The sequence below is a fragment of the Salvia hispanica genome, chromosome 1, assembly GCF_029641045.1.
Source record: "Salvia hispanica isolate PSC_SH4W2 chromosome 1, Shi_PSC_v1, whole genome shotgun sequence".
Lineage (NCBI taxonomy): Eukaryota > Viridiplantae > Streptophyta > Magnoliopsida > Lamiales > Lamiaceae > Salvia > Salvia hispanica.
The window spans coordinates 44,605,791-44,677,879 of NC_142692.1; the positions used below are offsets into that span (position 1 = coordinate 44,605,791).

The 72,089-nt window shown below is 35.9% G+C and overlaps 4 protein-coding genes and 2 pseudogenes across 4 annotated transcripts; 1 reads left to right on the forward strand and 5 right to left on the reverse strand.

The window, feature by feature from the left end:
- Window positions 1–16,879: 16,879 nt before the first annotated feature.
- On the reverse strand, window positions 16,880–18,505 carry LOC125219191 (UDP-glucose flavonoid 3-O-glucosyltransferase 7-like). Its single transcript, XM_048121099.2, has one exon. The coding sequence runs from the start codon at window positions 18,408–18,410 to the stop codon at window positions 16,998–17,000; it is 1,413 nt and encodes a 470-aa protein (XP_047977056.1). The 5' UTR covers window positions 18,411–18,505; the 3' UTR covers window positions 16,880–16,997.
- Window positions 18,506–20,136: 1,631 nt separating this feature from the next.
- Window positions 20,137–20,897, reverse strand: LOC125218666 (uncharacterized). The gene is made up of 2 exons (XM_048120383.2): window positions 20,742–20,897; window positions 20,137–20,621 (listed from the first exon to the last, which is right to left on the reverse strand). Exons 1-2 carry the CDS (start codon window positions 20,892–20,894, stop codon window positions 20,208–20,210), a joined length of 567 nt encoding a protein of 188 aa, XP_047976340.1. The 5' UTR covers window positions 20,895–20,897; the 3' UTR covers window positions 20,137–20,207.
- Window positions 20,898–33,122: 12,225 nt separating this feature from the next.
- On the reverse strand, window positions 33,123–34,721 carry LOC125217898 (protein IRREGULAR XYLEM 15 pseudogene; annotated as a pseudogene).
- A 659-nt stretch (window positions 34,722–35,380) lies between these two features.
- LOC148933901 (uncharacterized) lies at window positions 35,381–37,755 on the forward strand (annotated as a pseudogene).
- Window positions 37,756–52,744: 14,989 nt separating this feature from the next.
- On the reverse strand, window positions 52,745–54,747 carry LOC125217916 (scopoletin glucosyltransferase-like). The gene has a single exon (XM_048119492.2). The coding sequence runs from the start codon at window positions 54,588–54,590 to the stop codon at window positions 53,160–53,162; it is 1,431 nt and encodes a 476-aa protein (XP_047975449.1). The 5' UTR covers window positions 54,591–54,747; the 3' UTR covers window positions 52,745–53,159.
- Window positions 54,748–68,533: 13,786 nt separating this feature from the next.
- LOC148933902 (scopoletin glucosyltransferase-like) lies at window positions 68,534–68,896 on the reverse strand. Its single transcript, XM_089062003.1, has one exon. It carries the CDS (start codon window positions 68,894–68,896, stop codon window positions 68,534–68,536), a length of 363 nt encoding a protein of 120 aa, XP_088918129.1.
- Between the last annotated feature and the right edge of the window lie 3,193 nt (window positions 68,897–72,089).

Below are 72,089 nucleotides of genomic sequence, written 5' to 3' on the forward strand. Positions count from 1 at the left end.
GATATTATATTTTCGATATATATCGATATATATCGAAATTTTCGATATATATCGAAATTTTCGATATATATCGATATTTAACGATATATCGAATTTCGATACGATATATCGAAATATCGATACGATAACGATATGAAATTTTTTTATATCGAAAGTTCGATATATCGAAATTCGATATATCGAAACTTTCGATACGATAACGATATGAAATTCTTTCATATCGATATTTTCGATACGATACACGATACAACATTTTCGATACGATATATCGTATCGACCCACCCCTAGATACACCACGTGACGAGCTACAATTGGTAATTAAGCAGGCGACGACATGCTCAATTATTGGCAGGGAAATTACATGTATAAGAAGATACAAGAAGTACTAGAAAAATAAGTGAAAAAGTTAAAAATAAATCCTTTAAATAAAAAGTATTTATAGTATTTTCCAAATCAAACCTAACCATGTGTATTATGGAAATAAAAAATATACCAGTGTACAATTTTTAATTTCAATCAAAAGTGCCAACACTATTACCGCTACATATTAAACCTATGAAGATACGCCATTAATTTAAAAGTAACCATTTTTATGTAACAAGGAAATGACTCAACTACTTTGGGACAACCCAAAGACGAATACGACTCAACTATCTTGAAAGAGAGGGAGTATTTTATTGTAATATTAGGTATTAATCGTGAAATATCAATATCTGGTCCTTATTATGTCGTGTCAAACTATATTGTATAGTACTTCCTCCGTCCAAAGGTAGATATCATGCTTTCCATTTTAGTTAGTTCCACAAAAAATGACACGTTTCCTTTTTTGGAAAACGTTTCGTCTCATATTCACATATAAAAATATATTTTTCCTCTCCATTTAACACACAAAACAACATCTCTTAAATCTCATGCCAATATCCAAGTGTGATATCTCTATTGGGACGGGGGAGTAATTACTATATAAATGGTAGGGCCGGCAGTGTTTGATACTCCTGACACGAATACGCACAAAGTTCATGAGTTGGAACCTGACAAGAATCCGACAATTTTGAGTTGAGTTAGAGTTTAATTTTATTGAATTGGGTTGATAACAACCCAATCCTTATAATTTGAAATCCTAAATGGACACATGCGATTGTATTTTATTCATGAATATGCCCTAGTTCTACAAATTGTGATTAGATAGTTTATCTTATCGCAAATTCACAAGCCTTCGTTATTTTATCATCCTATCAACGTTGAGTCATTATTCATTCTCCTTCGGCAACTAATTAAAGAGTAAAATTTGGAAATTTTGTGGAAAAAGATGATAGCTAGTATGGGGATGCCTAACTAATTAAGACCTAGTATATGAAGCTTCAAGTCTTCATCCTCATGTTTCATTAAATGAAAAAAGTACTCATATTTATACAACCTTCATACTTCATTAGATGAAAAAAGTATACATATTTTCACAACTCAGGGCATTTGATTGACAGAATTTGAAATATATATATTCAAACTAAAACATAATTAATTATTATTAATATAAAGTTTTTAAAAATATAACATCAAATAAAAATATTAATGATAAATCTTGAGTTGTTGAATGATTTAATGTATAAGAATAACATCTTATATTATATAGTTATAAAAATAAATTTAATGTAAACTACCATTGTCTGCAACCAATAATTTATTTGTTTTTTTTCATTTTAGACCCTCCATAGAAATTAGTCACCTTCTATTTTGGATAAATTTCTACCTCTAATGAGTAAGTCTTGTTCTCTACTACAAAAATATATGATTCAAACTTTTTTTTTTATCACTTTCTTATTTTATGAAATTTGCATTAAAGTATATGTCATACTGTAGAGAGTAATTGAAGAACTTATTTTATCTTATTTTTTCAGCTATAATCAAGTTTTAAATAAAGCTGAAGCATATGCCATTGGGTCCCAGGCAACCTCCTCGGATTCGGCTAATAGAGTTGGAATTTTATCGAGTAGAAAATTATGTCTTCAACCCTCTAAATTTAGTATTTTATTCAGGTTAATCCATAGTGTATTATGTAAGAATCACCATAGCTTCATAACACTGGCGGACGCAGTAAGGGAGGGGGAGGGGCTTAGCCCCTACCCAAATTTATTTTTTCCTTTTTTTCTTATCTACAATTTTTTCAAAATTTTGAAAAATCATCAGCCCTCACCAAATTAATGATGTGGAAGATTAAATCGATGGAAACTACATGATAAAAAGGGCTGAAACTTAAATTTCTTAAGTTACAGAGAAATGGTTTCCTGTGTCTTGAAGAAGAAGAAGATATGTTTGAGTTCTTTTCTTGGAAAATGTACAAGACTCTGACATAAAATACGCATACTTATATTGAGTAGTTTTAAAATTATTTAAAATTAAAACTGACTAATTTTATTTTCTAGTACTCCAATAGCACCTTTTTGTTATTGATTTTTATTGTTAGTTTCAATTTTCTAGTTCTTCCTATCTGTTTATTTTTAATTTAATTATACAAAAAATAAATAGTTTTTCTGTTATATTTTATGAAATATTGAGAATAAGAAAATGAATTTATAATTTTATTTTTAGTTCAATCATGCAAAAAGTTACTCCCTCCATCCCAATCTAGGAGTCTCAATTTACCATTTTTAGGTGTCCTACTTAAGGAGTCCTGATTAAAATATTACATAAATGATAATAGGCCTAACATTTCACTAACATTTTTCTATTCGCATTTTATTATAAAACTAATATATAAAAATAAGATCCACATTCCACTATCTTTTTTCACCAACTTTTTTTTATATTTCTTAAAACATGTGCCGAACTCAAATGTGTTGATTTTTACTAAAAAAAATGACTTCACTACTATAGAATGTACAAAAATTTTATAGTGGAACGAAGGGAGTATAGTGGAGCTCCTACTAGCAAAATTTTCTGCGCCCGCCACTACTTCAGAAATTATTTGGAATTTTTTGGAACTTGGATTTTCTTGAAGAGTCCTTTCAAAAAATATAGAATTTGGAATTTTTTGAAGAGTCATTTCAAATGCTAAATATAGAATTATTTTAGTAGAAAAAAGATGTTAGCTAGTACGAGTATGCCAAACTATAGTATGCCAAACTATTTAAGACAAACATTAATATATGGAACTTCATATTACATTAATTAATCCCCCATAGAAGTTGTAGTTTTAATACTGAAATCTCCCTATAAATACTCATAACAAGTGCATGCATATATCCTACATCATCAATACATGTACAAAACGAAGAGGATTGGATTGTGCATCAACGTTGCGATTTTGTGTATGTTTGTGGTGATGAGTGATGCTACTAGCCGTCATTTAACTGACCTTGGTTTGCTTCCAAATGTTCTCTCCCCTGTCGTTGGTGGTGGTCTCGGAGGTCTCCCCAGTGTCGTTGGTGGTGTTGGAAATCTCGCAGAACTCCCCCCTGTCCTTGGTGGTAGCCTTATTGGAGGTCAAAATAAATAAACTAATCCGATCATCCTTCCATCATCCGTATATTTATCTACATATAAGTATCGTGTGAAATAATCAAGCATTTTGCTTTGTGTAATATGGTGATATCATGAATAATATTGGTACCGTACAATATGGAGTATATATATTATGATTTGAATAACTTTGTGCCGTACAATATGGAGTACATATAAGTATCGTGTGACATAATATTATGATTTGAATAACTTTGTGCCGTACAATATGGAGTACATATAAGTATCGTGTGACATAATATTGGTACCGTACAATCAGTGGCGGAGCCAGAACTTTAATAGTGAGGGCCCAAATTACCATTAAATTTTTTGTGTGACTCAATGCTAAAGATGCGGAAACAGCTCAGACGTGAACAATATAAAAAGCCACGGGTAAAAAAATAAATGATGAGAAAATTAATTAGAGAATAGATTTTTTAAAAGCATAACATCGATTTTACTAATACTCTACGATATATTTACATAGTATTTATTAGATCAAAGAGTTATTTTCAATTTTAGATTTTTTATAATAAAGAACATCATATTAAAATTGATTTTATTTCTATACTTATATTATTAAATCATTATTTATCATTATAAATTAAGATTATTTTTAGAAAATTACTAGTGAAAACAATCCATAAAAGTTAATAATATGAGAATCCATAAAATATAAATGAATTATGAATATGAGAAAACCAATAAAAATTACTAATTTGAGAAAATAAAGAAAACCCAGAAATGAACTGCAAGCATAGCTTTAAAATCAATTTTATTATGGAGTAGTATGATACTAAGAGCATATTTTTACATTTGAAGAGCTAAATAATTCTTTAAACGTAAGTTGAATTATTTACGCAAAACAAATTATATTTTTATAAATCTAATCAAACAAAAAAAAATAATATGCTCACTCAAGGTTTCAAACTCAGCACCTTGTAGAAAGAAGACTAGAATTCAGTGCAACTGAGCTAAGTCTACACATACTTAATTCTTCATACATATATTATATATACTAAATACATAATTGGGTGAGGGGCCCAAGGGTCCCCCTGGCCCCACCGTGGCTCCGCCCCTGCGTACAATATTGGAACCGCGGCCAATTTAAGATATCCACTTTCTTATTTTCCCCAGATTTTAAATGTAGCACTTGTTTAAAAATATACTCCCTCCGTCCCAAGGAAGATGACCCCTTTCTTGGGCGGCACGCGATTTTATGCAAATTTATTTTGTGAGTTGAGAGGAGAGAGTAAAGTAAGAGAGAGTGGATAAAGTAGAGATAAATGTGTTTCCATTTTAAGTAATGGGTCATCTTAGCTGGGACAAACTAAAAAGGAAAGTGGGTCATCTTCAATGGGACGGAGGAAGTAGTAAAGTAGAGAGGAAAATATTGTTAAATATTTTAGTAATACGAGAAAAGATAGGAAGTTTATTCATAGAAAGTGATAGAAATCCATGGGTTCCATCCTAAAACCAATTGGTTATAGGAGGAGGGCCCATGAGATTTATATACTAGTTTCAGTTTTCTCTTGACACTGATATGGGACAGTTATATGTTATATTTTTAGTTTCAACTGTCAACACCCTTCCTCAAACCCTTCAAGGTGAACCTTGGAGGGGTTGGACTTTTTTTCTAATCGATTGGACAATCGGTCCAATTTTTTTTTGATCGGTTGGACCACTAGGCCCAAATTTTTAAGTCCAGATATACTGTTGGGTCATTCATTTTTTCGGTTTTGGCCCAGATATACTGCTGGATCAGTTAAATTTGACCCACAATCGGCGACCCGCTCTGATACCATGATAAAGGAATAGTTTTATTCATTCTTGCTTGTATATTGATCACAATATACACGCCTCATTATATAGGCTTAGTATTACACATATATGGCAAGATTTTGCCCTAATCACAATGATACTAATTTCCTAATTTCTGTGATTCTATACAATCTCCTCGCCTTAATTGATCTTTTCCTTTCTAACAGATTTTCCTTTCTAACACTCCCCCTCAAGTTAAGTAATGGGATCACACATTCTTAACTTGCCCAATACATCATTAAAGTTTCTTCCGTCTACAGCCTTTGTAAGGATGTCCACCAGTTGATCTTCAGATCTCACAAAGGGTAGCTCTACCTTCTTGGCATCTATATTGTCCTTGATGAAATGTCGATCCACCTCAACGTGCTTCGTACGATCATGCTGGACTAGGTTCTCAGATATACTGATTGCTGCCTTATTGTCGCAAAACAATTTACACGACTCCTGTGAATTGAGGTCTAGTTCGTTCATCAATTTCCTCAATCAAAGGACCTCAGTCAACCCACTTTTGATCCCTCGGAATTCCGCTTCGGCACTAGACAAGACAACTACTTTCTGTTTCTTACTTCACCGTGTGACAAGGTTCCCCCTACAAATGTGAAATACCCAACAGTTGATTTTCTATCATTGGGATTACCTGCCCAGTCAGCATCTGTAAAGCCATGAATCTCCAAGTGGCCGTGGTTTTCGAACAAAATTTCATGACCTGGCGTCCCCTTTAGATATCACACGATCCTCAAAGCTGCCTCCCAGTGTGCAACTTGGGGTGCATGCATGAACTGGCTTACCACACCGACTGCATAAGCAATGTCAGGCCTGGTGTGGGAGAGGTAAATCAGTTTCCCAACCAAACGCTGGTATCTCGTGCGGTGAGTCGGTTCTGCTCCTTCAATTATCCGCCAGCCATGGTTCTGAACCATAGGGGTGTCGGCTGGCTTACACTCCACCAATCCCGTTTCTGCCAATAAGTCGAGCACATACTTTCTTTGACTTATGAATATTCCCTTTCTTGATCTAAGCACCTCGATACATAGAAAAAATTTGAGTAATCCCAAGTCTTTCATTTGGAACTCCGTGAATAAATTCTTCCTTATTTGTTTTATTTCTTCTTCATCATCACCAGTGAGGATCATATCATCTACATAGATAATCAGACACGTGATTTTCCCTTCTCTCTTCTTCAGAAACAAAGTGTGATCGGAATTACTCTGCCTGTACCCGTACTTCTTTATTGCTTTTGTGAATCTCCCAAACCATGCTCTACGCGACTGTTTTAGCCCATACAGCGTCCGCTGCAGTTTACAGACCTTTCCGCCTGTAAAATCTTCAGTAAACCCCGGGGGTGCATCCATATAAACTGGCTTCTTGAGTTCCCCATGCAAAAAGGCATTCGTCACGTCGAACTGATGTAGCGGCCATTCCCTGGTTCCTGCTATTGCGAATAAAACTCGAATAGTGCTCATCTTCGCCACAGATGAGAATGTTTTGGCGTAGTCGACTCCATAGGTCTAAGTGTATCCCTTGGCTATTAGTCTTGCTTTATACCGCTCAATTGACCCATCGGGCTTTCTTTTGATGGTGAAGACCCATCTACACCATACTGTTCGAACTCCATCCGGTTTCAGACATATCTCCCAGGTGTTGTTTTTCATCAAAGCCCGCATCTCTAATAGCATTGTCTCCCTTCAGTGTGGAATTTTCATAGCCTCTTCGGCTATTCGGGGCAGTTCTTCCTCTTCATAGAAAGCTGCTTCAAAATCCATTGCCATCTCAGTTAAGTTTGCTCTTGCCAGATTCGCCATAGGATATCTGCCTTTGTTAGTCCTTTCGGGACTATATCGCTTTGCCGGAATTCCTCGAGTACTTCTCCAAGGGAGTATATAGCGGCCAGTATCCCCATCAATGGCTGCATTCTCATTCTCGTCTACACCAGAATTGTCAGAGAAAATAACTGTATTTTCTAAGCTCGGTTCAGGAATTACCTCGGATATCACTGGACGAGGACTAGAATCAGGCATAGGCGATTGAGGAGGCTCTACAGCAGATGTGACCGGCTCGGCGATGACACTAGCTTGCTCTGTTAGTTCCACGACTGAGTTGCTTGATTGTGGCACACGCAAATTAAGGGGTCTAATTTTTTCACACTCCCCCTGAATATTATTACTTCTCTCCCCCTGACTCCGAGTTTGAGTGTGATAATAATACTCACTTTCCAAAAAATTACAATTCATAGTTGTTATAACTTTTCGAGACCCCGAATCGTAGCACCGATACCCCTTCTGATTTATCACATACCCCCAAAAAAACATATTTTAATGCACACACATAAAATTTGTTCCTTTCATGCTTCGGCACATGTACATAAACGGAGCAACCAAAGATTTTTAGCGGAAGAGTGAGTGGGGAGTAACAAGAAATTGTTAGAGATAAATGGAATATTATTAGAGATACAATCAAAACGACAAAATGATAGGGGGGGAGTAACAAGAAATTGTTGAAGGATGTGTGCGTTTTTCAAGGGGTTGTGGATTATTGTTATGGTTGTTTTAAACTTTTAATTATAAAAGTCAATGCTAAAATTTATAGAGAGAACTATAAAATTAGTCCATAGACTAAGTAATTTTATTAAAAGCTGCATCTCATTTTTCAAAAATATCTTCAGATGGATAAAATTTTTGATGTAATATTATTGGAAGTCACAGATCTTTAAATAAAGAAGTACTTATATTTTTTAAATCAAACCTTACCAAATGTTATAGAAATAAAAATTAGTGTACGAGTACATTTTTTCAATTCCAAATCAAAAGTGTAACTTTGCACTATTACCACTTTTATATTATAAACTATAAAGATACCCCCTTTTAATTTGAATGTTACCATTTCTAGGCTTAATCATAAACACATTATTTATCATGAATTAAGGAGCAACATCGTAAAAATGAGTAAATGACCATGACTTTTTTGTCTTTTTTCATGTAAATAGGCATTTTAAAAATATTACTACTGTTGTACTCATTAAAATTTGCTGAAATATACTTAGCTCTGGTATGTTTCTCAATCAACAAAGCCCGAGAACGAATCCCCCCCAAAAAAAATCAAATTGTAACAGATTATCTTCAAAAACTGATAATCATCAAGGAAGCTCGAAACATCCTAATTTCTTCCATCAGACAATTAAAATCAGCATATATCATTCTCTCTTCTTAATTCTTACAATACCAACTTATCAGTCTGCAGCTTTATTATCTGATTGCAAGTCTTGAATATCCAAATACTCATTGCAACATAGATCACAATTAATTCTTTTTCGTCATTTCAAAGAGCAAATTTGGATTTTTTTTTTTTTTAAGATTCATTTCAAAACTTAATATGGAATTTTTAGTAGAAAAAATATGTTAGTTAGTATAGATATCCCTAACTAATTATAACCTTTTAAATTTTTATACTATATTTATCTAGACATTTTTTAAAATATTTTTAGAATGTGTGAGACAAGTGTGTTGTGTGTGCAGTATGTGTGTATGTTTTTTTTTTAAAATAAATTCCTACATGAATGAGGAAATTACGTTTGATCCTCTTATCTTGATTTCTCGAACCGACGAGAGATTCATGAATCGGGATCCTGATGCATATATCTACAAATGGTCCAATGGGAAATAAACTCCTATAGAAAGGAGGAAAATTACAACTGATGTCGTGAGGGCTCGAACTCGGTACCTCATACAATAATATCTAGCGACAAGGAGCTTAGATATCACCTCATAAAATAAAAACCTAATCCGATCATCATTCCATCACCCATATAGTTATCTATATCGTGTATAATAATTAAGCATTTTGCTTTATGTAACATGGTCGTATCATGAAATATTATAGGTGCAAGGAGCTTAAATAATATCTAACCTTTAAAAATAATGTCTACATAAATATAGTATAAAAATTTAAAATAATCACCTAATCAGATCACCTAATCCGATCATCATTCCATCACCCATATAGTTATCTATATATAAATATCGTTTATAATAATTAAGCATTTTGCTTTATGTAACATGGTCGTATCATGAAATATTATAGGTACAATCCTATCCTTCCTCCGTTCTAAAATAGTTGAAGCATTTCTTTTATGCACATACATAAGAAAATGATGTATTAAAGGTTAAAGTGGAGAAAATAATGTAAAAGATGGAATAAAGTATGAAAGTAAAGTATGAGAGAGGATAAAGTTTTTGACATAAACGAATATGACTCAACTACCTTGGAATAACACAAAAAGGAACGCGATCCAACTACCTTGAAAAAAAAATTGCATAATTAAATATTTCTTATTTATAATTATTAATTAATTGTTTAAAAACTGAATTTGGATGGGCCATGCACGTGACAAGCCACGATTTTTGAGCGCGCGCTAACGTACTCAATTACTACTCCATTAAGATAAAATAGATCCTTTGGCAATAAATTGAACTAGGGGATAATCGAGATTATTAGTGCTAATAAGTTTGTAAGAGGACTACGAAAGTGATAATTCAATAAATTCTTTAATCATGAATTAAGAAGAAACATAGCAAAATGACCATGATTTTGTTTATCTTTTTTATGTAAATAACCATTCTTAAAATTTTACTGCTGCATATAAAATTAGCTGAAATATAGCTCATTGCTTGTTTCCTAGTCAACAGAGCATGATAACTAAACCCAAAATTCCTTCCAACATTTGTGAAGTTTTCAAACTTAAGATATATATTTACCTAAGACAAGTTGTAATTTAATACATGCAATCGAATATTCCCTATAAATCGTGATTAGTGTTTTAGTAAGACCACCTCTAGTTTATCCTATTGCAGATACACAGGCCTTCGATATCTTAACATCCTTGCACCGTTGAGCACAATTAATTCTCCTTTGACAACTGAAAGAGTAAATTTTGATTTTTTTTTGTGGAAAAAAGATGATAGCTATAGCTAGTATGGGGATGCCTAACTATTTAAAACCTAGTGCATGGAGCTTCAAATCTTCAACCTTCATAAATCATTAAAAAAGTACTCTTATTTATACAACGTTGGACATTTGATTGAGTGAGTTTTAAAATATATATATTTAAACTCAAACATGATTAAATATTATTACTATAATTTTATTAATAATATATATGACATTGAGTAAAAATTATTATTGATAAATTTTGAGTTGTTGAATGATTTAATGTACAATAATAGCTTATGATGTATACTGGCATATTAAAATAGAATATAAATATATTTAAATAATTTTAAAGCATATTTTAGAATTTAGAATATTTCTTTCCGTAAAATTGATTTTCTGATTTATTTATCCATTATTATATTGCATAATTAATAAAAACTAAATGTAAACCACCATCTTCCCCAGCCAATATTTATTTCAATTTCGGATAAAATTTTATCTCTAATGAGTGAGCCTAGTTCTTCACTATAATAATGAGTCCACTATTTTTTCTCTTACTCCCTTTGTCCCAAGATAAGCGAAACGCTTCTTTTCACACTTATTTTGAAAAAATTATTATAAAATAGTTGAAGTGAGAAAAAGTAATGTAAGAAAAAGAAATATGTAGTGAAGACTCTCCTCTACATAATTTTCTCTCTTACTTCACTCTCTCTCTACTCATAGTATCATTTTTCAGAAACGAGGGTGAAAAAGAAGCGTCTCGTTTATCTTGGGACAGAGGGAATATTTATTTTACCAAATTTGCATAAAAATAAAAATATGTGCCATATTGAAAAGAATATTAAATATAATTTGGAGAACTTATTTTATCTTATCTTATTTTTGTAGTTATCTATCTATCAAATCATTATTGAGTATTGGATCAAGTTCTTAATAAAGCAGAAGGATATGCAACTATCGCACGCACCGCTCAGAAATTATTAATTTTAATAGTACCACCAATTTACCTGCAACTTTGATCACAATGAATTCTCCTTCGTCATTTGAAAAAGTAAATTTGGATTATTCTTTTGTAGAAAAAAGATGTTAGCCATTACTCCTATAAATATATCTAATTAAGACTTTGGCTAGTGTATAGAGCTTCATATTACATTAACGCCCCCATAGAGTTGAAATTTTAACACTGAATCTCCTATAAATACCCACAAGTCCATGTATCTAGTACATCAATACAATACATGTACAATACGAAGACGATAGGTTGAGCATCAACGTTGCGATTTTGTGTATGTTAGTGGTGATGACGAGCATTGCCACGAGTGATGCTACTAGACGTAATTTAATCGGCCTTGAGCTCGATTTAGAGGGTGTCGGATAGAGGTGCCCACGGTTCAGGAACCGGCGGTTACGGTTCGGAACCGCTGGTTCCGGTTTTGGAAATTTTTGAACCGGAACCGAACCGCGAGGGTATTTCGCGGTTACGGTTTCGGTTCCAAAACCGCCGATTTCGGTTTCGGTTCCGAACCGACGGTTTTCTGACGATTTTTTTTATGGTTTTTCACAGTTCCAAACCGCCGGTTTTTTGCGGCTCCGGCTTGATTTCATGGTTTTCCGGTGGTTTTTCGTGGTTCCGGTTTGAAACCGCGCGGAACCGGCGGTTCCGGCACGGTTTCGGTTCGAAAATTTTCGAACCTGAACCGAACCATGGTTCAAAAATCGACGGTTTCGGTTCTGATAAATTCTCACGATTTCGGTTCGGAACCGTAACCGACAGTTACGGTTTCAGTTTTAACCGCCGGTTCGATAAACCTTGGGCAGGTCTAGCTAGTGTCGGAGGTGTTATCCCCGATATCATAGGTGGTATCCCCGATGTCGTAGGTGGTGTCGGAGGTTCCATCAACCCAATCCCAAATCCTGGCGGAGGAGCTCTACCTGTACCGCTTCCCCCACTTTGGAAAAATTTACCTAATTCGATCATCTTCCATCACCAATATAATTATCTATATAATATTAATCAAGCATTTTGCTTTATGTAATATGGTCATGTCATGAATACTATTGAATAACTTTGTGTCACGTTGTCATTCATGCTTATCGCATGATCACCATTTTTAATCTTTCTATTTGTCTTAAATTTTCATTTTTTAACAAAAGTATTATAATAATATTAATAATAATACTTATTTCCAAATTAATATCAAATCATATTCAATGGAATATTTATAGGTTTGTGAATTAAAGGATGCAGATGGAAAGCGTGTATGAGTGTATGCTATGCAAAGTTAAATCTGCCACAATTGGCGCGCAATGAGTATGTTAATTGTGTGCGCAGTGAGTATGTGTTGTATGTGTGTGTGCAATGTGGATTTCAAAGTATAGGCTTCAATTTGTAGGAATCAACATTGATTTATCTGATCGCAAGCCTTGAATTATCTTTTGCAATAGATCACAATTGATTCTCCTTCGTCATTAAAGGGTAAATTTGGATTATTTTTTAAAAATTCATTTCAAAGAATAAATATACTATAGGAAATATAAATATACTATAGGAACTTTTAAGTTGAAAAAAGATGCATGTAGGTAGTATAGATATGCCTAACTAATTAAGACCTAGACTAATATATGGAATTTGGGGAGTGTTATATTGCTAACTCATAATTTAATTGTTAACTACAACTAAATAATAGCCATTAGATATTCAAATTAAGGGCTTAGATCATTAATCTCTAAATGTCAATACAATCAACGAAAAACGTCAATAATGTCATAGGATTAATTCCAAAAAATATCAATATGGGTATTAATGTCAATTAACTACATGTTTAGTTATAACTAACTTTTGACAGAAATCCCAAAACTTTAAATTCATATAACATATATCAAATTAAAGATAATTTCATAGGTATTCCAACGATTTCCTACATGCATATGTTCCGACGTCAAAATTTGAAATTTTTTTTGAAATTTTTTAATTTTTTCGTGCAAGCAGAAATGTCAACATACTATATAAAATATGTCAATATAATACATGTAGAATGTCAATATAAGCAATGAGTTACCATTCTTAAAGTATAGTGTTGACATTCTCAAAACATTGTGTTGATATTTTTGAAACACTATATTGACATTTTCATCCAAAATCCTAATTTGGAGTTTTTTTTAATCTTTTTTTATTTTCTTAATAAAAACGAAAATTACACGTGGCAAATTGTAGACCACACGTTTTTTAAAATCCTATGACCTTAAATTAGTTGTAGTTGCAATTAAATGATAAGTCAGCAATTGATTACTCCCATGTAAAACTTTATATTAATTAATACCCCATATATAGAACTAAATGATAGTATTAACATTGAAATCTCCCTCTAGATCCCTTACAAATCCTCTCGAAGTTGTCCCAAATCCTCCTTTACCGCTTCCACCACTTTCAAAATAAATCACCTAATCCGATCATATAACATTGCATCACCCATATATTTATCTATATATAAATATTGTGTATAATAATGAACCATTTTGCTTTGTGTAATATTGTTGTATCATGAAATAATATTGTTGTATCATGAAATAATATTGATACAATATTATATAATTTTAATCTTTTTTTTCTTCAATTTTCATTTATTTAGAATAAAAGTTTAAAGGGTCATGTTAAAATGCATTTAGTATCCAATCCACAAATAATACCAATCCTACACCATTAAATCTTTAAATGAGTGGATGAAAATTAAAGCTCGCGTATTTCAATAAATAGTATTAATAAAAAGGTAAAACGGTCAATAGGTTATAACATAATAATTTTCACAGTTATTTTATATCAACATAGTGTATTACAAATATACATGAGAATCTTAACACAAGTACCAGAAAATATCAACACAGTTTTATTGATATTGTACATGCATTATATTGAGATTGTTTGGTGCATTTATTGATATAAAATCTGATTATCAACATATACGAAAATTGAAATAATTTTTTTTTCATTCCAATATCTAATCATCGTCGGAACATATGCAATTGAGATTTCGTTAGAATCCTTATGAAATTACCTTTAATTTGATATAATTTTTTACGAAAAAATAATTTAAATCGAGAGAGTTACGTAAACTTAAAATTTTAAGATGATTTTAAGGAGAGAGTAAGTGGTTAATTTTAACTACCATAGATAATAATTGACATTAATATAATTTATTTAAGTAATTTTTTAATTTAAAATATAATTCATTTGGCATTATTTCAACCAACAGATTTCCTAATCTAATGGCTAAGATTTGTTCTTAATTTGTGATGCCTAATTAGTTAACAATTGATCATCACCCAAGTCCCAAAGTTTAAAATATTAATAAATATTACTCCCTCCGTCCCACAATAATTGTCACTCTTATTGTGGGTACGAGTTTTAAGAATTATAAAAAAAGGTTGGTTGAAAAAGTTAGTGGAATGTGAGACTCACTTTTTATATTGGTTTTATAATAAAATGTGAGTGAAGTGAGTTAATGGAATGTGAGACCTACTTACCATTTATGGTAAAAATGAAGTGTGACATTTATTATGGAATGGACCGAAATAGAAATTGACAATTATTATGGACGGACCGAAATAGAAAATAGCGACAGTTATTGTATGACGGAGAAAGTATTATTTTTATATTAATATCCAATTATAATTAAAATATATCACTAGTTTGAGCTGACCAATTTAAGATGTTTAATTTTTTAGGAAAAATTATCCTTTAACTTTTGGTTGACTTTTCGTTTAATTCTAATTTTCAAATTCATTTTTGTACACTTCTCAATTATCTCATACTACAATTAAAATTTTGACAAAAAATTTTGTGATCTTTGTACTTTACGTCGTTATATTTCCACCACATACATAATAGCCATCTAGAAATGGACTATCATAATGTAAAACGACAGTAGTACTTAATTTATTCAGAATTCCAAAATTATGATTTAAATGATAAATTAAAATTATACATTAATTAAGTATTAGCCAGAGGGATTTCGAAGTATCACTACAAAAAACTTATCTTTTAATAACAAAAAAATTGATACGAAATCACGGCTAGCGTTTAAAAATATTTAAAAATAATCATAATTTAGGCCAAAAAAAAAAAGCGTCCCTAGAGGACAAATTATCTTAATCTTTTGCTTCTTAAGACGCTTCTATTTATGTTTCCTAATTTTAATTGAGACATTATTCATAAGAATACTTTATGAAGCGTTGATGGTATAATTAATTAGACATACAAATTGGCGTTCTTAATAAAATTAAAAACTGTCCTCATCCATTCTTTTTGTCGTAAACATCTACGGACAAAATATAGCTAAAGTATTTTTTTTATTAAAAATTTTATAGTTGAATAATGATCAAATTTATCTTTGCTATTTTATTTATTAATAATAGTATCTCTTTCGAAGTCTCTCGTATTTTGAAGAGGATACTGGTTATATGTTACATTCTGAATCGAATATTCTTTCTGTACAATATAGATTCGATACTACCAAAAAATAGATAATTTATTCAACTAAAACACTTTGTTTCCAGAAGTGCAGACCCATGCATTGACACAACTACGCAATCACGGGCCACCGCAGACTCTTTCAGAGCTTGCCCGACTATTTTTTTTAAATTGCATAATTAATTATTTTTATTAATTGTTACTACTAGATAAATTAAATTCGGATACACCACATAACAAGCTACGACTGTTAAGCAGGAGTCGACATGCTCAATTATTGGCATGGAAAATACATGTATAAGAAGATATAAAGAAGTACTAGAAAAATAAGTGAAAAAGTAAAAAATAAATCCTTTAAATAAAGAATATTTATACTATTTTTCAAATCTAACCTAACCATGTGTATTATGAAAATAAAAAAATACTAGCGTACAATTTTTAATTTCAATCAAAAGTGCCAACACTATTACCACTATATATTACTCCTATGAAGATACGCCATTAATTTAAAAGTAACCATTTTTATGTAATAAGCACATTATCAATTATGAATTATGGAATACCGTTCGCCACTAGAAGTTCCGTTGACTTTTCCGTACTCGTTTTGTAAAAATGATAATAAATAGTTAAAGTGGAGTAATAATAACGTAAGAGAGAGAATGATGTAGATAAAGGTCTTCTCTATACATTATTCTAACTCTCTCTTACTATTACCATTTCTCCACTTTAACTATTTATTACTCCCTCCGTCCCAAAAAAGATGTCACACTTTCCTTTTTAGTTTGTCCCACAAAAGATGTCACATTTCCTTTTTTGGAAAAAGTTCTCTCTCACATGAATATAAAAATTATATTTTTTCTCTCCATTTAACACACAAAATCAAACCTCCTAAAATCCCGTGGCGTCCCACAATTGTGACATCTTTTGTGGGATGGAGTGAGTATAATTTTATAAAACGAGTACAGAAAAGTCAGCAGGACTTCTAATGGCGGACAGAGGGGTGTATCATCGAATAAACGACCATGACTTTTTGCCTTATTTAGGTAAATAACCATTTTTCGAATTTTATTGTTGCACTCATTAAAATTTGCTGAAATACAAAGCATGATAACGAAACCCGAAATTCCTTCAGCATTTGTGAAGTTTTCAAAGTTAAAGATTTTAGCCTCATACCTAAATCAATTACTATCATCAATAATTGCCCTCCAAATCACATACTAGTACACTTCAAACATACATTCAAAATTGCAACAATTTATCTCAAAAAATGATACGTCCTAAACAAACATCATGATGATGAAGCTCTAAACATCCTAATTTCCTCCATCAAACCATCAAAATCAGCATATGAAGAGCCACCTTCTTCAACCGCCCCTCTCGCCACCTCCCCCAACTCCCTCGCTCTCCTCCTCATCCTCTCCCCTTCCTCCCCAATCATCAGCCGCGCCACCGCTGTCCCAATCTTCTCCCGCCCGATCGCGGCCCTCTCGTCCGTCCGCTTGCTCCACTCCTCCGCCCCCACCGGCACCCCCGTCCCCAGCACCTCCACCACCAGCTTCTCATTGAAAAACTGCTCCGCCGAAAGCGGCCACGTCACCATCGGCACCCCCGCCGCCACCCCTTCCATCAGCGAATTCCACCCACAGTGCGTGACAAACCCTCCCACTGCGGCGTGGCTCAGTATCTCCACCTGCGGGGCCCACCCCCGTACGACCACCCCCCGCCCCTCCGTCCTCGCCTCGAACTCCTCATCCACCTCCGCCCCTTTCCCCACCACCCATATGAAATCATGCTTAGTATCCTCGAGCGCGGCCGCGATCTCGTCCGTCTGCGCCTTCTGGACGATCGCCATGCTGCCGAAGCAGACGTAGACAACCGAGTTTCGTTTTCTGGATCCGAGCCACTTCAGGCAGTCGTGGCTCTCTGGCCCGGTCCCCCCGCTGATTAGGGAGACCGGGCCGATGTGCCACGCTTTACCGGCCAGTTCCCGGTAATACGCGGCATAGGCCGGCTCCAGCTCGTGGAATGTGTTCACCACGATCCCGAAGCCGGCCTCGTCCGCTTCTAGAACCTTTCTAGTAAGTTCTAGAAGTGGATCGTCGTCCGTTGGTTTCAACTTTAAATGGTGCGGCAGCTGCCTCCTAGAAACCATCACCCGGTCGGGTAGGCCGGGAACCTCGAACTCTTCAGAGTCCGAGGCAACCGCGTCTTGAGGGCGTTTTTCCCTCAAGACGTGGAAAACGCACATGGGGAAAAATCCTGTGCCGTAGAATACGACGCGGGGGATGCCGAGGCTGCGCGCAACGGCGGTGGTCCACGAGAAGAAGGCCCCGGAGATGAGGCAGTCGGGGTCGCCTTGCTGTAGGATGTCCTCGACCGGGCGGCGGAAGAGGTCGAGGGCATGGAGGAAGTTGAGGGACATTTCGAGAGTGGTGGTGGAGGAGAGATCCTCGCAGCCGTCGGGGAGGCCGGCTTCGCGGCAGGGGAATTCGACGAGGGAGACAGAGATGTCGGAGCCGTTTCTGCGGTCGGCTTCGATGGTCTCGGAGAATTTGGATGCGTTTGAGGGCGTGGTGATGATGGTGGATTTGGAGCCGCGGCGGGCGAATCCCCGGGCGATGTGTACGGCCGGGATCATGTGGCCGGGGGCCATCATCGGAAGAAAGTAGATGTGGAGAGGTTTGTGTGGTTTTGGATCCATGGTGATGTTGTTTTGCAGTGTGAAGAAGGAGAGGAGTGTTTGGTAATGGAGTGTGGTTATATTGGACTATTGGGGAGAGACGTGTGGAATTTTGGTTTGTGCGTGTTTGACAAGTTTATTAATCACTCTAATATGACTAAAGTTTGATAATTTAATGACAAGCACTTGGTCCAAAGGGAAAAGTATTCTAATAGGGTTGGTTTGTAGTGATAGTGTATGTACTAATAGTGATTGATATTTGAATATTTCTAACTGTGCTTTATAGTGTGTCTTATAGTGAATGGAGTATTAGGTTAAGATCACCGTTTATGTGCCAGTGGATCTGAATTCTGAAGTTATGGGTTTCGAGGATGTTTGTTGTGTTAAGAGCTTATAAATTTAAAAATATGTTTGGTAAAATAAATTTATAAAGAATTTATAATCAAGCTATGTGAATAACTTAATTATAAGACCATCGTGTCTTTACTTTAGTTAGTTTACCAGCTTGGGCGGTTAAAATAGATTCTTGATCATTTCTTTACTTGATCGTTGGAGTATTAGAAAGTAAATTCAACACATAAGTCAAATATATATGTGAGTCTTTGAGTCGATAAATTACAAAGAATAAAAGCCAAAATTGGTACTATATGACCATTTAATATTTTTGATTCTAAACATTATCTTTTTGATTTTTTTTTCTGCACATATGGATATTTGACCATTTTGGTCCCCCGTCAATATTTCCGTTAGAAATTAACGGTCAACGAGTTTAAACTCAATTTTGACCAAAATTAACATTTTAATTCTGATTTTCTCCTTAATTAATTCACTAACTATTATTATAAATATTATTTTAAAATTAGAAAACACCATCCCCACAAATGGAAGAACAGAGAAAACACCAAGAACCACAGCAACCCATCCCACAATCGTCAAGCCTCTGTAGTTGATGTAAGTGAGGAAAATTGTCAAGGCAACGACGGCCATAACCCTAAGCAAACCGCCGCCCAATGCAGGGATTCCTGATTTGAGATAATCAAGAAATAAAAGAGGGTAAAGGGCATTTTCGATTACGCCACTGAGCCACTTCATCCAACCTTGCTGGAAGCCCCAAAAGGGGCCTAAAGCGGAGGAGACCCAGACGACGTAGCCGCCGTTTTCGGGGAACATTGTGGCCATCTCGGCGGTGATTAGGGCTTCTGGGATGCTCCAGATTATTGGGAAGAGTAGGAAGCCTGCTAGGGCCAGAAGGGGGCCGGAGGCGCCGACGCTGTCTTCGATGCCGATTCCGCCACTCGGGGCTGGTGGAATTTAATTTTCATTTAATTCTAATTTTTTAATTTTAAAAGAATATTTATAATAATAGTTAGTGAATTAATTAAGGAGAAATTCAGAATTAAAATGTTAATTTTGGTCAAAATCGAGTTTAAACCAAAATGTTAATTTTGACGGAGGACCAAAATGATCAAATTTTCATATATATATATATATAGAACCAAAAAATCCACCAAAAATATAAAATAGTCACATGTTCAGCACCAATTTTGGTCTTTACTCAATTACAAATTCTATATATATTGACACTACAGGTATTTTTAGAATAAGTAGTACATTAAATTCATATATTTAAGTATAGTTGAAGTCTGTGCCTTTTGGAATCTCAATGCAATTTTCAATCGCGATAATGCAAAAGTCATTTTAGGCACTAGATGACTATGAATGAACTATGTATTATCAAAAATACCACTTCAAGTCTTCCACTGTAAAGTTGTACAGTAAACAAGAACAGATTTGCGTAGAATGTGATCGATCACATACCTACTTTTGCCTCCTCCTCTTGGTCTTGATGGTCTGGAAGTTCAGTGGGACGGGGAGGGTCGCGACCAGATACAGGTTTTCACGGACAAACTTGCATCCTAAGAACTCGTAGTGAGTTCTCAGTGTCACAGGGTTCAACCGGAGATCGCTTGCGATGTCTGAAGGGTCAGAGCAAAAATCATCAGCAAAGAGAGAGAGCATCAGAACGTAGCTTATCAGCAGATCCAGTTTGTCATGAGGAATCAGTTTATCATTAGCGGAAGCGAACATGGTGGAGAATTTCTGGGATAAGATGTTAGGCAATTTGTGATGCTTCGCAGACGACACTCCATCCATAGAGTGTCGGCCCTTGAAACGTATGAGATGGGTGATGTATGACAAGATTCCTGCCATCCTTCTTCTACTTGACTCGTCCTACAAATTTCAGAGGCGGAAACGATATCAAAATAGATGAGACAGAGTATACATCGTGGGCCAATTCTAATTCCCCTCCCCTTTTAGAATGATACTGTCGAGCGGATAGGCCATCTCTACCTCATTGGCTTCCGAATTATGTGGAGGGATATTGCGAGTATTAGCAGTTGAAGAGACTGCTTCCAGTGCCTCCATTCTTACCTTGTTCCCCTCCAATTTTTGTCCCGTATCTTCTTGGCTCCTAGATCTTCTGTCCGACGTAAGGTTTCGCATTTCTCATCCTGAGAGTGAAGGAGTGCTACATATTAGAAGTGCAATACAGGTGGGAAAAGTTACGAAAATGATAACTGCATACCCTTCTTATATTTTTCTTCGCTGAATACATGAGAGTGACATTCATGAATTTCACGTTCCTCTCTTCATAGGTATCGGTTTCCTTATCCACATCTCATGATTCATTTTCAGGCTGCTCCAGCTCAACAACTTTTGGTTCCAACCTGAATATATATTCAGTCACACAATAAAACACTAGTGGTATTTAAAACGTCTTCCCAGTTATATTGCGAATCTTTTAGATAAACCTCTTAAAGAATTAGAAGGCCTAGTATATTGCGATGTGTGATTTGATCAAAATTATGATTTTACAGATTCGGCCCTATTGTTCCGATGGAGAGAAGAACCTATGATTAGCTTTTCGGGAAATTTCCAAACGAACAATTTCAACGAAATCTTTCAATTTCTTATTTTAATGCTTGTTGGGTATTTTGGTTTGCCACTGCTTCACACCCAAAACAAAAAGAAGGGAGCTACGTCTGAGTTAAACTTGGAGATCAAATGGAAGAAAAAAATCGGTTGCTAAATGAATTCCAATTTGTTGGCTATTACTTATCAAATCTTGTTCTAAAATATGATTTGATTTTGTAGTCGGGGGTGTTTGATTTGCAAGATTGTATCAGGGTTTAAATTTGAAATGTGTTTGGTTCATGAGATTCAACCACACAACTCAATCCTAGATGGATAATCATGGGATAATTAGTCATAGCTGCCGAACAACCACAGGGGCTTCCAGCAGTGATAGCTGAACTAACCAGATGGCCGCCCAAAAAAACCTGGAGCTGACATAAGAATTGAAATCGGAAATCAACGCCAGGTTCGGATTGATTTTTTCACATAATTCACCTTATAGCAGATGCACACCACATTCATCATCAACAATTTATAATCACTCTATTGAGGAACGAATTCGATTATGCAAGGCAACCGAATCCAAGGGGAAAATCTCATAGCTTCAGATGCACAATAATACCAACTCCAATCAGAACAGAATTAATTAAGCAAGAACCCCAATTCGAAGTTCAAAAAGTAAAACACCCCTAAAACGCGCACAAATCGACACCATTCAACAACAATAGAACAACCGGATCAAAACTCACCCGGAAAACGGTAATCTGATGAACGCTGAACTGAAGTGAGTCGAAGAGGGGGATACGCCTGTGAAGTGCCGAACTCGCCTCGACGGAAATTGAGCCACCAACAGTAAATGAAGGGCAAAAGATGAAACGGTTGATGAATTTGGAGGGCAAAATTGTATAAATGCAGCGTTTTCAGCCAAATCGTGAAAAGCCCTTCTCTTATACCTGCTCAAGACTCTGATTGTGTTAGCACAAAGCCGCTGATTGTAGTAGATGAAGGTTGGAAACCCGGCTGTTGTGTACCGGGTCGCTGGAAACGTTTAGCGGCTACCAAACGACGGTTAATGGGGTGAGGAATGCTGTTTCACGGCGTTTCAGGGGTACTAGACGAGCCCTTAATATGTAACAACCCGAGTTTTCGTGCACTAGTTTTGGAGTGTAAAAAAAAAATTGACGAAGAGATAATTGGAATTAAAGTTCAAGGAAATTTATATTTCAAGGATAAAAGTAAAGGCTATACTTCTATTAGATAACTACTTTGAGGAATAAAAATACAAGAATATTGGAGATACAAATAGCACATGCTTACATATGTGAAAGTGAAAATACACACCTATCATCCACCATTCATCCTACTAACTCTAGTAAGAAAGTTTGGAAGTAAGCTAATTTGGTATAGAAACCAAAGAGCTACAAGGATAGATTCTCTTCCTCTTACTCCACCCTCTTCCACCTCGGTACTTGCTCTACTAAGCTCCAACTTGACAGCCAAGGAAACCTGCAGTGTTAACAACAAAAGAGGATTAGAAGTTGTCAACAAAAGAGCCAAGACCTAAGCTTTCACAAAAGTAGTAAGATGGGGAGTGCAACATATCAACCAATCTGCCAAGTCCAAGAAAAGTACAAGAACCAAGATATCCTCACATCTCTCCACTAGAATTTGAGATAATAGAATCTTCCATGAGAAGCCATCGCCTAAGTCCACAATAGAGTAGCAGATTCTCTTCTTCCATCATCCAAGGCGGGAGAAACAACCAAGATACTAGCCTCCAAGATATACACAAGAATAGGCATGGAAACCTACTTACAAGCTCAAAAGAGGTAGAGCTGGCAGCCCCAAAATAGGAGCCTTTGCCTCCAAGTTTCAAACACAAATAGCCAAAGATAGAGCACTATATAAGCAGCCTCATCTCCCTTCTCCTTCCCTCATTTTTCGATACCACAAATTCACTCAAAATAATTCAAGAAGCATAACAAGGAGTAGAGGAGGAGCAAGGAAGAGTTGAGGCAGGACATCGGTCCCCATCCGAGGAATCATCAAGCTAGGTAATCCCAACACCACCCTTTGCATCATATAGAACAGCCACATGATCAATTCCAGAACTTAGAATCACAGAAGCATGATCACTTAGGAGGTCCTTGAGATAACCACATTTGCCAAAGATATGAACTTTAGGAACCAAGGCATAACAGTCAATAGAGAATAGAGTAACATATAGGTGCAAAGACTCATTCCAGTGAGATATAATTCTCCACAAGATTCCAATAAGAAATTCTCAACATGTTTACTGCCACAACACAAATAAAGTAAGTAAAGGGGTGGGGAAGGGTGACTTAGCTTGCGTGTGGGGCTGTCCGCGGCGGACAGAAACAGTGGAGGCAGACGGTGGCGCCGTGAAGCCGCCGGTGTCGCTGCCTCCCGGAGAGCTCAACGGAGGACGCAAGATGGAGGGAGCTGACGCGAGTTGCCAGCGCGAGACGGGAGAATCATGCGTGAGCCTCTGGTGAGCGCCGTGGCTGCCTGGCGAAGGAAGCGTGGTGGAGCTCCGGCGGGTCTGCTCGTCGATCGGCTGGAGACAAGGACGGAGGAGGCGTGCTTCCCGGTTCTCCGATCTAGGGGTTACAAATCTGGAAATTTTGAGAATAAGAAACGGTGGAGGTAGGCCAAGGAAGAAAGCTCGAAAATGAGAAACCAATTTTGGAGGACTCGCCGGAGAGAGTGAGGAACGGCGGCGGCGAATTGGGGGAGAAGCCGCTGCATGCATTTCCTTAATTTCTAATTTAGGAATTTTAAATTGGAATTTAAGAGCTAAATTGGAGGAAAAGAGAAATGGAGAAGGAGGAGAGGGCATGCTCCGGCGACATGGAGTGGCGCCGTTTTCGCCGGAGGAGGCGTGAGATTGAGGGAGAAATGCGTCGCTGCCTCTTTTTGTTCAAGTTAGGGATTTCTCAAATTTGGGAGAAATTATTAGAACACGATGGAGAAGGTGGATGAAGGGGTATAAATTGGGTCGTTGTTTTTGGGACTACTTAATTGTTTGTTTGGGCCCAGAAATGACTTAAAGGAGAGATTGAGCCTTAGTAAAATAAAGTAAAAATTAAATGAACCCAAATGGATTAATAAAGAAGTGGGCCAATTTTGTAGAGTTGGGTTATTACTATTTAATATAGATTGGGCCGAGAGATTTCTAAGGACCTTGAATGGGGTCAGTAAGCTAATTAAGGATTTGAGCCAAGAATTAATTTAGTTGTTGGGCCTTAGTGAATTAATGGATTGGACTTAAAGAGATCTGGTGAAAGATGGACCAATTAACTCTAGTCAAGAAATGGGCTATGGATTGAAGATGGAAAAGCGAGGGCTGACCTGCGTCGCCCACGACGCCTCAGGCGGCCGCTAAGGAAATAGAAGGAAAGAGAGACGACGTTCTCGAGCTACGGAAATAATTAAGTTTAATAAAGAAGTGCTATTAATTAAATTTCCCGATTTAATTAATATGTAAGTTTCCAAAAATTTCCTAGAAGTGAACGAAGGATAAGAGAATTAATTAGGGTCTTGCATTCCTATAAATATGAGAACTTCTTGAGTCTTATTAGTATGTTGTTTGCTTTCAAAAGTCTATCTCAGCGAGTAAAGGCGGAGTGAGGAAAAATCAATTTAAGGAGTTTTAAGCGAACGAGGTGGGCTTTCTATTTAAGATACGATTGTTGCCTTTATGTTTAAAGTATAGTTTTTATGTATAGTGCCAAGGTGATATGAAAAGTACAATTTGTGATTACAGTTTTATGAGCAATATTTTATAATGAGTGCTATTTATATCAAGAGAAAGTGATGTTATTTAGTTATGTGACATTATGTGCGGCTTTACGGGTGCTTGTGAACTGTCAGCCTTGGTTGATATTGTGTCCGGTCGATAGAAAAATGAGTTTTAGTCGAAATAGTTATGAGGAAATGAAGTTTTGAAAGTTATGAGTTCGGCTTGACCGATAGAAATGAGTTTTGTTCCAAATATGCTTACGAGGAAAAAGAAGTTTTGAAAGTATGTGATCGGCATTTGATAAAAGAAGTATGAGGTTATGTATCAAAAAGGTTTTATGAGAAAAGTTAAAGTTGCAAAGGTTATGTCAAGCCATGTTGTGTTTTGAACTTTGCCTATCTGATTGTCTAGCGAGGGCGATGTCCCTACTAGACCAGGAGTTTCAGTTTGTGAATTCATTTCACCAGGAGTTTGTGAATTAATTGTTTCACTAGGAGTTTCGTGAATTCATTTCACCAGGAGTTTCGTGAATTCGTTCACCAGGAGTTTCGTGAATTCGTTCACCAGGAGTTTCGTGAATTCGTTTCACCAGGAGTTTCGTGAATTCGTTTCACCAGGAGTTTCATAAATTCATTCACTAGGAGTTTCGTGAATTTCGTTTCACCAGGAGTTTCATGAATTCGTTCACCAGGAGCTTAGTGAATTCATTTCACCAGGAGTTTCGTGAATTCGTTCACCAGGAGTTTCGTGAATTCGTTCACCAGGAGTTTGTGAATTCATTTCACCAGGAGTTTGTGAATTCATTTCACCAGGAGTTTCGTGAATTTCGTTTCACCAGGAGTTAGTTCAGATACAGCATTGTTCCAGGAAAATAGAACAACAGATCTCTTTTGATAATGACAAGGAAAATGATTTAGTGTTCTCGGATCTTTTACTTAAAACCCCGAGTTTACTTAGGAGTGGCTTGAAAAAACCAGTTTTCAGTAAAATATATTTCGGCACGTGTCCACTGGGTACACCAAGTACTCAACCATGCATATGTTTTAAAAATGTGCAGGTTGCGCAGTGATGACGGCGGGCGGTGTTGAGCATGGACGATGAAGATCCTTCGATAGAATAGTACTTGGATGCGTCGTGTCTCCATACACGATGTCATCTACTCTTGACTCTTCCGCTGCAATGTAAAAGTCGAGATTTCATTCTCTTGTACCATGCACTCTGATTTTTATATATTTCAAGTTATTTCAGTTCAAGTTCAGTTGTGCCACAGTTTTCCCTTTTCTCCCCCGCTTCTTTCATCTTCCCCTAGTCGCGATTAACCGGGCTTTCTATCCTTAGAAAAGTGCGGTCGTGACATAATAAGATTTATCAAAGGGATGATTTGTTTAATTTTATAAATTACCTTATTATTCTATCGATCAATAATTTAATTGGCTTCGCTTAAATAAAAAATGCATAATATTCTATGAAATTTAACAAACCATTAGTTTGAATATAAAATTGGTAATGGAAAAAATACATAATACTATAGATTCTAAAAAATAAAAAAACCCAAGAAATAGACATAAATAAAATAAATTAAAAAACAGTTAATTAAATTAGAACAACTAATTAAAAATATCGACAATGGTCATTTAAATAATGAAGTTTTTGTGAAATTCAGGTCTGTTACGTGAACTTTGAAAATGGAAGGTTAAATCTTAAAATTTTAATTATTCTTTTCTCATTCATGCTTAAATTTACGTCTTTTGATGATGTTAGAAATAATAATATTTCAATAAAACAAGAACATAAAGAAATATTAACGATAAAAATATTTTTCAAATGAAAGGCGTCTTTTAAATATCGTTAAAAGACGACACTTTGTGCATGTGTGAGACAATCGAGAAAAATTGAAACTTTGTATCATTAAAAGAATAGGTTTTTTTTAGTGGTATAAAAGCCTACTCCACTATTATAGTATAATCACTAAAAAAATCTACTATTCTTTTAATGATAAAAAAAAATTAAGATACAATTATTAGCGTTTGAAACTTTTTTTATAAATAACCACAATTTAGGATACAAAAGAAAATGTTCTTAAATTAAGAATAAATTATCTTAATCCTTTTTATTTTTTAAGACGCTTTTATTTGTGTTCTCTAATTATGATTGGGATATCAACAATAAGGATACTTTATGAAATGCTGGTAATATAGTTAGAAATACAAATTAGTATCCTTACTAGCATTAAAAAAGTCTTTATCATTCTTTGTAATATAATATACTTTCTTCATTTTTGAAGAGATATATTTACATCATTCTCTAGCAAGATATTTGAAAAAGTATTTACTTTCTTTTCATGGAATAACTTTTTCAAAAGATATACTTTCTGAATTTATCTACTTTCTCTGTTAAAAAAAAATAATCTTATTTGTGAATAATACCAATTTTAAGGAGAAATTGTAAAAAATAAGAAAAAAAAAGGAAAAAATGGGAGAAATAGATGAAGTAAGAAAGAGAAATTTTCAATTTTATAAATATGATTGTTTTTTTTTAGGCATCTCAGTGTCAAGATGAAACTACTTTTTAGATAAATGGACTTTTTTTTCAGTCTGCTCATAAGCCCATTAGCGCATAAATAGGATGAATCATACAGCTATATAATTAATGCATTCCATTTAATTCTTACAATAATTTTTGAATCTTTATTTATAATGAAATCAAAAAATAAATTTTAAAATACCGAATCTCAAAGGGGACACCAATTTGTGATTCTCCTGCCTCTTGGCCACGTCCGTGCAAACACCATTAATATTGCATTCACCAACTTCACTCGCTCGCTATATGCTTATATATTTCTTTTGAAGAAATATTATTAGTTCCATATTTTATTATTTAGTCTCCATTCACCGTCACCGACAACTTTTTCCAGTTTAAAAATGTACTAGCACTATTTTCGTGTATAATTGCATAAAAGGTTCATTTGAATTTGTTATTCCAAAATATATGTTCTTACACCTAGGTGAGGTTTTGGATTTTGCACAAGCTTGGATCAATTTTAAACTAGTATAATTGAATTACTTTATAAAACTCAACTCTTATCTTTCATCCATACGCTAGTTTATGTTTTAATTAAACATATATTTAAAAACTCAACTCTTATCTTTCATCCATACGCTAGCTTATGTTTTAATTAAACATATACTTAAAAATTTTAAAGGATGTACTTTAAAAAATTTAAAGGATGTACTTTAAAAATAACTCAAAGTAAAATCACAACATCCTTCCAATCATATGTTGCAACGTGGGCCACGTGGCACTTATAAGCAACAAAACAACGTTATTAAGCAACAAAATTAGTGGATGACGTTGATGAATTTTCGTGGATTGCATAAAAGACTATTTATGTTACATTAAATGCAGTTTATTTTGCACTATAGACTAAAATGCAAAATAAACTATATTTAATGCAACATAAATAGTTTTTTAAGCAATGTGCATAAACATGTCAATGTCATTCATTAATTTTGTTGTTTAATTGTTTTGTTGCTTATAAGTGTCACGTGGCAGAATATACATGATTGAAAGAATGTTGTGATTCTAATGGAGAAAGAACACTAGTACTCTCCTATATTTAAAAGGGGTAACTGCTTTTAAAGTCACCAACTTTTCATGAATTCCGGTTTTTCCCACGAACTTTAAAATGTTCGTGTAATGTCACGAACTTTATTGTCGGTTGCCATTTTCCCATGTCAGGTTTTCCGGTCTGATTCAAACAGTTCGTTTCCTATTAAGACAATGTCCAAATTCAAACAGTTCGTTTCCTATTGTCGGTTGCCATTTTCCCACGATAGTAAGATAAAAGAATTTGGACATTGTATTAATAGAAAATGAACAGTTTGAATCAGACTGAAAAACTTGACATGGGAAAATGGCAATCGACAATAAAGTTCGTGACATTATACGAACGTTTTAAAGTTTGTGGGAAAAACTGAAATTCATGGAAAGCTGATGACTTTAAAAGCAGTTACCCATATTTAAAATTTGTGCCGCCAAGAAATGATGGACTGAAGTAGCGGTTGGGTCTCCTAAATTCCTAATGGCAGGAGGGAGCAACGATTTAGTGTTAAAAGACATAGAACACCTCTAGCGAGTTTAGCAAAATTTTAAATTCTTATAACGATGTCAACAATGGGAATAGGACACGTACTAGCTAGCTTATCTTTTGTCACGTGTGTAACGTGATTGTGTAATACAGAGACCGTATCCCTCACGTGACATTCGCTGACAAATTCCACGTGTAGCCCCATGTAATTATGATCAATCTCTCGTGAGGATTCAATTAAGCAACAACTAATAATACTAATTGCTAACTAATTCTTCATCAAAATATAATTAAGTCATTTTTTTTGTCATGATGTAAAAAATATCATAATATTTAATTATATAATATTTAAATAATTAAAGTGAAAAAAAATAAAGCAAGAGAAAAAATAAAATAAAGAAAAATCTCCTCTAATTTATTTTCGTTCGTACTTACTTTCTTCCATTTTTAACTATTTAATAGTAGTATTATTTTTCTAAAATCGTGAAAAAATAAATGACTCAATAATCTTAAAATGGAGGAAATACAAATCTATACAGTTCATAGAAATGTTTTAATCTTTCCTTAGAGCATCCGCAATGGTGTGGATGTCCCGGCGGACTTCCCAAAAACACATCCTGCCATGTCATAATAACATTCACCGTACTGCCATGTCATAAGGACATTCTATGCACAATGACGGACATCCCCAAGGACATCCCAGCGGGCATCCACAATAATAAAAATTCACTAATATGCAATTTACGGAATTAAAATTTCGACACGAATACGGGGAAATGCAACGATTTTATTTTTTAAAAAAAACATACATATTTAAATTAAAAAAAATCATCCCAAACCAAAAAAGATTCAAACAAAGTACATGTTATGCCTTGAATCTCTATAGTTTGCCCTTGGCCGATTGTTTTAAGCCTTCATTTTTAATGATAATACATGCGTTAGAGTTTTTTTTTAAAAAATCATATATATAGAGTTTGCAACGAGCCATGTATATAGAGTTTGTAACGAGCCGTATATATAGAGTTTAAAACTAAATCAAAAATCGGGACGTCCGCCGTGGCACCGCAATGGCGGATGTCCCGACGGACATTGCCGGAAAGCCGCGGATGTGCGGTGTCCGCAGCGGACGGCCGCATCCGCCCCTCCTCACCTAATGGCGGACGTCCCGCGCGGACGTCGGATCGGCGCGGGACATCCTCCATTGCGGATGCTCTTAGGAAATAATACCGTATACTAAAATTTTAGTGGGTAGAGATTAATGTATTAAGTTGCAACATATATAATTGAATGTTTTAGATATTTTATATTGAAAATCAATTTATTAATATTATTTATTAAAATAAATTATACTATTATACCAATAATTTTAAAATAATTGAGGAAAATTTTAAAATTAAACATCAATAAATTTAAGAAATAATAATTTTTAATGAATATTGCATAATTATTAAGAAATAAGTACAAGATCATGTGAAAATTAAAAATTGTCATCAATTTTTCATATACTTTGTTTTTAATTTTGAAATAGAATAATAGAATAATTATCGACAAACTACTTTGTAATTGAATTTAACTGAATTTAAAACTCAGAGCGTAGTATAATTCATGTACATTTATCTTTATTCATATATTCTTAATTAATATACATGGCTCTTCGACGTAATCTCCAAAAAGGGAGTATAAGAATAGTAGTAAGATAAATCAAGGAATCCCTGCTTTTTAAATAGGAGTATAACCTTTTTTTGTGAGGAAACACATAATAATAGTATAAAAATGAAAGTAGGAAAAAAAAAAAAAAAAAACAGATCATCAACGAGCAATAACTCCATTTTACAATTGTGTAGAAACCACAAAATTATAATTATATTTGAAATGTCACGATTACAGTTGACAAAACTCAAACAATGTATCTTCTCCGAATAAAAGGAAAATGTCTGCACTCATTGATCATATTATTGCCTATATATTGTTTCATATATACCAAACTCAAAAAAGTAGTGCTTGGAAATAAAATAATTAGTATAATTAGAATATCAGGATATCTGTAAAGCAATGTGGTGACATGTGTTATGAAATGTTCTATGAAACCAAGAACTATCACACGAAGAAGAGTGTAATATTGTGTTAATGTTTGAGAGCAAATGTTTAAGATTCGATATTATTGTGATGCAATCTTTATATTTGTATTTATTTGCCAAAAAAAAGTGCACAATGTAAATGAATTATGTGTAGGACAAGAGAAGGAAAATTAACAGTTGAGAAACAAGTAGAGATACAATCTAGATTCATAATTATTCCCATCTTAACCTGAATTTGCATAGAATTTAAACTAAAAAAAATTGAGAGATAAGCTTGTTGGTGGATTGTTAGGTGTGGAGGGTCCTCCCCTTCACTCATGTTAATTAAATAAACAACAAAAATTGCCAAACTATCCCTCAAATCATGCAATTTTACATTTAACCACTAAAATTGCCAAACTATGCCATGCATTTAAAGAACCTTTAATAAAAAATTATGATTTGCAGACTATGATACAATAAAATGGTCATACCCTGAGGCGGATGGAAAAAATGAGTAGGTGATTGCGGCTTCTAAAATTAATTCGAGTATATATTTTTTAATAATTTGAATCATATAGTAATGCATAACAATTTATACAAAATTTAAATAAATTTGAAAATTGTACAGTTGAAGTGATTTAAATTATCCAAGAAGTTTGGTTATTAGTTTCTTGCATCTATACCGACTTTGATTAAATGATTTTAAAATATGTAGTACTTGAATGTATATTAAACACATTCAAATTGATGGATATGGATTAGTACATTGTACAAATCATGGTAGTATATTGGATATAGCATACAATCATTAGATTTTATGAAAGTGGTTACTTACAAAAGTATTTCTTTACCAGCACTAACCAAATTAAATTATTTAATACTATTTCATAGAATATAATAAGATACAAACCATAGAATATGATTCTATATCAAGTGTACGAACGCACCGACAGCCTATTTTTAATTTATACAACCCTTTTCTTTTTGTTTTTAAACCCTTTTCCACGATATTGCAAAACCAATATTCAGTTTTAGCTTTAACTAACGTTATTAACTAAATTTGGAGTCTGCCAAAAAATAAAATTACAAAAAACTGTTTAGTTTTTCCTCATTTGGTTGCAAAATTGGTAATGTGTTTGGCATATGAAATAAATGTAAATTAAATGAAATCATGGTTTATGTATTTTAAGAGAGAAAAAAAGTGTTACAAAAAAAATCTTGCGGACGTAAACAAACAAAGCAAAAATAATTATTCAAATATTCAAAACTCAAATGGTCCATGCTTGAATACTACGGTCCTAAAATAGCATGAAAAGTGCCTCTCAACAAAAAAAAAGATAACATGAAAAGTGAAATGTACCACACAATATAGTAGTACATGGCTTTCAACGGTTTTTTACCCAAGGTTAATTTTTGGAGGATAACACGTGTAATTAATGTCAAATATGTATACATATTTAGTAACTAATCCATATTAATTTAGTCATAGAATTTTGACTACAAATATAGTATTATAATTAATTAGTGATACTACCTTCCTTAAATTTGAAGATTTTTTCAGATAATGACCCATATTAAACAAACTTACTTAAATTTGGAGAAAGTGATGGTTGCCTCTGACTTCCATTCTGTAATTGCGCAGAAATTAGTTGCGAATTCGACAAACGACATTAGGTTGGTTATATTTGGGTCTAATTGTCTCCATTATGTCTTAAATTAAAATCATTACATTAAATAATTATAAATCGTTGCACACTTCTAAAAATGTAAATAAAAAAATATTTGTTTTCTTAAAATTAAATTTTAGATTTCAAACTATTGATAAATTACTAAAATTGAACAATAAAATGAGTAATTTATTTCGTAATAAGGGTAATGAACTTGGAATTAGAGTAACGAAATGAAAATTTTGATGTCAAAATATTGCTAATATATTTAACATTTAAAATCCTATATAAAAATTACAGTTGCACTCAAAGTTACCTTCCCAAAAAAAAGGTAAAAAGGTAAAAAAGAAAAAAAAAGATCAAATTGAATTCTGAGGAACAGTGGATGAAGAAGAAACTGAGCAGAATCCAACCCTATTTCTATTCTCCTCAAATTTTCCGATGACGAAATGCCCCAACAAATCTTTCGTTTCCACCAAATTCTCCGCGCACAGGAATTCCTCGCTGCAAACCCTCTCCACCTCCCGATCGAATTCGTGCACAAACACGTGCGTCTCCGCCGCGCCGCCCCTCTTACTCCTCGCCATCACTCCGGCGGTGAAAATCGCCGACATCCGCCCCGGCGCCGCCGCGCAGTGCCCCTTCGGCCCGTCGACCAGGATCACATCCCAAGCGACGTCGTACAGGTGGTTCGGCAGGTCGTTGACAGCCAATTTGCAATCGGAGAAGAGGAGATTCTGCACCGGCCGGCACTCCCCCCTCAATTCCCCCTTCGAATACTCGATCAGATCGTACAATTCGCTCACCCTCGTCGCGAATTGGACGTCGTAGGCTTCGATTGAAGGCTGCTTCTCCTCCAATTTCGACACGAGGTACGCGCTGTCGCTGACAAACACGGTGCGGCCGTTGTGGTTGAGGGAGTTCCACAGTAGGGTTTCGTGGCTGAGGCCGAAGACGAGGAGGTTGCAGGGGGCGGCGCAGCGGCGGAGCGCGGCGGCGATGGTGCTCAGCTCGTCGGCGGACATGCGGCCGTCGGAGGAGGCGTTGAGGGCGGCGTAGTGGAGGAGCGCGTCGGAGACGGAGTTGGGGAGGCTGGATTTGGAATTCTCGGCCGACGCGGTGGAGGTCCTGGCCGCGGCGGCGTCCCTGGTGGAGAAGAGGGTGAAGGCGAAGGTGAAGATGAAGAAGAGGACGAAGACGAAGAGCCACGCGCGGTGGGAAGGCCCCGCCGGCGCTCCGTGGTGGAGAACGATGAACTTTGCGCCGGTCTTCATGTGGATGAAGGCAAGGTGTTTGATGAAATGCCGCTTTGCTTTTTTTTTTTTTTTTGTCAAATCTGAGATGTGAGAATTAAAGAGAGAATGAAGGAGTATTTTATAATTAGGATTTTTTTAAAAGTTTGAAAGCTTAACTTTTTACTTCTACTTTTTTTTAAGGGTAAATAATGGGGAAATGATTTGAAATGTGAAATTATGAAGATTTTGAACTAGGGTCCCAATTTATTGTGGTAGAGGGGTCAGAATTGAAGAGCTTGTAGAAAAAAGATATACCCACCGACCGATTGGCAAAAGATTTAAACAATGTTATCAAAAGATATAAATAAAAATAACCAATCAAATATTGACAGGACACTGAAAAACCAAGTAAAGAGTGTCGATTCTTGAAATTGGTTTAGGGGGAAAAGAATTGGCTTAATCAATGGTTTTTGTAGCGTCTAAACCGGCAATTTACAGAAACTGTTATAAAATTGAAAAGGTTGAAATTTTGTGGAGAAAGAAAAGTAGGTCAGGAGGAATTTAGTGGGACATGACATGCGTATAACATATGTGGGAATTTTGAGAGAAATTTAGAGTGGAAAATGGCTTGAATTAAGGGATTCTTGATAGAGTAGTGTGTGTGCGGAGAGTGGAGTTTATTCTTTTTATACACAGTTCTTCAGATGCAATGAATTAAGAAATCCATAAATGTTGTAAAAATAACAGCGCCGACAATGGGATTCGCATATTTTATTGTGTTAACATATAAGGCGTGACATGTTCAAATCAATGTTGTGATATTTTCCGTATAAAGTTGGATGATGCATAAGGTTGTTTCCTTTATGGGTTGATTATAATTTATGATTTGATCTCTATAAAGATCTATACAGATTGTGTGCTCTTTCAAAAATATATAATAACCGTTAGAAGTGAAAGATATTTGATAAAAAAAAAATATTAGCTTGAAGGATAAGAAATGTATTAGTTTGGAGGCTAAGAAAATATTAATTTGGTGGCCAAAAATACTAAGAGTGTTATATTATTGAAAAAAAATAATCAAGGAATTATCAATCATACTCTTCCCTCTACAACTTCTCCATCCTAAACTATAAACCATGCCTGATACATAATTCAAGATGGTATCAGAGTAGGGGTGAAACTCAGAGTAGTCTCATCACTGTCTCGGACCAATCTCGAACCCTCTAAACCAAAATCCGACAGAATCCTGTCAAAACCAGCAAAATGTCAGATAACAACGAACCACCAAAGCCATCGGAATAGAGCAATTTGCTCGAATGTTTGCCGAACTGATGCGCACAACAATAGCGCACAACCAACAACAAATAATACCCACAAATCCTCCAGAACCGAAACCAGAAGCCTACAGGATTGACTCCTCGTCGTTAGTAATCTCAGAATGATTAAACGGTGAAAACTGAAAACTACCCTCTTTGGGTTGTCCTTATGAAGGCGACAATTAGTGGGAGGGGAATGATCATTCACATCAATGGAGTCTCATCCCCTCCGGCAAAGAACGTGGCAGCAGCAGGACCACTGTGTTTTCATGTGGTTACAACATGGAATCGAAATTAGTCAGCCGTATGTCTCAATACCCGACGGCCAGATACATATGGAGCAGTCTGGAGATCACCTACGCTAGTGGAGGCGATAAAATTCAAGTGTACGACCTGTACATGAAAGCAATCACATTAAAACAAAAGGAGGAATCTCTGGAGGATCTATGGACGTCTCTGAATGATATATGGATTTCTATAAATTGGAGACACCCAAATCCAATGAAGTATGCAGAGGATATAGAGATTTACAATACTGAGAAACAAGAACAGAGATTATTTCAATTGTTGGTAGCCCTAAGCAGCAAATACGAAGGCATCAAAAATGAGATCCTCAGAACCGAACCACTTCCCTCCGTGGATGTCGCATACTCCATCCTCCGGCGAGAAGATGCCAGATCTAATATCCTGCAGTCGAGAGACTCCGTCAGCACTCAAGGAATCGGCGCCGGGCTAGCTGTGACTCAGCCATGGCCGAATCTGGCAGCGCACCGGAACCCCACTCAACGAAGCGGCGGTGGAAATGGTGGAAATTAGAGCAGACGACCGGAGGAGGACAAATCGAAGCTAGTGTGCTCTCACTTTGGAAAGAAAAATCACACACGCGAGACATGCTTCGAACTCCATGGATACCCGGAGTGGTGGCAGGAGAAGAAAGCTAAGAACCATTCTTCGTCGGTGCCGTACAGAGGGGGTCGTGCGGCTACAGCTATAGCCGGAGGAGAAGGAGCGCCCATCACCACCATCGGGAGCAACCAAGAGGCTGCTAACAACCGAAGCGGCAACCCGGGAACAGAAGGGATGGTGGTCGGAGTGGCATCAATCGCTAGAGGAAGAGGCGGTGAGAATTCGGTGAACATGGGGGAAATGGAGGTGGAGGCGCCGAATTTGGTGAAAGGTAATTTAGCGTTTGGTGTTTTATTTTCAGACCCTCAACCCTTTACATCTTCATATAACCAACCCCAGCCTTCTAGTAATACTAAATGCTACCCGCCAGATCTTGAAAAATTGTAAATACATCTCTACACTTCAAAAAATCCCGCAAAGAACGCCATAAAACCAAAAATTGACAAAACAAACCCCGCATTTGGTGAAAATCCCCAGACAACCCCGTTACTTTGCAAAAACAGATTTCAAATACTTGAAAACTTGCCTATCTCATATTCCTTGTCCGTTTCCTCTGAAAGTAAAAATGATAGGTGGATTTTTGACTGCGGAGCCACTAATACTATTACTTATGATATTTCTGATATATCTGATATGCATAGGGCCCCGAAAAGTCACATTCAAACGGCCAGTGGAGAGTTTATCCCTATGGAGGGAGCAGGAACTGTCAGAATTTCATCTGGTCTGACTTTATCTAACTTCTTATATGTTCCCTCCATGTCGCATAAACTGTTGTCAATTAGTCATGTGACAAAAGAGTTAAATTGTACTGTCCTAGTCATAAACTGTGATTTTCTCGAAATATAGTATTTTTTCCACCACCTTAGTGGTCAGGGGGAGAATAAAAGTGACCCACTAAGCCGGTTGCCAACATCAAGCCCTCCAACAGCACCGACATCACCAGAACAAGGACCGGAAATACAGCCATCGCCAATCAGTGTCCCCATCCAAGAAGTTCCTCTACTGGTGGTATCTGCTGTAAGTACTCCCGATAACTCTCCTAAGCATATCAATACTAGCATTGGCGATGATGTTCCTATATTTGGTGAGACTGACCCTGAGATAGATATTGAGCCCGACACCGAGTCGCAAAATGAAGCTGAAATTTGCGGTTTACTGGAAGAACAGGTGGGTGAGGGAGTTGGAGGATATAAAATGCCACCAAGGCACAACAGAGGAGTCCCACCAAAGAGATATAGCCCAGAGATCATCGGCAGGAAATCTAAGTACTCCGTGGTGAACTTGGCCAAAGGCCACCTTTCAGAAATGGCTCACGCATTTGAGGCCGCGCTATATGAGGAAGAGGAGATTCCTTGTACTGTTAAAGAAGCTTGGAGACACAATCACTGGCGCGAGGCAATGTTGAAGGAGATGTAAGCTCTAGAAAGAAACGGCACCTGGGAAAAGTGCAAAATACCCGATGGGAAGAAGGCAGTTGGGTGCAAGTGGGTGTTCACTATCAAACGGAGACCAGATAGGTCGATAGAAAGATACAAGGCACGGCTGGTTGCAAAAGGATACACACAAACCTACGGAGTTGACTACGATGAGACGTTCTCCCCTGTAGCAAAGATGAACACCATTCGAGTCTTAATTTCAGTTGCTACAAATAGGGACTGGCCACTCCACCAATTTGACGTGACGAACGCATTCTTACATGGGGAACTGAAATGAGAAGTTTACATGGAAGCACCCCCAGGGTTCTCTGATGGATTTAAGGGGGGAGAAGGATGTCGGCTGAAGAAGACTCTCTACGGAGTAAAGCAGTCACCAAGAGTCTAGTTTGGGAAATTCAAAGAAGCCATGAGCAAGTATGGTTTCAAGCAGAGCAATTCGGATCATACCCTGTTCTTGAAAAGGAGGGACAACAAAATCACATGCCTGATCATCTATGTAGATGATATGATCATCACAGGAGACGATACTGAGGAAATAGAGAGGTAGAAAGGAAACTTGTTTCAGGAGTTCGAGATTAAAGACTTGGGAAACCTCAAATATTTTTTTGGGGATAGAAGTGCTGCGTTCTGAGGGAGGAATCTTTTTGAGACAAAAGAAATATATCTTGGATATTTTGGCTGAAACAGGCCTGATAGACTGCAAACCTGCAGATACACCAATCCTAGTGAATCATGGGTTGCAGATCTCTGAAGAGGCAGAATTAGCAAATCAAGGCCAATACCAGCGACTAGTGGGGAAGCTCATCTACCTCTCCCACACTGGACCTGATATCGATATGCCGTGGGAATAGTGAGTCAGTTTATGCATCGACCACAAAGAGACCATTATGAAGCTGCATTGAGGATTGTGAGGTATCTGAAGGGAACAACTGGGCATGGAATAATGTTCACAAAGAACGAAAATCGAGGAGTATATGGGTTCACTGACGCTGACTGGGCAAGTAATCTAGTTGATCGAAAATCAATGGCTGGATACTTCACATTCGTCGAAGGTAATCTGGTGACTTGGAGGAGTAAGAAACAAAAGGTAGTGGCACTATCAAGTGCAGAAGCTAAGTTCAGAGGGATAAAAAGTGGAATGATGGAAATCCTATGGCTAAGGAGGCTGATGAGTGGAATAGGGCTCACTCAAGACAAGAGTCAACTATATTGTGATAACAAAGCGGCAATTTGCATCTCTGAGAATCCAGTGCAGCATGATAGAACAAAGCATGTCGAAGTTGACAGACACTTCATCAAAGAAAAGCTAGAAAGTGGAGTTGTGGAGCTACCGTTCGTCCGGTCAGAGGATCAGCTAGCCGATATCCTCACCAAAGCAGTCAATTCAAGAAGCCTCACAAACGTGCTTGGCAAGTTGAGTTTCAGAGATCCCACTACTCAACTTGAGGGGCAGTGTTAGAAAAAGTAAAAGATATTAGATCAAAAAAATATATTAGCTTGGAGGATAAGAAATATATTAGCTTGGAGGCTAAGAAAACATTAGCTTGGTGGCCAAGAATACTTGGAGCACAAGCTTTGTAATGCCCTATATAAATGTGTCATATTATTGAAAAAAATAATCAAGGAATTATCAATCATACTCTTTCGTCTATAACTTCTCCGTCCTAAATTATAAACCATGTCTGATATACAATTCTAAGAATAACAAGGAAAGAAAAACACAATCTTTATATGAAGATTGCATAAAATTTGTTAATAAATTGATAAAAAAAAATAAAATTTGTCGGACATAAAACAAAGAAATGGGAAAGACTAAAGGGTACACATATACAAATCGCATAATATAAAATTACAGTTTAACTGAAACAGAGTATAAAATTAAACATATAAACATAGTATTGTACCAGGTGATGAATTCTCTTAAATGCAATAGGAGTATCAATTAAAGTTTATTTTTCATGAGATTAAACACAATTACTACTGTCATAGTAAATTCCAAATTCGACTAATAAAATTTAATTATTATTCTAGTGGAACTAGATTTAAAAAATAAGTACTATGTCAATATGTCATTATCATCTACTTGAAATAATAGATCAATTCTATATTATTTAATTTTACAAAATTTATATTTTTGTTACTCGTATGAACTGGTCAAACAACATTGACATAGCATGATTTCAACAAAATCCACATATTTAAGATCAGATTTTTGATAGTAGAGTCATTTTTGCAATTCATACGGAAAGTCATTTCCTTTCTTTTAGCTTTTTTTTTTCAAAAAAAAAAATGTTTTGTCATCTTTATGTCTGGAATATAAAATACAGTTATCTCTGTCTTAAGATAAGAAATTGCAACATAATAATGGTTCAAATCGGAATTCAATGCAATTTTGAACGTTATACTTATCTCTACATTAATGTACTAGTATTATTTTTGTAATAGTGTAATTATGATACTGGATACATGTGCTATGCGTGTCTCGATAAAGTGGAGCAGAAGATGAAAGAAAATTCTATATTGCGAATAGGAAATTTGCTAATGTGACATTCTAACTTATCACATTAGGAATCATATTATTGTGATAATTACTTTGAAAAAATAATGTCTATCTTTATCTTATAATAATCATGGCTCTTGAAAATGAATTAATTTACCAAACATCCTTTTGCAGATTCATTTGAAAGTTATCAATTACTTTTTGAAATGGATAATTGAATTTCATTTGTCCTGACAAGAAAGTGCAGTATTGCTTTAAATCTCACCAGTATTAATTCCTTTAGGAGCGTTGTATATCTGGTCCTATTGTTACACGCCCAAGGAAATAAATTGCTAATAATAATTGGTCCAGTCTAAAACTCCAAATTTAACCAATTTTATCCATACATTGAATGTGAGTATAGCCCGCAATCTGTGGACTAGCCCGAATAGCTCGCCAAATTTATAGGATTACCTGGAAATTTCTAGCCCGACAAAATCGAAACCCGATTAGCCCACAACTCATTAGGGCCAGACCCGAAAACCCGGTAAAATTTCTATTATTCTATTTTTTTACTCATAATTTGACACTTCCTTGATTAATTTTATAATATAGATAACTTAAAAAAAATAACTCTCAATTTTATATTAAATATATAAATTATATATTGAATATTTATTAATATAATAATTGATAAATAAATTATAAACTTCAAATTCACTAAAAAAATATTTAAATTTCTAAAACATGCATTAAAATTTAACGAAATATCTCAAATATTAGTTTTGACCATGTTTATGATTAAGTTTAAACATATGTCTCAAATTTATCATAATTAAATATTTTATTTTTTCTGAATATAACTAATTTTCATCATTATTTATTGGATTGATCGCATGTTAATATATAGGTAGCAAGCTGATTAACCCGCTGGGCTAGCCCGAAACCCGAGCTTTTAGGGTTAGGATTGAACTTTTATAAGCTGAAAAAAATCACAACCCGATTAGCTGCATCCGATGGACCCGCAGCCCTAGTAGGGTTGGCCCGAAGCCCGACGGGCCGACCCGATTGACATCCCTAGCTATATTGTTATAAAAAATTAAAATCCCGATTGTATTATTGTTGTAATAAAAAAACTAACGTGCATACATTAATTACTAAACTTAGAAAATTTATACTCACGTACGTAACTGATACTGTTAAAATAAAAAAAAAAATCCTAAAATATATTGCACAGGTTGGAAAGGTTAATTACTTTGATTAAATGTTTTTAACGATTTCCAAGTGCTTTGAATCAATGTTTTAGCTAATGCTAATAATATGAAGGAGTATTAGTTACTTATATATATTTCTGCATATTCTTAGAGAAAGGAAATTTCATGATCAATAGAATATGATGAGTAATATTCGATACATACTAGTACTATTATTTTAGTAAGAGTACATTTAATTATTTTGTTTAGGCTACCCAAACAGTTGGGAACTAAAATAGAAAATTGATTGAGTTAGATGGTTAGTTATAATGATAATAAATGATGAAGGTTTTCAAATGGAGAGAGAGATTTCGGAATGTGTGGTTGTTTTCTTATATTCCAAAATATTGACCTACCAAATGCCATTTTGATGCATGCCCTCCTAGTGTATAGTTTGGGTTTCGACATAATTATAAATACTAAATTATTAAAAAAAATCTCAGATGCAATATATACGTCATCCACTTGACCATTCAAAGATAGATAAGTAAAGTGTGAATTTACTGTTACTTGATTTTTTTGTTAAAATTCAAATCGTTGATCTCGTCATTAAATTTCTCAATTGAACTCAAGAGTTATTTGTCTTCTAGTACTGCAATAAAAAGTTATGAACAGATGTTATCACTTTGCAATACTTCTTTTTGAATGATCGATTGCAATTTGCAAAGCTATTCAATCTATTAAGCTTCATTTTCTTTTATTAAATTTTGAATTATACCAATCATTAATTCTATTAAACTCTGAAATCGGTAACATTCATTACCGATGGATGCACTATTCACGAAATTTGACATAGAAAATTTAGAATCTTTATTTTACATGATCTCATGGTCTATTTGGTAGCTCAAAAAACAAAGTAATCTTTAAAAAATGGAACCAAACTAGAAAACTGAGAAGAAACTCATTCTTTGGAGGCTAAGATCATGGATTAAAGCATAGTGCTTGAAATTTCCTTTTTTACCGAGATAAATGTGGGTCGACTTACTTAAAGTTAGAAGATAGACGAAGTATAATCAGAGAAGAAGTTCTAAATTCTTCCTAATGTAGAACATAGGTGGTGTCACGACCGCATTTTACTAAGAATAGTAAAACTCGGTTAACCGTGATTAGGGGTGGAAATTAAGTAGAGGTATATGGACAATTCATATGATCACGAAGCATCTCAAATGGAATACTTGAATAGGATACACTCGATCATAAAGATTCGAGTTACAGATTCATACAATACTGTTTATTAATTGTCAGAGTCATATAGGGAAAACAAGATTTAACATGTTTAAATAGCACAACAGAAACAATTGAACGCGGTTCCATGTATGAAGACATGAACCTTCAAGAGTATTGTGTAGACACAAGAGTAAGCGTCACTTGGATCAGCACCCTCCACTCCATCACATATCAACCTACACATTTAGAATACAAGCAAGACTGAGTACAAATACATTGCCAAAAAATACAATTATAAATTTATAAATATATTGTCAAGCCATCAATCACATTAATACTCAGGGGTTTTCCATAAGAGCCCGAGCTTACAAAAACCTCATACTTAAAAGTTTGATTGCGGAATCTAAGTTCTTTCTATAGTTTGCCATATCTGAAATATCTTGTGACGGGAAAGTGGCCATTTTCCACGGTCATCAGACCAACCAACCCTTTCAATGACACACAGTCCACATGTACACTAGTCCGAGTATGGACTCTCCCCTTGCTGGACCCGAATTCGATTTATGAATTTTTAGCATAGCACATTCGGTATAGCCAAACCAAATAGGCATCACATCACATAAAACAAATCATTTATGGCAAGACATCATCGTTTGCATAAAAAAATATTATCTCAATTATACTTCATATTTTTATCCACATTTGTATGTAAGATAGAAAAGTTCACCTCGTACACTTCCGACTTCGTATATCAATATTAACTCACTTGGAGTCTAGTTCCATGCGGTAGACCTTATCCAATAAAACTTGGTGATATGCACCTAGGGGATGTGATCAAATGAAAACCATATATATAATGAAAACTCAAAACTTTAATCCTAGCCACTAATTATTTCTAATCAACGATTGATATTATTCCAGATTAAAATGTCAATAACTTATTTGAATTTATCAACAGAGGGTGTAATAGACATATTATAATATGGTGAATCATTTAATCCAGATTTGGTCGTTCTCTCTCCTCCACTAATCACGAAATTAAAGTTTCAATTCCTCCCCTCATTTCAATTTTTCTCCTTTTCTTCGTTCTCTCTCCTTTTCGTTGAAAAAATTGCTTGAATTTTGCGTTGAAATTGCGTTGATTCTTTCTTGATGTTGAATTCTGTGTTGAAATCGTGTTGATTCAATGTTGATTCTAAAATCTGTGTGAAGATTTTATGTTGAATTTGTGTTGAATCGATCGTGTTGCTTTTTTGTTGAATTCTGAAACCTGGGTTGATTTTTTGCGCTAAAATTTCGTTGATTCTTTTATTCCGTTGTTGGTGATTTTTTGCGTTGAAATTGCGTTGATTCTTTTGTTCTGCTGATGTTGAATATTTTGTTGAAATCGTATTGATTCTAAAATATGTATTGATTTTTTTGTAGATTTTTTGTTGAATTTGTGTTGAATCGATCGCGTTGCTTTTTTGTTTAATTCAGAAATCTGTGTTGATTTTTTGTGCTTAAATTTCGTTGATTATTTTGTTCTGTTCTTGTTGATTTTTGCGTTGATTCTTTTGTTCTGCTGATGTTGAATATTTTATTGAAATCATATTGATTCTATGTGATTCCAAAATCTGTATTGATTCTAAAATGTTTTGTTGAAATTATATTGATTCTTTGTAAAGATCCTTTTGATGATGTTAATATTTTAGTTTTGGAAGGTGAGAGAGAAATTAGGAACGCAAGAATCATTCAGAAAATTAACTTACAAAAATACCCTCTGTTGACAAAATACATGCTCTTGTTGAGATAGAAATTCCACACAATATTAATCACAAATATGTTATAATTAATAGCTAGGATTAAAGTTTTAGGTTTTCATTAAAGACATGGGCTCACATGTTATCTTTGTCTAGCCCACAATTTATATAGTTGTAGTCCAATAAATAAAATCATCCAAGCCCACTGCAAAAAAAATATACCCATACGAGTCCATAAAATAAAATAAAGAGTGTGCACTAGCATTAAAGCTTCCAACTTCTTATTTCTCAAACTCTCTCAACAAATCCCCATCTCTCTCTCTAGCTCCCTTTCTCTTTCTTTTCATTTTCGCCGAACAAGAGATAGTCTCGATTTCCTTCACGATAGGAGGTCCAAATAATATCTAATCGTCACGAAATTTTAACCAAAGGTGAATGACTCATAAAGCATCATTACTACCGAAGGAGATCAAATTTTAATGGTTCGATCTCCTGTTATTAAGCTTTTAAGTGGTTGCCGTTTTAACAGTAGCAACTTCGGTTTTGTACATGATCGGAGATTCAAAAATTATCTGATCGTTCTGAAACTTTAAGGGAAGGAAACCAACTCATTCTACTTCATTCTGACCGAAGGAAATTACATTTTAACGGTTACATTTACCGATATTAATTTTCTAAGTGACTGCCATATCAAAATGCTTATTCCCAAATTAAAACATGTTAAGAGCTTTTCTACTTTTTTTTAATCTGAAATAAAAACATGGCATATTTGATAATAAAGAGAGCATGCTTTACTATGTTCTATTTGATTTTTGTACATGCCAAAAGATAAGTTTGAACAAGAATGAATGTGGCGTGAAAATATACCGAGAGGAAACAAAAAAATGGCAAAACTTGAAGAATTGGAAATAAGGATTTCTCGACTATATTCAGGGCCCCTTCTCTTCCGTGCTTGCTTGAAAAAAAAAGAGGTTTAAGTGTGTTGGAAGATTTTGAGTGCGAAGGTGTTTGTGGCGTGTTGATGGATGAAAATCACTACTGCTATATACTACTTTTCTTCTGACAATGTATGTCAAGGAAAATAACGTGATGACTATGGAGAACCCATAATTTCAACACCATATCTGCTTTGCTTGATTTTTGGAGATTGTCCATCATGAGGGTTTTCAAAAATAAAAGCGTGTCTGATTACACCACAAAACTATTCATCGCACTATTGAGCACTATTAATACTTTTCTCGGCACTATGCATCACTGCAGCATGTCTATTCCTTCAAGCATCACATACTCCTTTTGCATGATATTTGGGATCACTCATTACAAAGGGTTTGAAAAAAAAAAATTCATCTAGTGCCTTTGATTTATGCATGAAGAAATTGTCAAACAAGACACTATTCACTATTCATACTATTGCATCACTATTCACTCTGTTCCATTTACCGTGGATAAATTACTATGTGCTACACGTCTTTCCATTTGCACGAGCATACTCCGAGAATTGGAGTCTCCTAGAAAATGGAGCACTAGCTTTCTGGAAAAACTATATAGCCTTTGTAATAACATATACTCCCTCCGTCCCAGATAATTCGACCCAGTATTCCATTTCGGACCGTCTCACATAATTTGTCCAATTTCACTTTTACCATTTTTGGTAGTGGACCCATATTCCACTAACTCATTCCGACTCACATTTTATTATAAAACTAATACTTTAAAAGTAGGACCCACATTCCACCAACTTTTTCAATTCACTTTCCATTAGATATCTTAAAACCCGTGCCGGGTCAAAGTATCCCAAATTATCTGGGACGGAGGGAGTATTAAATATGCTTGTCCATTTCTCACTTGTAGAGAAATGACTATTTTCTGTACAAAGACATTTAATATCCGTTTGAGCTACAATTGTACAGGACAATTATTACTAACTTGTATTTTCTTGCACGACAAACTCGTAGAGCATAATTGCTTTTTCACAATGGCACTTGGTTAATAAAACCCCAAAGAATTTATAGTAACAAAAGATATTAGTTTAATGTACTACTCACTTTAATATAAGCATTTACTTGATAAACAAACATATTCACAAACATCAAACGTTATTAATAGGACGGGGTATTACAGTTGGCATATAGCCCGTCTTTCTTTCTGGTGAGGTATTAGATGGTGACTTTGGTTGATGAGTGTTTTTATTTTTGGTTTCGTGTTTTGTCTGGAGGGTGATGCTTTAATTAGTTTGAGGTGCTCTATATCTTTACTCTTATTGACTAATTTTTTTTTTCTTTTCTAGATTATGTTTTCTATGCTCAACGACTTTCTAGCAGTTTAAGTCTTTTTTTCTATTATAAAAAAAATGCATACTAGTAATAGCTCACGAATGACTTCTCCGGTGTTTGCATCATTTAAATTAATTGATCCGATTTATTCGCCGTACAATTTTTTGCAATATCCAAAGCAATTTGCTATGGTCTCTTTTAACACATTTGAGGTGTTCGATTTGCAAGATTATATTTCGAATTAAATATATAGTGTGTTTGGTTCATGAGATTCAACCCTCTTATGACTAAAATAGTCTCAAGACTCAATCCTAGATTATATCTTGATATTATTTTATCTAGCAAATCGAACATCACCTTGATGTCCAGTTTGGGACTGGAGTATTGACAACCTCCAAAAAATTTCGATGATCTTGTAGAAAATTTATTGTTCAGAGCTTTCAAAATTTTTATAGTAAAATCTTTTACGGAAGGTATTGTACATTATAAATCCGCTAATTATCTCGACATCACATAATTGGATTTTCAAAGTCGTGTTTGGCGGTAGGAAAAACAACTCAATATTTTATAGGCCATATGAGAGGCTCGTATCCGCTAAAATATGAGACGCTCTCATATTTTATAAAGTGTAATTTTTAGTTTAGTTATAGGCCATTCTTTAGGAGTTCTAATAGTGAAAAGTTAAAAAAAAAAACTGTTTTTTCCTAAACACAAAGTTAAGAAATTAATCATTTTTAATATTGACCTTAGCTAAAAAGAATGGCTGCTTTTCAAAATTATATTCTACAATGATTTATCCCTTGGTGTTGGTCCCTTGCCCTTTACCTAAAAGAATTATTCCATTCACTTCTATTACGGGTTTCAATTTTCTATTTATTTTTGTCTCAATTTAATTGTCTTATTTTATTTTTAATTTGGCAGAAGATTCACATTCTGCTTAGCTTATTTTACTTATATGTTATTATAATATTAATAAAAATAGGATTTACTTCACTGACTTTTTTTCAAGACACTTTATTCTATACTCAATATTTTCTAAAACTATTGACGAGTCAACATAAGATATAAGATACTGATACGAGCATTATTAGTTAGATAAATTAGGATTTGCATATCTTTCGTATCTTTGTTTTCTTGTTCATTAAGTTAGTTATTAGCATTATAAATAGGAGTTATTGTAATCATTTGACAAAAAAAATCAAGAATATCAATATTATCGTTCAATCTCTTATCCAAAGTGAGACAATCGTCTTGCTCTTTGTCCGCGACAGACATTTATCGATCGCCGATCCACGGACGCCGATCAGCCCAATATCCTATCAAATTGGTGCTTTCATCATGATCTCACCCTCCAAAACACCGATCGAATCATAGCTATATCGCTGCCCGACGAGAATCCACCGTGCACAACAACTAGCCACACCGATCGATCCATAGCTACGTCGTTGCCCGACGAGAATCCACCCGCGTACAACAACTAGTTATACCATCTCAAACCAAGCTGCGCCGCTGCCCGACGGAAGATGTTCTGCGCACAGCACCAGATTTGGTTGCCGGGAACTTGAGGACAAGGTGAATTTCAACCGTGGGGAGTCGATACGAGCATTATTAGTTAGATAAATTAGGATTTGCATATCTTTTCATATCTTTGTTTTCTTGTTCATTAAGTTAGTTATTAGTATTATAAATAGAAGCTATTGTAATTATTTCATAAAAAAAAATCAAGAATATCAATATTATCGTTCAATCTCTTCTCCAAAGTGAGACAATCGTCTTGCTCGACGGACACTTGCCCGCGATAGACATTTATCAATCGTCGATCCATGGATGCCGATCAGCCCAATAGGAGGTTTATCCTAGCAGATACGTATTGGAAAATGGAGGGATTATGATGCAAAGACTTCTGTCATATATCAGTATAAATATTGGTATTTAATTCAAAATCAAAACACGTAACGCTAAAATCTTTAACTAATATAATAAGATAAGCATAGATTTATCACAGGTGGTATTATCCCTATATGCAATAGGCCCAATACCCAATTTAATTGATATACTTTCGTCCTTAGGATTGGGGATTTCAGTAAGGTCACGATATTCAATTTTCTTATACTGCGATAGAGGTGCCCACGGTTTCAGAACCGGCGGTTACGGTTCGGAATCGTCGGTTCCGGTTTTGGAAATTGCCAAACCGGAATCGAACCGTGAGGATGTTTCGCGGTTACGGTTTCGGTTCCAAAAGCTAGTTTCGGTTTAGAACCGACGATATTTTATGGTTTTTTTACACGGCGGTTCCAAAAGCTAGTTTCGGTTTAGAACCGACGGTATTTTATGATTTTTTTACACGGTTCCGGTACGGTTTCGGTTCGGAACCGTAACGGGTGGTTACGGTTTTGATTTTAACCGCTGGTTTGGTAAACCTTGGGCCGGTTATACTGCGGTATACCGAAGCATACCAAAAAGTCGGTATATACTGAAATATTAAACTCCCTCCATCTCACTGTAGTAGAGGCGTTTCGTTTTGAGCACTTGGTTTCGAAAAATGATAATCTACATTATTATCTCTCTTACTTTACTCTATCTCCACTTTACTATTTTTCATTTTTCTAAAATGAGTGCTCATCGAAATGCGTCTACTTTAGTGGGTCGGAAAAAGTATAAATATTATATTATATTATATTTAATATGTTTATGTATAAAATATAATTAAAAAGAAAAAAATTCTGAAAATCCAACTTTTAAATATTTTTTGCATAGAATAGATACTATTTTTTATTGCATAACGGTATCATGGTATACCGCAATAACGGTAAGGTAACGATATCAAAAATTAATCATACCGAATTTTTGATATACCGGATTGCGGTATACCGAAAACTCGGTATGATATCAATATAATATTTTGTCATATCGCAATTTTTGGTACGGTATGCGGCATAGCGTACTCGGTACTGTATATCGTAACGACTCACCCCTAAGAGCATCCCCATCCGTGCTCTTAGCTAAGAGCACGGAGGTGGGCCCGGACCCACTTTTATTCCTTGTCCTTAGTTAAGAGCACAACACCCACATCCGTGCTCTTAGCTAAGGACAAGCTCAAGGGTCCCACCATTCTATTATTCAATTTAAATACTCCAATTATTAAAAATGTTTCTACATTATAAAAATACATTATAAAAAAAAAATTACATAATTAAAATCCTAAAAAATACAAATTACATAATTAAAATACTAAAAAAAAAAATACATAATTAAAAAAAAAAATACATAATTAAAATCCTACAAATTAAAAATTTCAAACGTGGAAGACTATTCCTCTAACCCCAATTGCCTCTTGAGACCCCGGATCAATTGCTCATGTGTTGCAAGTTGTTTCGGAGTCATGTGAGACGTATCGGTCATATGGAGTTGACTCAAGATGGCCCACAACGAGTTGTTCGGGTGTGGAGGAGGCACAAAGGGAGCGGGGGCGGCGGCGGATGGAGTCGGGGCGCGGCGGCGGGTGGTCGTCGCCTTCTTCCTTCCGACCGGCCGGCGGGAATCGCTCGGGCCAGCGTCGGGGCTACCCAAGTTAGTTCCGGCAAGCTGGGTAGCCACATCATCGGAGGAGGATAGAGCTACCGACCTCGACCGTTTGCTGGAGGAGTTGGAGGAGGATGCTACTATGCCGCCCCTATACTTCGGATGTAGGCCCCCCTCCTGCCAACAATCGAGGTACTTGAACGGTTTGAACTCCTCCCGTTGGTAGGTCGCCAAGGCGGCACTGATGATGTCGAGCTCGTTCGTGCCGCTCCCCGCCGACCGCTCTTCCTGGAGGTAAATCCCCTGGAACTTCCCGATTGCCTCGTTGCATCTGAACATGCAATTGAGAACCATACTATCATTGCGATATATGGTTCCCTCCGGCCGGGTTTCATTGTAGAGGCGAGTGATGCGCCACCAATAAGTTTCCCCGGTTTGGTTCGTGCCGACGTCCGGATCTTCGGAGACTGCCAAGTAGGCTTTGAACATCGCCATCATCTCACCCGGAGTGTACGGGGTGCGGGTGCCACGAACAGGAGGAGTAGGAGCAGAAGTAGGAGTAGGAGTAGAGCTGTTGCTCCCTCCCGATCCGGGTTCGGGTGCCCACCCGAACCCGGGGGCGTTTAGGTCGTGCACCGGGTAAGGACGGTAGCCACCCGGAGCTTGCGAACCTTGGGTTTGAGGAGGGGCCGTAAATTGGGTTTCCGGACTATATCCGGCCTCGGAGTCGAACCAATCGTGGTTCCAACCGCGATTGCCGGAGGGGTGATCGCCGAAGCCGGACATTGTGTAGTGTGGTGGGAATTTAGATGATAGAGTATGAGGAAAAAAGATGAGAGAATGTAGATGATGATAGTATAGATAATAGATGAGAATGTGATTTTTTTTGTGTTGAAGTGGGGGTATTTATAGATGAAAATGTGAATTTTGGGGAAAAAAAATTGAAAAATAAATTAAAAGTGGGTAGAAAACGGATATATTTTTTTGGGAAGTGGGAAAATATTTTTTTTATTTAAAAATATTTTTTAAAATAAATTTCGAATTTTTAAAAAAATAAAAAATAAAAAACCGAAATTGCCAACGGCTATGCCGTTGGCCAATCAGAAGCTGCCACGTAATTGTGCTCAGCGGCACGGACGGACAAACTCCATTGGCGGACGGACGGCTTGGTGCTCAGCGGCACGGACGGACGAGCAGCGGGTTGAGCACCGCTGCGGATGCTCTAATAAAAATAGGCCAAATTTTGTTTATAGTCAATCTCATGGAAATAGTCCATATCTATTTATAAAAAAAAAATTCTCCACTTTTTTTTAGTTCATCATTTATAGATTTTACTATCCACTGTATTATTTCAACCATTTTTTTTCTTTTTTATCTCTTTTACTGATACGGAGGAGGGAAGTACATGGATTCAAGAAAGTTACAAAAGTATGATGGCCGACATAGATTGGTGGAACAAAGCAAAAATGAAGTTGACGAGTCTTTGAACACCCCAGAGCCTGCAGGGTACATGACTTATATATTATATGACTTTGAACATTTTGATAAAGTCAAAAAACTAATATTACGAAGAACCAATATTTGAAAAAACCCACAAATTAAAGTGATAAAACACAGGAATATAAATAGGATTATTTTTAGTACTTAATTTTCGTTGGTTTACTTAATAACTCAAATTAAAATCGAACAATTATATTCAACATGATATTGCTGAAAGCTAGTATTAATCCTTACGTCTCATAAAAATATGAGCATATGATATAACACAAAAATTAAAACTAAGTTAATAAAGTAAGAAAGAGAAGAAGAATAATAGTTAAAGTGGTGCTAGTGGATAATGATATTCACATTGTGATTAATGTTTAATGAGTTATATGTTGGGCTATAGTGGCATAAATTGTAGTAATACATAAATTGATATATATATATATATATATATATATATATATATATATATATATATATATATAGGGGAGCACTAGGGCGCATCCTTAATTAGAGTGCTAACGTACATCCAACCACGTGCTGCCATGTGGCACGAAAAATGCAATATTGTATATATAAAAATGCAATACACATTTGTGAAGTTGTTCATGCATTTTCGCAAATTGCATTTTAGTTATAGGAAAATTGCATTTTTTATTGTTAAGTTTTGCATTTCACATAAATTGCATTTTATATTGTTAAGTTTTGCATTTTCATATATATAAATGCAATCCGTATAGATATAAAATGCAAATTAAACAGTCAATATCGAAAATGCAAAACTCAACAATAAAAAATGCAATCTTCATATAACAAAAATGCAATCTGTCGAAATTCATATTGCATTTTTCTGTATATAATATTGCATTTTTCGTGCCACGTGGCAGCACGTGATTGGATGTACGTTAGCACTTTAAAATTAGTTAGCATATTAGTACATCCCTATATATATATATATATATATGTATAAGTAATGAGTTGGGACAACTTTTCATAAATGGAAATGCCTATATTTTATATGACTGGATAAAAATGTAAAGTGCACATATTTTTATGAGAAATGTAAGTATTATTCTAATCACGTGAAAGGTAGGCCTTATACTTAGAGTAGCTTGGATCCCAACAAATAAAGATAAGTCGGCAGATATGTCGTTGTTTGTGGTCTTGCAACATTACCACGGATTCAAGATTACATATTCTCAATACTCTCTTATTCTCTTTCTTATTCTGGTGCAAAATGAAGCAATTGCACATTGTCCTCTTCCCAACCATGGCTCACGGCCACATGATCCCCATGCTCGAAATGGCTAAGCTCTTCATCTCAACAGCCCTCAAAGCCACCATCATAGCCACCCCTTCCTTATCCGCCCCCATCACCCAAGCCCAAAACTCGGACCTCGAGTCATAATAATAATAATAATAATAATAATAATAAATAGACAATTATAGTAAACAAAAAAGTCCTAATTTATGTCTTGTTTGGTTGGAGCAACATAGTTGCTCAATTCCTCAATGAGATCGTTCAAATTATTATAAGAAGATCCATCTTCTTCAACAGCCTTTTTCGCCATTTCCTTATACCTCTGAGCCCTCCTTCTCATCTCCTCCGCTCCTCCGCCCACCATTACCTCCTCCACTGCCCTCGCCACCGCCTCCCGCTCCACGCCCTCGCTGTCCCTCAGCATCCACCTCTTGTTCCCAACAGAAACCCCAGTCCCCAAAACCTCCGTCACAAGCTTCTCATTGAAAAACTGCTCCGCAAACAACGGCCACGTCACCATCGGCACGCCAGCACACACCCCTTCCAGAGTCGAGTTCCATCCACAGTGCGTCACAAAAGCCCCCACGGACACATGGTAGAGAATCATCACCTGAGGGGCCCACCCCCTTATGATAAGCCCTTTGTTCCTCACTCTCTCCTCAAACCCTAGCGGCACCCAATCCTCCTCATCTCTTTCATTTTTCCTCACAACCCAAATAAAATCTTGGCCGGACGCTTCCAGCGCGGCTGCTGTCTCGGTCAGCTGCGCTCGGCTGAAGGTGGCGAGGCTGCCGAAGCAAACGTATACGACGGAGTTGGGCTTCTTCGAGTCGAGCCAAGCCAAGCACTCATGCTCATCAATGGCGGATTCATTTCCTCTGTGGTGATTTTTCTCGCTGCATAGAAGAAGAGGGCCAATCTCCCACGCCTTCCTCCCAATAACGTTCTTGTAGTGATTGGCATAACCTGATTCGAGCTCGTCGAAGCTATTCACAACCTCTCCATAAGTCTTCTTCCAGGACTCATTCATCTTCTCAAACATTTTGGTGAAGTCATTCGCAGTTTCTTCAAGAAAAAAGGGACAAAGCTGCGGTATTACAAACTTGAGTTCGTGAGGGAGGCCGGGGACGAGAATCGCCTCCGGATCCGACGTCATGGTCACGTTGTCTAAGGGTTTGTGGATCTCGAATTTCTCCGACAAGCACCGCGCGAAGAAGCCGGTGCCGTAGAAGGCCAGGCGCGGGATACTGAATTTGGCGGCAGAATCGGCCGTCCAGGGCAGGAACATGTCTGAGATGATGCAGTCGGGGCGGAGCTGCTGCAGGATTTCCTCGACAGGCTCCTGCAGCAGCTCCATGGCCCCGAGGAATTTGGAGGCGAGATCGGGATCGGTCATTTGGTCGAAAGATACGATGTTTTGGGGCAAGGAGGAGCCTTGTGGAGGAAATGGGGTGACGACGAGGCCGATGTTGAAGCCGGAGAGTCGGGCTTGGGTGATGGGAGCGGAGAAGGAAGGGGTGGTGATGATGGTGGCTCTGAGGCCTCTCGAGGTGAAGAGCTTCGCCATATCAAGCATGGGTATCATGTGGCCTTGGGCCATGGTTGGGATGAGGACGATGTGTAGTAGCTTCATTTTGCACAACAATGAGTGGAATTTGGGATTGGGGGTATGAGGCTCTTCGATACGAAGATAATTAGTCGAGTATATATAGATGGTGTTTAACTCCCTAGATAAAATAGTTACAATTTAGGATTAACTCGTGAGAGTATTTAGTACGAGGAAGTTGACTATAAGATTGAGTCATTAGATTCAATCTCATGAATCAAACGTACTATTCCACAAATTTAATCATGGAATATAATCTTGTCAGCATAACACGCTCATATGTTACTATGTAAAATCCTATCAAAAGAATTTATGTATATAGGCTCCGTGAGTACTAATAATGAGACCACCGACAGGCGACGTATCGGCTGGCGTATCTTTATATTTTGGGATCTAAATTACTCTAATTAAATTCATGGATTAAAATTTATTTTGAATATTGTTGCATTAGTCTATCGTAGTAGTCCGCACTCTATTGACAAAAATGGTGTTATTATCAAACTAGCTTTCAACAATATCGTGTTGAGTTTAATTGTTCATAATTTTAATTCTAAGCTACTCTCTCCGTCCGCGAATATGATTCTCATTTTTCTATTTTGGCCTGTTTGCAAATAGGAGTCCCGGTTCATAATTACGGTAAATAGGTCTTACATTCTACTAATTCATTCTACTCACATAGCATTTAAAACTAATATCTACAAGTAGGATCCCTATTCCACTAACTTTCTTCCACCAATTTTTTCTTAACATGTCTTAGAACTCGTGCCGAAAAGAAATAATACTAATATTCACGGATGATGAGTATTAAGTAATCGAACGAAAAAGCTTTCAAAAATATCGTGTTGAGTTTAATTGTTCATAATTTTAATTCTAAGCTATTAAGTAAACCAACAAAAATTATGTATCTCTATCTCATCTTAGTTGGGAGCTTCTTTCTAGCATATACTCTGTAGATTAAAAAATACTAGGTGTTTAGAAGTTATGTGTAGACTATAGATAATAAAGTAAAAAAAAAGTAAAAGATGAAAGAGTAAATTACGTGAAATAATAAAGTTTTTCTCCAAAAAGATGAAAGCACTGATTTTCCTTATCATTGTGATCGGCGGGTATTGCTTGCATAAAAATATAAAGATAAATAAAATGATTCTTATGTTTGATTAATTAATTAATTATGAAAGACTATACATGTATATGATATAGGGTGATAAAAAAATATCCTAGGAAGTAATTAGGTTACATTAAATCATATCCTAAGCATATATTAAAATGACATGCATGGTAAATGATAAAAATATCTAAATTAGGATTTATAGAATATGAGAGACTCGTATCTGAAAACAAGTCAGCTATCTTGATAGAATCCAAAAATAACGACAAGTAAAAGAAAAAATAGAGATACAACTCAACTACCATGAGACAAGCTAGTACAATTGATATTGTAAAAGTAATCCTATTTATATTTTGGGAGTTTTGTGGAGTTTTTCAAATATTGATATTCTTTGAAATTAGTGTTATCAATGAGTGGCCCATTTCTAATATGGTATCAGAGCAGGGCCCAAGTCGATGATGGTTTATCTCTTTATCTCTTCTCTTGCCTACCCACGTGATGGAAGTCCGATGTGTCATTCCGGCCCACACGTGAGGGGGCGTGTTAAAATTCTAATATCTTGTCCCACATCGGCTTGGTGATGATCCTAACTTCTCTATATAAGTGTGGATAACCCTCCCCCTTATGAGGCCTTTTAAGGGGTGAGTGGCTCTTTTCTAATATGGTATCAGAGCAGGGCCCAAGTCGATGATGGTTTATCTCTTAATATCTTCTCTTGCCTACCCACGTGATGGAAGTCCGATGTGTCATTTCGGCCCACACGTGAGGGGGCGTGTTAAAATTCTAATATCTTGTCCCACATCGGCTTGGTGATGATCCTAGCTTCTCTATATAAGTGTGGATAACCCTCCCCCTTATGAGACCTTTTAAGGGGTGAGTGACCCATTTCTAATAAGTGTTTTCAAAAATGTTTAAAGTCATTGATTTGTCACGTGTACGATGTACCTATTCACGTTCTCAGCCCTGAGGTGTCCAAAGACTCGTTATTTTCATTTTGCTTTGATATCCTATGTGGGCCAACACACTTTTGTAGGTTACTTGAATTCATGTATCAGTCTAAATTGGGTATTGACAGAGAGGAATAACACACCTATGTTTATCTTATTACATGAATTAAGATTATCGCATTACTTGTTAAGTTATTCCTTCAGTCCCAAAAAAATAGCAAGTTTGTTTAAATTGGGTATTCACAGAAAAGGATAACACAACCTATGTTTATCTTTATATGAGTTAAATAGTCCATATTCATTTATAGAAATAGTTCTCTTTTTTTCTATTTTATCATTTATAGATTTTATTTATAGATTCTACCATTCACTATATTATTTTAACCATCTTTTGTCCATCTTTTTTTTTTTTTTTTTTTTTTATGGACGGAGGATGGAGTATATGGATTCAAGAAAGTTGCATAAGTACGAAGGCCTACATAGATTGGAGGAGAACAAAGCAAAAATGAAGTTAGACGAGTCTTTGGACACCCCAGAGCTTGAAGAGGTACGTGACTTACTCCCTCCATCTCATAAAAATATGGCCAATAAATATGACACAAGAATTAAGATAAAATTGATAAAGTAAGAGAGATGAGAAGAATAGTATGGTAAAGTAAGAGATAAGAGGGGAATGATAGTTAAAGTAATGTTAGTGGATAGTGAGACCCTATATTATTAAATTGATATAATTTTCTAAAAATAGAATGCACATACTTTTGTGGGACGGATAAAAATGGACAGTGCACATATATTTATGGGATGGAGGGAGTATCATTTATAAATGACTTTAAACATTTTCATAAAACTAATATTACGAAGAATCAATATTTGAAAAAACCCACTAAACTCTAGGAATATAAATAGGATTATTTTTACAAGATTGGTACTTAATTTTCGTTGGTTTATTTAATAACTCAAATTAAAATCGAATAATTAAATTCAACCTGATATTGCTGAAAGCTAGTATTCCAGACGTCTCATAAAAATATGAACATATGATATTATAACATGGGAATTAAAATTAAATTATTAAAGTTAGAGAGATGGAAATAATGATAGTTAAAGTGGTATTAATGGATAGTGGGACTCACATTATTATGAATGTTTAATGAGTTATAATGGTGGGCTATAGTAGTATAAATTATAAATAAATTACTAATATGTACTCCCTCCATTCTATAGTAATAGAGTCATTTTGCCATTTTGGTACGTTCCATAGTAATAGACATTTCTCTTTTTAGTAAAAATTAACACATTTTTCCACGCCTACTTTACTCTCTCTTACTTTTTTCATTCTTCATCTCTCTATCTTTTTCATTTTCCACTTTATTCTCTCTTTACTTAACTCACCTCACAATTTTTCTTAATCTCCGTGTCATAAAGAAACGCCTCCATTACTATGGAACGGAGGGAGTATAAGTTATGAGTTGGGACAACCTTCTATAAATGGAAATGCTTTTATAGAACGGACGAAAATGGAAAATGTATGTATTTTTATGGAATGGTGGAAGTATTATTCTAATCACGTCAGGGTAGAGTAGTTTGGATCCTAACAAATAAAGATACGTCGGTTGTCTGTGGTCTTGCAACATTATCACCAGTGGCGAATCCAGAAATTTTATGTTGGGGTGCGATAAATAATTATATTAACTTGAAAATGTAATATCCAATCGATCTTTTTTCTTATCTCAAATTTTCTATTAAGTTATTTCATTAAATAACTAAAATTATTTTTAGTGTTATCACGGATTCAAGATTACTCATTCTCAATAGTACTTTCTCATTCTAGTGCAAAATGAAGCAACTACACATCGTCCTCTTCCCAACCATGGCTCACAAACACATGATCCCCATGCTCAAAATGGCGAAGCTCTTCACCTCCTGAGGCCTCAAAGCCACCTTCCTTCGCCGCTCCCCTCACCAAAGCCCAGTTCTCCGACTTTGACGTCGGCCTCGCCCCATTCCCTCCAAAGGGCTCCTCTTTACCCCAAAACGTCCACGCTTTCGACCAAATGACCGATCCCGGTTTCACATCTAGCTTCCTCCGGGCTATGGAGCTGCTGAAGGAGCCCGTTGAGGCAATCCTGCAGCAGTTCTGCCCCGACTGCCTCATCTTGACATGTTCCTCCCGTGGACGGCCGAATCCACCACCAGATTCCGAATCCCACGCCTCGCCTTCTACAACACCAGCTTCTTCTTGTGGTGTATTATAAGGGTTTAACCCCTTATCAAGTCGAGAGATAGAAGAAAGTCGCGAGGAAACAGAGCCCCCTCGATCAATCTAGATAGACTAGGGTTTGTACGCGGAAAATTAAAGAAATAAAAGGCTGGTTATTTTATTTATTAATTGAAATGAATAACAATGTCTCATATTTATAATGAGTAAATAAAGTAGATATCCTAAAGATACAGTAAATCAAAACTAACAAATTCCCGTGCTGACCGGACTCATTTCGTCATATACTCCAACCGTTAATGTCAAAAATCCAAAGTTCCTGTCAATTTTGGGTTTAGATCCCTGCTGTGCATTTTTCCATGGGAAAGGATGTTGTGCACGTCACAGCTACCCATTTGTGAATAAAAACAAACAATCTGACTTATTAAAAATAAATGGAGGGTTGTGATGTGCACATCATCTCCTGCTGTGCATTTTTTCACAGCAAGGGATCAAAATCCTTCAATTTCTCACCCTCCCTTTATTTTATGATTTCTCAATTTATTTTCTTGTTATATTCACGATCCTCTTGCTCTTTCTTCGGCTTCTTCTGTTCCAGCGCGAACGCTCTAGCTTGGGGAGGAAGTCTGGGGCGGTGAGGTTGTTGTTGCCGCGATGATGGGTCGCGATTTCCTCCCGATTCATTCGGTGGTGTCCTCGCCGATTGACGGGATCCCTGATCGTTCTGTCTCGATCCGGCTCCCTTGTTATTTGGACACTCCCTAGAGAAGTGACCGTTTCCTCCACAAGTGTAGCACTTGATCACGTTCTGGTACCGGCATTCTCCGAAATGGTACTTAGAGCACACATTGCATTGTGGTGCCCTAGGTCGGTAGTCTCCTCGCTGGCTAGACGTATGCTGCCCTCCTTCGTGCTGGGATCGATGCTGGCTCGACTGGTGCCGTTTTCCATCGTGGGAAGCTCTAGGCTCATCCCATTTCCGTTTCTCTCTGGAGTAGTGCGATGGGGGCATAGACGAGGTAGTGTTCTCCTTAGCTTTCTCCTTAGGCATTGCTGCCTCAATATCTAGCGCAAGTGCTAATGCTTCGGTGTAGGGGAGTCTCCCTCGGCTGGCCAACGACATCCTTATCTCGGGTTTTAGTCCCTCACGGAACTTGTCGGACAGCTTCTCATCGGTGTCGACTTGAGTGGGGGCATACCGGGTCATGCTGTTGAGCGCTCGATCGTACTCGGTCACCGTCATGCGTCCTTGAGTCAGATTGTGAAACTCCGATGCCTTTGCTTTCCAATAGCTCTTCGGCACATACTTGTTGTATACTTTCGTTTTGAAACCTTCCCACGTCATCGCCTCTACTTGGTCTCGTGGCATAGTCTTCGTTCTAGTATCCCACCAAAAGTCGGCTGCCTCAGTCAGCTGATGGGTCACACAACTCATGCGTTCTCTATCGTTGCATCTCAAAATCGCGAAAATGCGCTCTATTGCCCGGATCCAAGATTCAGCCTTGGCCGGTTCTCCCAATCCGTCAAACACAGGCGGCTTTTGCTCCAAGAAGTTTCACGATTTCTGGATCAACCGGAGGCGGCGAAGGCGGTGGGGGTGGATGATGCGGAATGGGTTGTGACACGCTGTCCTCTTCCTCCGGTTGAGGAGTTTGTTCTCGGTGGCGTCTTGGCGGCATTCTGATTTATCAACACAAATTATTCTCATGATTCTAACAATAGTCACGTGGTATAGTTGAACAACAAGGTTCACGGGTCAATTGTTTTAGAGTATATGGCCAAGCACCAGATATCACAAGTTCGTCACATAGACGGATTGCAAAGAGTAGTGTCAACCATGTTTACAACAAAATCGGTTGCGTCAAGGTTATCAAAAGATCAATGTTCTATATCATCAAGGCAATTGCACTTAAGAAGCAGTCGTACAATTTAAGTGGCGAGTACAGGGCGCCAATAGGTATTCAAAAATGGTGACGCAACAAGAGTCATGACGTGTTGGCATGATAACATAGTGATAGATAATTTGTACCATGTACGAAAGGCAATCCATTGAATCAAAATAATATCTCCCCATGGCATAAGAAAAACGTTGCCTCATAGAGGTCTTAGTATCAAATGCATAAAACAAAAGAGAGCAAAACTAATGAAGGGGTAGAAAATCAAGCCAATCAATCCAAAAACATGGGGGTAGCAAAACAAATATTCCACGACTATCACTCCTAGTCGATATCATTCATATCCTCCTCGGGGTCATCGTCCTCATCCATTTCCAAAGCAGGTCATTCCTCGTCTGGTCCCTCATTCTCGCCATATTCACCAACATCCGGGGGCGGCGGTGTTATCACACGCATGTCCTCCACATTCCCATGGATAATCAAAAGGTTAGCCGCGTTAGCCTTAAGTCTTGGCCTATTAGGGACACGATCAACATGCGGCTCCTTATCGCGACGATACCTCCATCGGCGGGCCTGTCCTGGCGGATATTTGTGTGATGGGGGACTAAGCGGCGGTCCATCCCTCGCAGCTGCCATAGCTGGGAGTAGCACTCCTATCAAGCCGATTATATCGCCTCGAGGCTTGTACTCGGGCGGACTGAACCATGTATATGGCAATGCAGCTTGGGCAGTCCATTCGCTCCAAGGACTCGGCAGGGTGTGGATCAATCTCGAGATCCCCGCGTGATGGGTAACCCCTCCATACGCGTATGCATCCATCCAGCGATCGTAGAATTCAGTGACGTAGGTTAGGAGAAAGGACTTTCCATCCCACTCAAACTCTTGGTAGATTTCGACAGGGAAAACCTTGTTCTTCGCATAACGGTCGCGCATCGGTGCGTAATAATGATTAGGCATTTACAAAAGAAATCTCAGCATCAGAACAAGGACCGAAGAAAATATCAATAGTGTATAAGATTTCAACTGATGCTGAGAGTACGATGGATATATATATATATAGAGGTGTATTCATTTACTTTTCCTATATTTGATGCTTTTTCCTTCTTAATCTCCACCATTCATTATCAAGATCTAATGGACGAGATTAGGGCCTGATTGAATTAATTTTATTCATTAAAAAATAGGTGAAGGGCTTTTAAGGGAATGACAAAATCGTTAGTTATGGTAAGTCCATGATTTTCTCCCTCAAAAGATCTCTCACCGGTTTTTTCATAGTCTCCCAGAATTCTTTCTCTGTCGTCCTTCTTCCATCTTTCTTCTCTTTCATATTTCTTCGTTATTTGGTCGTTAAAATTTCGGTGTATTCTTCTTGTTTTCTTCAACAATGGACGAGATTAGGGCCTGATTGAATTAATTTCTCTGTATTCTTCTTGTTTTCTTCAACAATGGAAGAAGGTAATTTAAGTAGTTCTTATGTTGATTCTAGAAAATATTTCTTCTCTTTTACCTCTATTCTTCCATCATTCTCCCAGTTACGAAAATCATTGTGTTAGAATTGATGTCGATTTTTTCTTATTTTTATACTTCTCGTCGTCATCATATTGGAGCAGCCCCGTATCTTGCCATATTATCGTTTTCGTGTTCTTCAACAATGGAAGAAGTTAGTCCAGTAGGCTTTAGCAATAATTGGTGGATGTGGTTTAGTATTTTGCTTAGGCGACAAGTCTCATGTATTAGGGTTTAGTGTTTATTTTGTTTTCTCGCCTCTGTTATGTTGTAATTCTGGATTTATATAATGTACGAATAGCAGTGTATAATGCATTCTTTCTTATATGTAATGTATGGTTGATATCATATAATGAAAATAAATTCTGATATGCTTTTATTTATGTATAGTGTTCGTTATACTGTTTCAAATCAAGGGATATCGCTTTTCTACGGTTTTATTCGACGGTTTGAGACGGACATTGACGTGCTTCGTGCATTAGTAGGTGGTTTGGAAGAACTCTGTAATTCTCTTCAAGCTGTAACTCCTCCAACGTCGGCCTTTGAAAAGAGGCGCATGATTGAAGAGTTTTATGGAATGCCAAGGCCTGAAGTAGTAGAGGTCCATCCTTCGGATGTTGTAAAGACCAAGGGTCATGCTAGCAGCTCCGCGAGCCGACTGATTTCAAAGAGAGAAAAGGCTGTAAAGGAGGCTATTGGGCCTCTTACACGTTGTAAGGCGTGCGATGAGTTGGGCCATCACGACTCTAGAAACTGTTCAATGCTTAAAGAGATGGCGAAGGAGAAAGAGCTTAGTAAAGGCAAGAGGAAAGCTTGATGTGTTTTGTACCTAAAAAATTAGTTTTCGTCTTGTATTCAGTTTTATTATTTGTTTCGTTGTCTTAGTTTTATTATTTACAGCGCTGTGAACATTTTATGCATAATAAATTTACTTTTGTCGGGAGTTAACATGCATTATCGAATAATAGCCTTGCATTAATAATGATATTCTGTGCATTACTCCATTTATTTATACCATTATTCCATTACTTTGTTAACGTGCATTATCGAATAATAGCATTGCATTAATAATGATTTTCTATGCATTACTCCCTTTATTTATACCATTATTCCACTACTTTGGTAACGTGCATTATCGAATACTAGCCTTGCATTAAAAATGATTTTCTGTGCATTACTCCCTTTATTTATACCATTATTCCATTACTCTGTTAATGTGCATTATCGAATAATAGCCTTGCATTAATAATGTTATTATGTGTATTACTCGGTTCATTACATCCATTATATATGTTGTGTTTACGACATCAGATACTAGTACCAAAATATGCTTCTGTTAGCAAGTAGTTCCGCATACTATGTATGGATCAAAACAGACATGGCAACAAGTCATTTTTTTCCCTACCAAAATTAGTTATCCAAAAAAAATATAGTGCTAAAAGTAATATAAATAGCATTTCCAATGATTATCCATACGATCAATCCACTTCATTCACGGCTTCCTTCTGCCGTGGAGTTAGGCTTTTTATACAGGCAATGAACTCGGTGGGGGTTTGTCGACAGTAGAGGTGATCGACTTTCTTTCCCCTCGGCTTCCTCTTCTCTGCGTCTTCATGAGACGAACTAGCCTTGGCCCTTTGCTGTTCAACCAATCTCTCCCTGAACATTTAGGCAATTGCAAGTGCAAGAAGATCATCCACTGCTTCGTCAATATCCAACCTTGGCTGCTTCGCTGCTGTCCAAAAATCAGTAATGTATCGCATTAATGCACAACACTAACTGTATAATGTACAAAGGTAATCAAATAATTCACCAATGAATTAATGTATCGCATTTGTGAATTAATGCAGCGCGTCGCAAACTACATGTGCAACAATTCCAGGTCACAACTTGTGAATTAATGCACAAATAAAGGCTAACAATGTACAACTAATGATCAATAATGCATCATACTGGAATATAAGAAACCCACTAGTTTTTAAAACTCACAACTTATCAGTGGACACCTCCAACCACATGACCCTTCTACTAAATACATACATCAATAATGGTCAATTCCAATCAAATAATGCATAAAAGTCACTGAATATTGTAACAAAACCGGTCACCACTGAGGCAAGCATGATACAGAGAGACAATAGACTTGTAATGCAAAAAATAAAGTCAACAAATGTATACAAAAACGTTCAATAATGTACAAAAATAAGGACAACCACATAATCAGTTTCATAAACACGGCGCAGCGGTCTCATCTTCCTACTGCGTCGGCTGGCTTTTGAAGGGACGGCCTCTCTTCGACATCGCAAATCTAACATACACAACGACAACAGAAACCACACCAAATTAGTCTACAGGCCCAACAAAATCAACATCTTAGAAATCAACAAAATCACCAATTTCATGTCAATTTCATCACTAAAACTTACTGTCAGAACACATACCACTAAGAAATCAACAATAACCTTCCAAATTTGGATAACCCAACATCTAATACTCACAATTTCACATTTTATCTAAGAAATCGCACTAAAAATTGAAACTTTTTAAGCGTACCGTGGATGAAACACCGATATGAACAGTGGACCGAGGGCGCGAACGAACTGAAGCGGGATTTTCAACACTCTTGAACACTCGGAATCCTCGCCGGTCGAAGCTTTTCACGGTGAGAATCGAAGTCGCGGAAGTCCTAGGGTTTTCAATGGCGGCGGCTAGGGTTTGACGGATTTTGAAGATGAGAGGAAGTTTTTTGATCGTGGTATGATGGATGGAATGACAGAGGAGCGAGAAGTTGAATGGTCTATCAAATTCTCGCTTAATTATCGGACCTTCCGTTTCCAGACATTATATGTTTACTATTATACCCTGGTAATGCACGAAATTAAACCAATAATGCATGACGGGAATAAATTCAATTTTGGAATCTGGACCATCCACTGCTTTCATCCAATGGATGATATTAAAAAGGAAATAGTATCTAAAGGGGTGAAAGTAGCTTAATGTTCCCCTATATATATATATATATGTATGAGTCGAACGACGGAGGTGTGAAGATAATATCATATCAAGAAATAACGGAATTTCCTTTCCGTGCCAAAAGGTGTGTATATATATATATATATATATATATATATATATATTTTCGTGTTTCGATGATTCGCAATTCGTTCTCATAAGTCGCTCGCCTCGTATTCGGCGTTTGATGCCTCCAAGTTCGATATTATCACAAAATTTTCATTCACGACACGACTTACAACTATGTATAGCAGCGTGCTCAAGTTCATTCTCATAGATGTCGTTCATCACATATCACGCAAATCACAATCATATAGAATTTTCATAGAGTTTTATTCATTCAACTCATAACGGTCTCAACATATAATCACTTGCATAACAACATTTATCATGTGTTTTGCATAATCACATTTTGCAATTTCGCATGCATGCATAATCATCATTTTATATTCCATCACAAATTTCCAAATATATCAACAACTCCCATTCGCTTCAACTTCCAATATTTCATAATTCAAATCAATATTCAAGAGATACTTGTTACCTCATTCATCGTGGTTGAGCGGAGACGAGTTGCGGTGTTGAGCCTTCGACGATTATCCATTAATCAATTTACACAAATTTCAGATTTTTAATTCAACAAGACTCTTGGGTCCAGAGCAGAAAGAACCTGGCTCTGATACCAACTGTAACGACCCGCCCATCTAGGGTATAATAAATGCGGCGATCGTTAACTAGGCGGACTTAAATGCATCAAAGATCATAGGCTAGGGTTCCATTTAAAAAGGGATTTAACCAAAGCATTTAATGAACAATTAAGTAGGAGAGAAATAATGTCTTAGCAATGAAATCCAACAAAAGGCTATCACCAAATAAATGCTTATCAGAGTTTCCAAAATAATTCCAACTGTTCCATATCCAAAATATTCCCACTAAATAAAAGTATTCAACCCAACCAAAAGATCACAAGTTTTCATAATATAGCGGAAGCGACCAAGAAAGAAGTGAGGCTATGTATGGAGACACAACGACACTTAAAGTTCCAACAGATCATGATATTATTTCCTACTCAACACCGCCGCCCGCTCGCCACCGCTCAACCTGCACATAGGGAAAACACATGCAGGGCTGAGTACTATAATCATACTCAGTGGGCTCATTGCCGAAAACAGTTTTATCAACAGTAGTAATTATCATGCCATTTTCAAGTGTCCGTCGGGGTTTTAACTTTAGAAAGACCCGAGGCACCAAAATATATTCTTTATCAATATCACAGTCACGCAACCATTTTTCACATCGACGTTTACCATATCCTCATTCTACATGACAAGGAATGCGGCCGCAGTCCAGGTCACTAGACCGGCCAACCCGTACGCTGACACTCGGTCTAACATTGGTGTACACTAACCCAAGTAGAGTTTGCGGCTCTACAAGGATCCGAATTCGATTAAATCAATAGTGGCATAGCCACGAGGGATAGGCACGACAAAACAAATCAAGGCATGATAACTCATATCTCATTCTCATCAATATCAGTTTAGGACAATGTCCTTATTTTAAAAGAAAGCCCACCTTGTCGGCTTAGCTCGATAGTATTCTCTTCTCCTCGTTTATCACGCTGAGAGCGCGAAGTATCACCTTTAAATTAGGCGTATCATAAATCAGTTTCAATCATTGATTTCGAATCATGCATGTTCTCATGTTTCCCTTTTTCCCATTGATAAATCTTTAATATCATCATCCAAAAATCGAGGTATGATTAACATATCATTTTTATTCAAATAACAACTCCAAATTCACCATTAAATCGTGTCACGCATGAGTGCTCTACACACACAACACACGCACACGAACACCACACATGTGCACGCCGACCGAGGCATGCACACACACACACACGGTCACGCACACACACACACATCCATGCATCCCAAATTCATCAATTTAGTTCCCCTTCACTCAATCTAAATGCATGTGGACTCAAGAACACCGATTAATCGGTAGAAGAAGAGAAGATCAAAATTAAAGTACATTTTTCCAAAAGAACAATCGGTAGAAACAAGTTATAGCCTTGATTCTTCAATAAACTCTTGAATTTCAACTTGGATTCTTCTCAATTGATGAAGAAATCTTGAAGAAAGTAGAAGAAAATTTTGGAGAGAGTGGGGAGAGAATTTTTGAAAATATGGAGGAGTGGGGGAGGCGTCGGTTTTGATTTCTAGGGTTAGGGTCTCTCTCTTATTTATAGAGTGTAGGATATAATATCTTTAATTAAATAAATTAAAGATTTTAGAAGATATGGAGATATTTGATAGTAGTTGGCGTTGAAACCGTTGAGAATTAGGAGGATTTCGAAAATTATAGGCTATTTAATTAGCCTATAATTAAATTCAAATATTTCACGGAGTAGAATAATATATCACGGAGCAAGAATAAAATAAAATACTCCCCAAGATATACCAAAAGTGGCGTGTAGTTTCATTCTCAAAAGGGATTTAATATAAATCCTAATTAAATTAGGATATGGTAGGATCTTCTTAGATTTGGCAAGATATGCTAGGATTTTCTAGCATATTTATATTTATTCATGGAAGAGAATAAATAAGAGATCAAATAAATAAATAATCCCTTCTCCCACAATATATGAGATTTTCGAAAATCTCATGGAGAATCAAAGGTTTCGAAAATTTCATCAACAAATAAGGAATATTCGGACTTTGGATTTAATTTGGATAATCATCCCAAACAAATAATTAAATCCAAGAAAAATAGGATTTCTTCTTCAAATAATAATGATGGCCAAAAATTCCACACATTTAAATAATGCTCCTATTTAATTCTCACTCATCCCTTAGGAAAATAATTCACCACAATTATATTACTCCGCATCAAATATTCACACCAAATCAATCATTTCTTTACTTCCTCTTCTTTTTCTCAACGCATTGACCTTTCAACGACCACGTCATATTTTCCACATCTTTGACTATTCAATAGCCACGTCATATTATCAACAAGTTGACTATTCAACTCAATCTCAATTCTCATACGCAATTAGGTCACAAAGACACTATGCAATTAATTACTCATCAAATAATCCACATATCATAGCATTTAAGGCATATAATGCAAAAATTTTATAACCCAAAAATTAGGGTTTGAAAAAGTGGGGCGTTACAATAATAATAATAATAAATAAACAAATTATTGTAAAAAAAAAAGTCTAAATTTATGTCTTGTTTGGTGGGTGCACATATAGTTGCTCAATTTCTCAATGAGAGCATTCAAATTATTATAAGAAGATCCACCTTCTTCAACAGCCTTCTCGCCATTCCCTTATAATTCTGAGCTCTTCTTCTCATCTCCGCCGCTCCTCTGCCCACCATAATCTCCTCCACCGCCCTCGCAACAGCATCCCGCTCCACGCCGTCGCTGTCCCTCATCATCCACCTCTTATTCCCAACAGAAACCCCAGTCCCCAAAACCTCCATCACCAGCTTCTCATTGAAAAACTGTTCCTCAAACACCGGCCATGTCACCATTGGCATGCCGGCACAAACCCCTTCGAGAGTCGAGTTCCACCCATAGTGCGTCACATTAGCCCCCACAGCTGCATGATTGAGACCATTCGAACTTCCAATCAACATATAGTATGAGTATATTCTTTGAAGGAAAAATTAAAACTTTTATCATCAATAATTAATAGACTTACTCCTTTGGCATCCTTAAGTATAACTGTAATTTGAAATTAGTCTAATGATTCAACATTTAGGGGAGTGATCAATTGTTAACTCATCATTTAGTTGCTAACTACAATTAATTTAAGACCATAGGATTTTAGAAAACGTGTGGTCTACAATTTGCCACGTGTAATTTTCGTTTTTATTAATTAAATCGAAAAAGATAAAAAAAAAACTCCAAAATAGGGTTTTGGATGAAAATGTCAATATAGTGTTCCGAAAATATCAACACAATACTTTGAGAATGTGAACACAATGCTTTAAGAATGTTAACCCATTGCTTATATTGACATTCTACACGTATTATATTGACATATTTTATATAGTATGTTGACATTTCTGCTCGTACGAAAAAATTAAAAATTTTCAATTTTTTTTTCAAATTTTGTCGTTGGAACATATGCATATATGATATCGTTGGAATTCTTATGAAATTATCTTTAATTTGATATATGTTATATGAATTTAAAGTTTTGGGATTTCTTTTAAAAGTTAGTTATAACTAAACATGTAGTTAATTGACATTAATACCCCTATTGATATTTTTTGAAATTAATCTTATGGCCTTATAGACGTTTTTTGTTGATCGTATTGATATTTAGAGATTAATGTTTTAAACCCTTAATTTGAATATCTAATGGCTATTATTTAACTATAATTAACAATCAAGTTATGAGTTAGCAATATAACATTCACCTCAACCTTTATATATACCTCAACCTTTATATATAATGACATGCATCTTTTATAAAGTGTAATTTTTAATTTAGAATAGGCCATTCTTTAGTAGTTCTGATAGTGAAAAGTAAAAAAAAAAATCCTTAAACACAAAGTTAAGAAATTAATAATTTTAATTTATTATTGACCTTAGCAATGGCTGCTTTCCAAAATTACATTCTATGATTTATCCCTAGCCGTTGGTCCCTTGCCCTTCAGCTAAAAATAATTACTCCATCTGCATTCTATTATATGTTAGTTTTCTATTTTGGCATGTCTATTTAATTGTCTTATTCATTTTTATTACGTTTGGTAGTAGACTCACATTTCATTAATTAATTCTAGTTATTCTCCATGTTCACAATAAATAGACATTATGAATGACATGAGTTTTAATATGAAATTGATAAAATAAGAGAAAAATAATGTTAGTGGAATATGAAATCCATATTATTAGTAGGAGAGAAAGAAAAAGAAGTAAGAGAGAAATTGTTGAAAACTTTCTATTTTAAATGTGCTTTATTTTTTATGAATAACTAAAATGATAAATGTGCTTTATTTTTCGTGGACGGTGGAAATATATTTTATTATAATATCAAGGTTTTGATCTATATAAAAATAGCATTCCTGCGCCACCAACTTTTTTTTAACTCATTTTATTTTATAAATATATTTTATTATAATATCAAGGTTTTGATCTATATAAAAATAGCATTCCTGCGCCACCAACTTTTTTTTAACTCGTTTTATTTTATATTATACTTATTTTTTAAAATTTGTGGGAGTCATAGTAAGATACGTATTGGAAAATGGAGGGAGTATGATGCAAGACTTCCGTCAATCGTCATAGAGCAATATATATATCTGTGTTTAATTCAAAATCAAAACAAGTAACGCGAAAATCTTTTAACTCGTTTAGTTATAAGATAAGGATAGGGTGTATTATCATAGGTGGTATCATCCATCTCTGCCAATGGGCTCAGTACCCAATTTGAATTGATATACATATGGTTTCTAGAAAGGTACAAAAGTCTGATGGCCCACTTAGATTGTAAGAGATCAATGCAATAAATGAAATTGACGAGTCTTTGACACCCGACACGTGACTATTTAATGACATGTACGAAACAATTTGATAACAGAAAGGACTAAGGAGTGTTATCCAAGATTAAATTTGTCGTTTGTTTTGTTTATTAGATTAATTCATAATTCAATTCTAAATGAATAATTATAAAATAATTAGTTATAATTAATTCTTATTAAAATAATCACACAATTCAATTTTAAATTATAGTTTAATATTATTTTATCTTAAAAATCGAACACTACCTAATATCGCGAAGAATCAATATTTGAAAAAACCCACTAAACTCTAAGATATAAATAGGGATATTTTTATAATATTGGTACTTAAAATTTCGTTGGTCTACTTAATCGCTCAAATTGAAATCGAAGAATTAAATTCAACATGATATTGCTGAAAGCTAGTTTGATAATAAATTAATAATACTCCATCCTTCTGTAGTGCTTCACTTTGGTCTATAATGCAAGAATATTCTAAATAATTATTGGGAGTAGTACTATTCTAATCACGTGAAAGTAGGCCTTTTACTAGGAAGTAGTTTAATCTAGATCCCAACAAATAAAGATCTGTGGTCTTGCAACATTAATTATCACGGATTCAAGATTTGTGTGCAAAATGAAGCAAACTACACATCGTCCTCTTCCCAACCATGGCTCACGGAGCTGAGAACGAGAGCTCAGAATTATAAGGAAATGGCTAATTAAGCTTATAGTAGTTTGAATGCTCTTATTGAGGAACTGAGAAACTACGTTGCTCCCACAAGCAAGACATAAATTAGGATTTTTTTTTTTGTATAATTTGTGTCTACTTATTATCATTATAATTAGGAACTTTGTCATCACCATTGATGTCAAAAATCCAAAGTTCTTGTCAATTTCTCCCTCTCCCTTTAGTATCTGATTTCTTAATTTTTTTTTTTTTTGGTTATTTATTCACGATTTAGTTAAGTAGCAACAAAACAACGTGTACCTCCTAAAACACAAAAGCAATCCTTAATTTAGTTAAGTACAACTCCCTCCGTCTCCAAAACTTGACGGTTTTGTTATTTTGGGGTGTTCGGCATATAAAGATAGTAATATTTACCTTTTTTCACTTTTAGTAAGTGAATCTCATACTCCACTAACTCATTTCACTCATATTATACTATATTAATATATAAAAAACTCATATTATACTTTAAAGTTAATATACAAAAATGAGGCCCACGCATGAGGTTCCACTAATTTTTTACTCTTTTTTCTTTATAAAGTTAAACAATTTTTAAAATTCGCACCAAGTCAAAATGCATTTTTAATTGGA

Bases quoted from the DNA above. Each gene is read 5' to 3' on its own strand.
- LOC125219191 (XM_048121099.2), bottom strand. From the start codon at position 18,410: ATGGATCCAAAACCACACAAACCTCTCCACATCTACTTTCTTCCGATG.
- LOC125218666 (XM_048120383.2), bottom strand. From the start codon at position 20,894: ATGCGAAACCTTACGTCGGACAGAAGATCTAGGAGCCAAGAAGATACG. The intron at 20,622-20,741 runs GTAGAGATGGCC...TGAAATTTGTAG, and splicing joins ATAATTCGGAAGCCAATGAG to GACGAGTCAAGTAGAAGAAG.
- LOC148933902 (XM_089062003.1), bottom strand. From the start codon at position 68,896: ATGTTGATTGGAAGTTCGAATGGTCTCAATCATGCAGCTGTGGGGGCT.
- LOC125217916 (XM_048119492.2), bottom strand. From the start codon at position 54,590: ATGAAGCTACTACACATCGTCCTCATCCCAACCATGGCCCAAGGCCAC.